This window comes from Eschscholzia californica, unplaced genomic scaffold (assembly GCF_041429995.1).
Source record: "Eschscholzia californica isolate CP2 unplaced genomic scaffold, dmEscCali1.0.p SCAF_1, whole genome shotgun sequence".
Lineage (NCBI taxonomy): Eukaryota > Viridiplantae > Streptophyta > Magnoliopsida > Ranunculales > Papaveraceae > Eschscholzia > Eschscholzia californica.
Window position 1 is genome coordinate 21,217,131 of NW_028238198.1, and position 52,686 is coordinate 21,269,816.

The following is a 52,686-nucleotide window of genomic DNA, read 5'->3' on the forward strand; positions in this document are numbered from 1 at the left end:
ACCGGGCATAGCATCATTTTTGATAGAGATATTGGTGGAGCCGTGGAGCTCAAGATCTTATTGGTTGGAAATCTATCCTGAGATCTAGAAAGATTTCTTCTCATTGGCTCATCTTCTCTTGTTTTCTGACTCTACCATAAAGTAGCAAACTTAGTTTGATTCACACCTCAGAACACAATCTTTCAATCCCTTTCCCTCACTAAACTTAAACTTCATATACCACACTTTCTTTCACAAATCTAGAGAGATAAAGAGATGGCAGTAGCTGCAAAATCTGCTGTAGTTTTGAACGGATTGGGTTCACCCTTCTTGTCAGGAGGTAAGAGAAGCCAAAGCTTGCTCTCCTCAACCCTTGAGGCAAGAATTGGTGACGCTTCCATCGCTCCTCGCAAGCTTATTGTTGCTGCAGCCGCAAAGAAGTCTTGGATTCCTGCTGTTAAAGGTGGTGGCAATCTTGTCGATCCGGAATGGCTTGATGGCTCGTAAGAAATCTTTCGTTACTTTTTCCCTTCACGGTTTAGCCCTGATTTTGCCACGGTTTTGTCAGGGCTTTGCCACAGTTTTAGACTAGTTATGTTATTAGTCACACTTAAGTTGTTAACGACGCCTAAAAAAGCGTCATCTAAAGTATGTTATTCTCTACCCTCTTTAATGTTTTATTTTGTCTATATGATAATAATGGCAGACTTCCAGGAGATTTCGGGTTTGACCCGTTGGGTCTGGGAAAGGATCCGGCTTTTCTCAAGTGGTACCGAGAAGCTGAACTGATCCACGGAAGATGGGCAATGGCAGCTGTTCTCGGAATATTTGTGGGTCAAGCTTGGAGTGGAATCCCATGGTTCGAAGCTGGTGCTGACCCAGGTGCAATCGCACCATTCTCGTTCGGGACTTTGTTGGGTACCCAACTTCTCTTAATGGGTTGGGTTGAAAGTAAGAGATGGGTCGATTTCTTCAACCCCGACTCTCAAGCTGTGGAATGGGCCACACCATGGTCCAAAAGTTCCGAAAATTTCGCTAACGCAACAGGAGATCAAGGTTATCCTGGAGGTAAATTCTTTGATCCGTTATCGTTCGCAGGTACGATGAAAGATGGTGTTTATATTCCAGATGAAGAGAAGTTAGAAAGACTTAAATTGGCTGAGATCAAACATTCAAGACTTGCTATGTTGGCTATGCTTATTTTTTACTTTGAAGCTGGCCAAGGGAAGACACCTCTTGGAGCTCTTGGCTTGTAAAAATATGAAGTAGTTGTTTAACACTAAAAATTAGGGTTTTGGAGGTTGGTTATGTAAATTCTCCTCCAGGATTCAAAATTCCTTCCTCTGGTTGTATGTTCTTTTTCTTATAAATGTGTTCATGGGGAGGGAAGTCATTCAAGACAGAGAATTGTAAGATATGTATTATGTCAAGAGCAAATTAGTCTTCTAACTTTTTGGATTTGGAGAGATGATGACAACATTTGATATTGTGCTGTGAAAATGTTCAATTTCGTAAAATCTCGTAAACATGATGCGTAATGTGGACAATATATTGTGTTGTAAAAAGAATTTATATCTTCAACCAAATGTTTAGATCAAATAAGAGAGAAAGATACAGAAAGGATAGAGAGTGAGACAGAACGCATTTTAAAATGGAGAATGAGAGAAGTGGGGCAAAGTTTTTTAAAAAAAATGAAGCACTTAATCCAAAACTCAAACTATAAAACTTAAAATGCTACCTATGATTTCTTTAGAGTTTTTCTTTAAAAATTAACATGCCAAACTCAACTTAAATCTCTAAAACTACGGGGGCAACAATTATTTTATCCTCAAGAGGACACTCTACATTCCTCTTGGGGATCCAAGGGTCACTAATGCAATTCAATTAATTTTATAATAAAAAACTCAATATATACGTTTTAGTATCCCAATGGATATGTTTTTCTAAGGTTTTTTTTAGTATATGACCCCCATTTATTTACCTATAATCAGGACTACACCCTTAAAAATATTTTCGTTTAGGCGTTAACTCCCAAAGCCAATTTTTCCGTCAAATAGCCGTTATGTGAGGGGAGTGCGAGTCACATGCTCGATCTCGGACCAAAATACTCCCATCCTAATCTCACAATTAGAAACATTTTTGGTATATGACCCCATTTATTTAGCTATATTAGGACTACAACCCTGACCAAAATACCACCTGGAGCTTCACAACCTCCTATTTCTCAAGTATCTTCTTCCTCTCAGCCATCACATTCACAACTTGAGTACATAAGGAAGATTTTCTAACCTACTTTGGAAAACTAACGCGATGAAGGGTCTTGGTCTAATCCCCCCCCCCCCCCCCCCCCCCCCACCCTTGTAGCTGTTGGAACATCATTCCTTGATTGCCCTTCACCCCCTCCAACGGTCATAACTCATCCTCTATAAAATTCAAACCCAGGACATGTCATTCACCTTCACTTGAAAATCTTTGGATATCTTGGGCAGCAAAAGCAAGTGTTAGTCGCCCGATTCCTGTCATGACATATAAAACCCATGTATAAAACCTATCATGTTCTTGGATTGCCTAAACATCTGACCAATAGGTCTAGTTGGTTGATTCCCAAGATATCCAAAGATTTTCAAGTGAAGGTGAATGACATGTCTTGGGTTTGGGTTTTATAGAGGATTCTATTCAGAGAAATAAAAGTGGGCCTTTTGCTCCGATGTTTCAAATCACGCTATTCCATTTTTTATGATAATATTTTTGAAGAATTAACCCCATTGATCGGATTCAGAATATATGTTCTACATAGTATCAATTCGTCCGAAATCAGAAAGAATCAATCCATTTTCTGGATGACATAATGTGGATTCCTTTAGACCTGTAGATGAGGCATCACCCAAAGCATTTCTATACTAATAGAATCTTACTCTATTATTATCTCATCAAAGTTTCTTATCTTTTTACTTTTTTTAGAAGTTTATTTAAGAAGTTCGACCGTTGGAGGGGGTGAAGGGCAATCTGGGAATGATGTTCCAACAATTACAAAAAGGAGGGATTAGATCAAGATCCTTCATCACGTTAGTTTCCCAAAGTAGGTTAGACAACCTTCCCTATGTACTGCAAGTTGTTGTGAAGTTGATGGCTGAGAGGAAGAAGATACTTGAGAAATAGGTTGTGAAGTTCCAAGTGGTATTTTGGTCGGGGGTGTAGTCCTAATATAGCTAAATAAATGGGGGTCATATACTAAAAATGTTTCTAACCATGGGATTAGGACAGGGGTATTTTGGTCTGAGATCCAGCATGTGACTCACACGCCCCTCACATAACGGCTATTTGACGGGATAATGGAATTTGGGGGTTAACGCCTAAACGAAAATGTTTTTAGAGATGTACTCCTAATATATATAGCTAAATGGGGTCATATACTAAAAAACCCTTTTTCTAATAGAGTATCTCCAATTGACCAAGTATGGTTTTAGAGGTTTTCTTTAGTGTCCCATTAGAGAAGTTTTTCTAATAGAGTATCTGATCTCTAATTGGCCAAGCAAGATTTTTAGAAGTTTTCTTTAGTATTGCATTGGAGATTCTCTAAGAAATAGTTTTATGAGAGTAATCTGAAACATTGGAAGGAGGCAAAACATACCCTCTTCACTATGAGAATAGTCTCACATGGGAGAAGGGTTTATTAGCAACCAAGAATATAATGTATAGGTCTTCCCGCTCATCGCCAATTGGATTTGAGTTGGATGATCACAAACTTAACATGGTATCAAAGCTAGGCTCACACGTGATAGGCTTAAAAGCCACACGTGCTCCACGTCACTCGAAACAAAAAAAAACACGTGTTAAGCTAACCACACCACACGTGAGGGGGCATGTGAGAATAGTCCCCCTCTCCACTCATTGTCAATTGGTTTTGAGTTGGATGACCACAAACTTAACCCTCACTTGTTATTATCTGAAAAGAAAAATGATTTGTCATAAACAAAATTTACTACTATGTATAGATTTGAGATAAACCTCAAACTTAAACATCTGTTCGAAAATCTTCAACTTTCCAACTAATAGATAGTATTAAAAAATACTAATAACATTAACTTAATGCAGAAACCAAGTGAACTATCAAGAAATTTTCGAACTCAATCATCTTTAAAGATTGCTATGACATCTTACACTAAACTTCAATCAACTCCTAGAAAACTCCGTTTGATGTATCGTTCAGAGTGTTGGAAAGCTGACAAATATACATTTCTGAATGCATATGATACATCTCCTAAATTATCCCAACTAATACAGATTTTAACTTGAAATGTAACTAAATATTGATCTTATAACTTAATATTAGGAAACTGACTTTGCATTCAATTGTTTTTATTTTAAAACATGTGACTTAATTTATGAATTCATATATGTATATATCAATTAAAATTCACTAAATATAACATGAAGATTTACAAAATTCGCCTCAGCTTTTGCAACACTTTTTCCCTCTGAGCATGTCTCTAAATCAGTCCCTAGTAGCCAGCTTGTGTGCTCCACAACTTGAGAGTTGTGCTATCAATGTCAAAATTATATATGCCACGTGTATGGTCACTAGAAAGATATGGATGGAGCTCAAAATCCTATTGGTTGGAAATCTATCTCTGAGATCTAAAAGGATTTCATTTCATTGGCTTCACTTTTCTAATTTTCTCTCTACCATAAAATGGCAAAGTCAGTGTTATTCCCAACAGAACATATGCACCACAAACACATTCTTTCAATCCCTTTCTTATACTAAACTTTGAGCTTCCTATTACCCAAATCTAAAGGGATAAAGATGGCAGTAGCTGCAAAATCTGCTGTAGTTTTGAATGGATTAGGTTCACCCTTCTTGTCAGGAGGTAAGAGAAGCCAAAGCTTGCTCTCCTCAACCCTTGGGGCAAGAATTGGTGACGCTTCCGTCGCTCCTCGCAAGCTTATTGTTGCTGCAGCTGCAAAGAAATCTTGGATTCCTGCAGTTAAAGGCGGTGGTAATCTCCTCGACCCAGAATGGCTTGATGGATCGTAAGAAATCTTCCCTTTCCTTTTACCTACATTACATACAAGTCTTGAGAAAACATTCGGCCAAGATTCTACCACTAATTTCTTGCCTAGTTTTGCCACAGTTTTAGAATGCAGTCATACTATTACTCACAGTCTAAATTATTAACCACACATAAAAGCGTTGTATAAAATATTTTATCTCCTTCCTTGTTTAACATTTTATTTTGTGAAAATGGCAGACTACCGGGAGATTTCGGGTTTGACCTGTTGGGTCTAGGAAAGGATCCGGCTTTTCTTAAGTGGTACCGAGAAGCAGAACTGATCCACGGAAGATGGGCAATGGCAGCTGTTCTCGGAATATTTGTGGGTCAAGCTTGGAGTGGAATCCCATGGTTCGAAGCTGGTGCTGACCCAGGTGCAATCGCACCGTTCTCCTTTGGAACTTTGTTGGGTACTCAACTTCTCTTAATGGGTTGGGTTGAGAGTAAGAGATGGGTAGATTTCTTTAACCCTGAATCTCAAGCTGTAGAATGGGCCACACCATGGTCCAAAAGTTCCGAAAATTTCGCTAATGCAACGGGCGATCAAGGTTACCCTGGAGGAAAATTCTTCGACCCATTATCTTTCGCGGGTACCCTTAAAGATGGTGTTTACATTCCAGACGAAGAGAAGTTAGAAAGACTTAAGTTGGCTGAAATCAAGCATTCAAGGCTAGCAATGTTGGCTATGCTTATTTTCTACTTTGAAGCTGGCCAAGGGAAGACACCTCTTGGAGTTCTTGGATTGTAATAAAAAGTAGAATGTTAAAGAGTACAATTAGGGTTTTGGAGGTTAGTTTTGTAAATTCTCCTCCAAGATTCAAAATTCTTTCTTCTTGTTGTTGGTTCTTTTTCTTATTAATGTGATGGGGGGGAAGACAATCAAGAAATAGATCTTTGTAAGATATGTATAATTATGTTAAGAGCCTTTATCTTAAAAAATGAATCGTCTAACTTTTTCAACTATACCCCAAATAATTTGAATAATTATATGCATGTCGAAAAAATTCTTCTGGAAATGGTAAGATTTGAACCTTGGTCTCTCCAATGGAGATATGTAACCACTCGACTAAAGTGAGCTTCATGTATCAAAACACATTCAGAACTCTTATACCATATATCGAAACATAATTTGATTTGATATGCCCTTGTCCGCCATATAAGAACAAATATTATATGTTAATGATGAGGGAAAACTTTAATTGGGTGGGCATAGTTGCATGGTGGGTATTCCCTTAAAACTTCATTTTGAGGTTGGATTTGAATGGGTTGGATCGGGCTTCCTATTGTAGACAAATTTGTATTGGGCTAGTGACTTTATAGCTACATGGGAAATTTTATATATACCACTTGTTTTGAAATACTGTGGCGCGGTTAAAAGTCTCCACATGTCAAGTTTTATGGAGGTCTGTATAACACAATTTGCGGTGCTCATAAAATTTCCCGACCCATATGTACCAACCATGACCCTCCACTCTCTCATGACATCCATTTAAGGGGAAAGCTCCTTCGTCTTCTACTTCAACTTAGATCTTCTAAGCTCTGAGTTGAAGAAGATATTCCGCAACATATCTAAGTTCTGTTAGGTTGTTTTAGAGAGAGAGAAAGAGATAGACAATAAAAGGAAACGGGGCGGAAGAGAAGGAGAGGAAGAGAGAAAAAGAAGAAAGAGACATTTAGAGGAGAGAGAGTGGGGGTGGCGGTGCTTGGTGGTTAAGTGGTGGTGCTTGGTGGTTAGAAAGTGATGGTTGTGGTTGGAAGTTGTTCTTGTAGCGGTGGAGGTGAGGATAGAATTTAGGAGGTAAAATGCAATGAAGTTTATTTTTGGACTGAGAATAAAATGACCCCCTAAGTCAATCTAGACTGACCAAGTCTTTATTCTGTAGAAATAATTTCGGATGCCCGAAAGACCAGCCCTCACTTAATGCTTACAATTGGGTGGAATAATAATAAATTTAAGAGACAACCCCAAGCCCAAAACTAAATTCATAAAGTTATGGGTTTAGGAGGAATACACAATCTATGGACCACGAAAGCATTAGTAAACCCTTCCTCTAATTGCAACTTAGTGGTGAAAGACCAAGACTAACTTGGTGGTCCCATTTCAATTAATATGACTTGGTGACCTAACTCTTCAACATTTAAGGATTTCAGTGGCTTGTGATCAGTTGTTATCAAGAAGGAAATTTTTTGGAAATTGAGCTAAAATGGACAATAAAGATTCAAAAGAGGGTCCAAAATTAGGGACCATGTCCAACAAGTATAGGTCCTACTTGCTTGGCCATGGGCCCTCTTTATTATTACCCTTTTGTGGCCCTGTTTTGAATCCTTTGATGGTTTGTGTGAAAACTTTATGTTGGTTCTCTCTTTCTAGCAATCACATCCCTTAGTTTTTTTTTTATGGTTTGATTATTGTGTTTTGCCATCTCAAGAAACGGTATCATAATTTCAACAAAAAAAACCGGTATCATAGATAGAACTGATTCAAAAGCTGTTATTGACTAATATTCAATGTATTTAGTTGTAATGTACATATTAGAACGGTCAGATATAACGTACGCTAGATCAGCGAAGTAGGAATCTAAACCGAACCACTTGCTCTTAAAAAAAAATACTCCATATCATGAAATAAACAAGTGGTTGAGGGTTAAAATGCACTACAACTTTTGCAGACTAGGATCTTAGTTGTAAAGACAAGCAATTCTGCAATAGGGACGTGTTAAAGAGAAGATATAAACCCACTTGAGCCCAATCCTTCCCTAATTACTCCATTAAGTGATGATAATACCTCTTTCTTTTGAAAATGACATAAAAGAACCACTAACTTCCCCTCAAACCATCCCCAAGTGTATTTTCCTTTTCTTCCATCTAACCCATCAAATCATGCCGTCCAAGTGTATTTTTAAGCATCATTTAGCATATAAACACAAATATCTAAAAATAAAAGACAGTCTGATAGAGTTATGTGAAGATTATGTGTGATACTAAGTTCAATGAGATTTTTTTGTTTTTTTGAAAACCGATTACGTTGTCGTTACATTTTGGCATTGATACATGAAAGATGTGATAAGCTCGAACCCCGCCCACTCAAACTCTAACATGACCATGTCTATAGCGCAACTAGATAATGGCTTAAAGCCCAACTACACTACATTATTTATACCCTAATAATCCCAATTCAAATAACCAAAGATTCAACCTTCTCTGGAATTCGAACCTGAGACCTCCAGGGGTTTCTGGAGTTTATGTCAACACCTTCGAACCACTTGGGCTACCAACTGTCGACTTAATGAGATTCTTTAAACATATTAACTTTGCGATCAATATTTTTGAGTAAAAGTAAAAAAAATAAGAGGTAAAATGAGAAATAATTCATAAAATTGTATGAAGGAACAAAACTATTATTTGACAATTAAAACATTGTCAGTGTGAAATGAAAGACGCGACATTACAAGATTCACAACAGGACAATTAACGTTATTTTGGAAGTTCATATCGAAGTCTATAGAGTTTGTCCATCTTTAATTCTTTTATCCATGAGAATTATGTCTTGTTCACAGGCAACCTTAAAATTGCATTCTAGGGTTTGATTGTTTTCTTTTAATGGAAGATATTCTCATGTAGGAGAAGATTATTAAATATAAAAAGTTTTCTTTAAATTACAGAACTAGCTTGAGATTTAATCAAATGGCACTAAAAAAATTCTATCACATTTTGATATCTTCAAAACCAAGTAAAATTCATATAATATAACCCTAAATCTATCTCCACTTGATACCAATGTATATTAAACTTCACATCTTAAGGGTCGTACAAAAAACTTAGTACTTGAAATAAGAAAATAATGACAAAATCACACCGACCCATCTCATGTCTGCGTCAGCTAACATGTTCCTTTCTTAATTAATTACCTTGTAGTACTAATTAAATTCTCTAATTTTAGATTAATTAAAGAAGCCCATCAAATTTTACAATAATTACAACTATTGTAATTTAGTTCTTAGCCATAAATTATACTATATGGCAACACATAGAGGGTGTTCAATAATTATGTTTTTGTTTTTCGGGGGAATAAATTTAATTATTTTTTCTTTCTCTACAATATTGTTATAAATAAGAGATCAAAAACTCAGATAAAAGTGCAGGTAGGTCGAATCAAATTTGTTAGTATTTTTTTTCATTGGGTAAAAAAACAGAGCCGCCCTAATCCCTAACTAATTTTGCTTAAATAAGTCTCATTGATGGTGGATTCTCAAATTTGATGGATTAGATGCACTAATTAGGGAGTATCAAGCGTGCATATATTAATTAATACGTATGAATTTGTGTTAAGGTCCCTATGGAATTTTTCGGGTGTGCAAAACCAACACGCCATCATATGAACAGAATTCAAAGGAAATGTTGATTTATATAAAAATGATTGAGATAACAACAGCATCTTGAATTCGATCATTATTTGAATTTAGTTGTAAAGGATGTAACTGAATAATTTGACAAGCGTCACTTTTACATGTCGATTTGGGACTTATGTATGTCTTACACATATCCAAGAAAATGCTATATATTATATATATATATATATATATATATATATATATATATATACTTATTTGTTGGTATATGGCATCTTGACTTTGGATGAACATAAGGCATTTATTTTTGTGAAATGATAATTTCATACATATAATCAATTTATGATCCGTGAGAGGAAAATACATATGCCAACCCTATTACTTTACTACAAAATACTTGTGGAGTAAACAATATTTTAGAAAAAATAGCAGAGGTAATTTAGGCATTTAGATTTAGTCTTAGTATCATCATAAATTGGTTGAAATCGGCCAAAATGGGGACTTAGTTATAATATAGAAGTTAATTACCAAAGTAGGAGATGAAGAGAAAATGATCATGAAAGGAAAAAAGAATGGTGGTAGAGATTAAATAAAAAAAGTGAAGAGATGGCAGTGGAGATGAAGATGGGAAGAATGGGTTTTCTTTCTTCTATCACTAGGAAATACAGCAAAAGAAATAACCCTAGTTTAAACTTTTAAAACTAAACTAGTTAGGGTAAACTGGAATCTGAAATACATGTGTTCCGAAGATCTAATATCATTAGGATAAATGATAAAAACATCCCAATGGTTGGCACCCAAAAAATCACCAAAACACCATGGTGTTTTCCAGTTCCGTTGAGTGGCCATTGTTTTCTAGTTCCTTTGAGTGCCAAAGACCCCTGTTGGAGATGCTCATAGAGGGTCATTTAGAAGCTGGTGAAAAGAAAGGGACTATTTTGGTGAACTAGATATCTTTATAGGGCCAAGTAGAATTAACTCTAATTAAAACTTTTATGAAAATTTTGTTAGAATTAATGGTGGAGAAGTTGAGGAATGACTCGTGAGTCGGCGCGTGCAGCATCGGGATGGCTCCTGATATTTGCAGACTGCAGATTAGACACATGAAGAAGGCATTAATTCATTTTCAGGATAATTTAAGTGAATCATCATTCACAGTTCACTCCCTCAGGATTCAAAATTCATCATATTAACCCCCTATTGGCTATTACTGTATTATACATTTATTTCCATATCCACTAGAATTTCCTTCACAAAACAATTAGCTTCATAATATCATGTTGAGATCCTTAGAGTTTGGTTGAAAACGTTGTCTAGGGGAGATTGATGAATGATAAATAAATTTTCTATTAAGTGAGGTTCGTACATTGTTACTGGAGTACACTTCAAATTTTCTACAATTAACTCATCTTGTGTCTTATATTAAAATTAAGTAAATTCTACGCAGAAACAATCAATTGGAAATCGATCTTGAAACGGTTAATTGAAATTCAACCTTCGTACATCCATCCAAAATTAGTTCAAGGAACTAATATGTAATTCTTTTTTCTACCGGTGTAGTTTCGTTTTAATTCCAACTATTTTTAGTTCTCTCACCAAAAAAAACTATTTGTAGTTACAAAAAAAATTATTCATACAAATACATTACTATATGATTTATGGCCGAGTACTATGCTAATGTAAAACCATCTTACAACGATCGCTAATGTCAAATCCAAATTTATACTCCACGACTTGATCTAGAATAGACCGATTGATACCTCTAGTCTTTGTAACTAAATTATTATCAGTGTCAAATACATCTTCTAATAAAAGTTTATATTTGGACGATATATATTCATTATTATCCTCACGCTAACCCTATAAGATTTGTCCCTAGCTAATCCGTATTTGCTACTCTACCATTGATCCTAAACCCCAGACAAGAAAATCATTCCAGGTTGACTTTACCTTGACATATTAGCTTAAATGTGTTATTTTCTGACTACCTCATTTTTTTAGATTTTCCAATTTGATTTCATTCTCACTATTAATCTGACTTTTTATACAAGAGTATAACGATAGAAAAGATACTCTCTAGATTAGATAATATAACAACCGAAATATTTTATTTTCGTTTTACATTAAATAAAAGCTTTTGATTTTATCGGGCTTGGGCCGAAAAGAGGAAAATCATTGAAATGGCAAAGGGTTGACACTGACGGATCTGGACCAAACAGCAAAGTGTGAAGTAAGGTGGGGCCAAGGAGACAATAGAATTGTCGCTTTGGTTAATTTAATAATTTTAATTTATTAAGGGACTTTGTGGGTCCCATCAGAGTACTGTATTAAAATTTAAAAGAAATAATTGAGTGTCCAAATTCCAATTTAAGTCACTTTCAGGTGGGTCCCTATTTTGTACAAGCTGACGATGCAATAGATTCCCTCCTTCTAGACTCCCAAATTCTCTAGTGACTTCCACAATATTTGAAAGGGTTATTTCCCAAATGGACCCCTACTTTGTGACCAGCTTCCTGCCTGGCCCCCTAGATTAGCAAAAATATCTATATGGCCCCCTTTTTCCGTTATCTTTAACTGTCCGTTACTCTCACTCTTCCACCTCATCTCCTCTCTCTGCCAAGTCACCTAAAACGCCACATCATCATCTTCTCCGGCAGGGGTCGCCGCTCGCCGGCCGGCCAAATTTCCGGCCGGCGACCTTCAAACATAAAAAAAAAAAAAAGATTCTCTCTCCTCTCTCTCTCTAAATTTTTTTTTTCCCCTCTCTCTCTCGATCTAGAGAGAGAGGAAGGATCCGTTCAACCTTGAACGGATCTGTTCAAGGTCGTTCAACCTTGAACAGATCTGTTCAAGGTTGATCCGATCTTTCCTCTCTCTCTCTCTCTAGATCTAGAGAGAGAGGGGAAAGAAAAAAAAAATTAGAGAGAGAGAGAGGAGAGAGATTTTTTTTTTTTTTATGTTTGAAGGTCGCCGGCCGGAAATTTGGCCGGTCGGCGACCCCTGCCGGAGAAGATGATGATGTGGCATTTTAGGTGACTTGGCAGAGAGAGGAGATGAGGTGGAGGAGTGAGAGTAACGGACAGTTAAAGATAACGGAAAAAGGAAGCCATATGGGTATTTTTGCTAATCTAGGGGGCCAGGCAGGAAGCTGGTCACAAAGTAGGGGGCCATTTGGGAAATAACCCTATTTGAAATAGTTACCAACTCTAATAACAATATCTGTCAGGTCACGGTTAAGGGAGAAAAAAATATATTATTTTCTTTTAAATTACGTCCAGACACATTTACGATCAAAATTTAGTCGAGATGTAATGCCAGAAATAGGAGCATTTTATTTCAGAAAATAACAGTATTACAATTGTCAAGATTTTGAGTGAAATCGAGACAAATTTCAGATCCAACCGTTTGTGTTCGTGGTAATTTTTCTCTCTTTTTTTATGACATTTTTTTCTCTTGTGAATGTTATTCAAACTGTTGGTATTGAATTTTGAACGGATTTCACGAGAAAGGTTGAAACTAACTTCTCCAAATCTTAAAGTCACTCAAAAATTAGCTTCTCGCTTAAATTTCACTATTACACACTTGCGTCTCTCTTTCTTAAGTATGGGGTAGTGGCTATGTTTTGTATCTACATTATAATTAAACAATATATATGTAGTAAAACTTAATTAAACTTTTAAAAGCTTACAAGTTTCCATTGTCATATCTTATTTAAATTGTCAAATCATGTAATATAATCTCTAAAAATAAATTCGAAGTAATGTCTTTAAATTTTAGTATGTCTATTTTATTTAGAAATTCGACATCAGTACAACTCTGAAAATATATTTAAAATAATGTTTCTAAGTTTTAATGTGTCTATTTCATTTAGAAGTTCAACTTCAGTACAACTGCCACAAACAAGTTGTCGAAATACTGTACACTAGAAGCAAGCTTAATTTTCTTATTATTTCTATTTTTTCTCAAATATATGAAAATAAAATTTAAAAAATAAAAATACAAATTAAGAAACAAAAGAAGAAAACACAAGAGGAAAAAAGAGTTTACTCTAATGAACCCATAATTTCTTCCAATTATAGAAAACAACTAAAAACCCAAAATTAGGAAAACAAAAAAGAAATCAAAATTACAAAATATATTTGATTTAGAATCCACATATCAAGGCCACCCATATCAAACCCTTGAATTTCTTCCCAAAGTCATGCTTACAATATAATTGATAATTGCAACCCATAGATAGAGATAGTAGACAGTAGAGAGTAGAGAGAGAGAAGATTGAAAATTCATGAAGTGGGGGTAGAACTTAAAAAGGGATGATGCATTATGAATCCATTAACATTTTTTTTCTTCCCAAATTTTTTTTTTTTTTTGAGATTGATGATACTAAGTAACAACAATGGATTCATCTTTAATTGAATCATCAGATCCAACGGTTGATGTTGAAGGAATATCAATTTTTGATGTAATTAAACACCTTTCTTTCTTTTCATCTTGATTCATTTGTTGTTGTCTACACTCTAGACTACAAAATGCTGCATCTCCCCTGTTCAATAACAAACATAATAAAGAGAGTCTTTAGAGAGAGAAAGTAACAGGTTTTTAAACAAATGACAGGGACTAAGAAAAACTAGACAGATTCTGATTAGAAATCTTTCACAGCTTGTTTGGCTTCCGTTCAGGTAATTCTGATTTACTGAACCAAATCATGATAAGCCACATAAAATTTCTACTCCGATTCTGACTTGTTTTTCTTGTTCTACGACGTGACACCGGAGAGAGAAAGATGGTTTTAGAGAGAGAAAATGTATTGATAGATACCTGTACATGTAGAGATCACGGCCAGGAGCTAAACGGCGATTACAAAGACCACAAACCCTTAAAAAATCATCTCTCTGAGAAAAATCAGCTGAATTTCTTCTTGGATTTCTAGGTGAGATAGTAGATAAAAATCTGGGATCGAATCCATTTGGAAGAATAAGACCAGAATTAGTAGTACTTGGAGGTTTATTATCATGAAGATCTCTGATCATGTTACGAGGATCGAACGGCGATTGAACATCTACGTTAGATAGATCAACGGTGAATTCTGTTATGCTTGTTGTTCTTCTGATCGGATTACGAGTACGCTTTCCTAGCATCATCTTTACAACTCTTACTTTAACTCACTCTATACTCTTTTCTTTCTTAGAGAGAGAGAAAGTAGAGAGAGAGAAAATAGAGGAAGAGAGAGAAGAGAGAAGTAGAGAAGGGAGAAAGGGGGTGAAGAGGGAGATAAAAAGGAAGGACCATAACCTCAACTATAGATCTACACGGTTGATTTTATTCATTTGTTTACAAAATGTCCACGTCAGCCCTTCTAGTTTGTTATAGGAATGGTGATATTCTGCCCTACTTTGTCTCAAAAGAATCCCGACTGGTTTAAGTAGACGAAAAATTTTAAAAAGAAATATTTAACTCACATCTGGTCCTACTAGGGGTGAGACATAGTATATCAATTTGTATTAATTTTGTAATATCTATTTTTCTTTGAATTAATTTTAATTTGGGTTCGAAATTGTGACAAATTGAAAAAATTCAGGCTTCACATTTGTTCAGGTTCCAAATTGGCCCCGAATTTCACATTTTCATCAATCACTTTTTATTCTTACTTTAGAAGTGTTTACATGTGTGCTTTTTATCTCTATAAGTTACTGAAACAGACCTGTCGGCAGATGTCGCCGCCCCACATCTGTTAGAGACCACTATATTTTTTTTAATCTTCTTTTATCATTCTCCTTATCACCATATCGACCATCACTACCACCATAATCCTCTCTTCTCTTCCCCCCCCCCCCCCCCCCCCCAACCCTTTCTCCCTCCTTTATCTTTCTCTCTAGAAACATTAGCTACAGGCGAAAATCAAATAAATGATGAAAATTCTAGGTTTCAGTTGGACTGAAGCCTTAATATGGGGTTTCTAGATACACAGAGAAGATGATGGTGGCGGAGAAAGAGGAGAGAGGATGATGAACAAGAACAAGTTTTGAAAAAGATTAAGTCGGAAGTCACCACAAAATGGTTCCCACCAGCAGCTGACAACCCATTATGACCCAAACTGGCGAGTCACAATGAGTCAGAATACATAGATTGAAATACTTTTGGGACCGGTAAAATATGATTGTGAAGCTGGAGAATAAAAGTATAGTTTTGAAGGCTAAATGGGATGTTCGACAAAAATGGTGTCCAATTTTCGAATTAGTCACAAATTGGGGGACGAAATCAGAATCAACTCTTTTCCTTTCCCATTGTTTAAAAAAAAAAAATCATTTTCTTTTTTTGTGACTATTATTTAGGGTTCGCCCTCGGGAGTACAAAGTAAATCTGTGTGCCCCTTGATCAAAACCGCTCTTACAATCAAAAATTGTACCGTCGAGGAAAATCTGACGGCAGGTACGAGGCTAGAAGACATAATTACATAATTTTCAGGGAGTACTTTTAGTTTTATTTTTCTTTTTGTTCCAGCTCTTTGGGAGCCGTAAGATTACCTTGATGTTAATAGCTTACCGGCTACAGTAAGTCAGACTAGTTCACTTACCGTCAAAGATGGCAAAATGATGAAATCTTCTTTTTTTTTTTTTTTTTTTTTGTTGAACTACAAAATGATGAAATCTTCATTCAATTTAAAATGTACTCTCTAATTCAAAGTTATCTTCTTTTTTCTTTCATGGTTTGTACTTATAATTTAATTACATAAACTTAGCTACAAAGAAATAAATTACATAAATTGAAGAATTAAATAAGTGCAAGTATTATGATTTTAATTAATTATCAAAATTATATAGACTGATATGTAATGTCAAGGAGATAAATTTCAAAATAGAATAAGACAAATTTCAAAATAGACGATTTTAATTAATGGGTGTTATTAAAAATAAAACAGACAAATTTTAAAATAGAATAAGACATGTCTACAAGACAATAATAAATGTGCCTTGCTAGAACAATTGTACAATATTTCAACAAAAAAAAAAGAACAATTGTACAAAAACACACTGAATAAATTGTTACTTGTTGATTAAGTTACGCTTCTTGTTTATTAAACACTTATTTATATTCTTCAACAAAAAAAGAACACTTATTAATACTATATATATACAGAAATATGATGTGACTTTCCATAATTGAAGTTTCAATAAAATTTTGTTCGAGTTCTGGAAATCGAAAGTACTAATTGATGGATTAGGCACTTTGAGCAACAAAGTATTAGTTTTTTTTTTATGAAAACAAAGTATTAGTTAGGGATGTTGGTTATTAGGGTAGTAATTGATATTTTTCAATGACTCAATTTCTACCTTCGCTGACAATCATGAAACACCATATTGAATTTGTAACACGGAGTTCGCGCAAAATATCTGTTCCCCTCCATTTATCAACTTTTACCCCTTAATTTGTCAACCTTAATATCAAACCCCAACTAAATCTTGACATGAAATTAGCTTTTGATGGATTAATTTTGGAGAATCTACCATGGAGGAAATTGAAAATATATTGGAAGGAAAATTGTGAAAAACGGGTTACCCGGTGATCCGGTAACCAGTTTGAAAAAAGAAGCTCACTCTCCAGCATTTGATGAATCACCATTAAGTACTGTCAATTATTGAGACACCCCGGGGCCCAATTGATATTTTCCATATTTTAAAAACAAAATAAATAAAATCAAAGAAATATTATTATTAAAAAATAAAATAGAAAAAGAAAACTACTTTTGATAAATAATTCAGTCCCATGATGGGCCCCACTACTTTCAGAAAAGACGAAAGGATGCAGGAACTCATGGGGTCCTTGTATAAGTTTGTTTCATTTTTGTCGTTTTGCAGCTGACGTGTCACTTATGTTGCCTAATCATTCAAAGTAAACCAAATGACAAAACGACCCACTACCTAGCTGAATCAGATACTAAAATATATGGCCGGTCAAGATAAAAAGAGAAATTCAATAAGAATTTGAGCTTAAGATCTTCAACATAGTATAACTCTTGATTTGAAAAACTCTAGAAGAGAGGCCCATCAATCCAAATAAAAATCTTAAAAGTCCGGGTTTCCTTCAATATAAAATTTTGTGTTGAAAATAAAGATTTTGATTAATCATTATGAATTAAGATGATTATTTTGTTTCGAGTCTTAAAATCAATTTGTTTACTTTTTATCTCATAATTTTCATTTGCACCCTTATATCTCAATACCACCACAACTTTTGACAACTACTCACTGCGGTTGATCCTCTTTCTGCATCTCTCTTGAAAAAAGCTCTATTGATCTAATGACTAATATGCTAAAGTAAATATGAGACTTGATAGGGAGAGAAAGAGAGTTAGTCAGAGGGGGAGGAAGAGACAAAATTGGTGGTAGTGGTCGAAAGTTATAACATGGTCAGAGGTGAGGGAGAAGATGAAGATCATGAAGTAAAAGCAAACAAGTGACCTTTCAACATAAAAAAAAAAAAAAAAACAAACAAGTGAACTTTTTAACTCAAAATAAGTATTCTCCATCAACCAATTCAAATCCGACCGATGTCTCAATATTCAGAAGAGTTTTTAATGCCCAAGCCCATGAGTAAATAGAAATTATATTTATACCCAAAAATAATTATATTCACATAAAGTATAGTTTATTTTTTTTCTAAAATCAGAACTAATCCCTAACTTTTATTGTTTTTTTTTTTGAATCCAAGCGAAACATTTCATTTCATAAGTGATAAAAATCACAATTTACATAGATGATAATTCTTATTTCTCTCCTCTGAAAACTTCATGAGAGTTACATACCTTTAAATGCAAAGTACCTCATGAAGAGAAAGAAATTGGACTAGACACCGACTCGATAAAAAGACCCTAAAGGTCGAGAATGAAAAGACCCTAAAGGTCGTGAATGAAAAGACCCTAAAGGTCGACAAAGTACAGCAATAATAATTGAAAATACAAATTAAGAAAATACTAAATTTCCACCCCATTTGTTTTCGCTGGAAGCCATTGTCGCCGGAAAACCGCCGTCATCACCGGAGAAAATCGCCTTGTTGCCGGATAACCGTCGCCGTTACCGTATAACCGCCGCGTCGCCGGAAAACCGCCGCAGAAGATAAGATCAATCTTCTGGAGAATATGTTCTTATCAGATGCTTCTTATGATGAAGCAGAAAATTCTTCAAAAACAGAAGATAAGATCAATCTTCTGGAGAATATGTTCTTATCAGAACAAAAAAATAATGAAAATCAATTTCAAGTAAATAAGCTTGCATCTTCCTACAAAAAGAGAATGGCTTATAATATTCCTGCAAAGCCCTATTATCATAGGCCTACACCTGTAGATCTTCAATTAGAACAACATGATGAATTCATGACTGTTCAATTTGATGGAAAATCCATTAATGAATGGAATATAGATGGCATGTCAGAATACCAAATACAAACGGTATTGCACTACATGACTATGTATGCAACTGCTTGTAAAACACATGGTAATTCTGATCAAAATATTGCCAAAGCCTTAACTCAAGGATTTACTGGTCAATTGAAAGGATGGTGGGATTTCTACCTTCCTGAAGAAGCCAAAATACATATTTCACAGGCTATTAAAACAGAAGTTAGAGACAATCAGCCTGTACAAGTTACAGATTGTGTCAATACACTTCTGTATACAATAGCAAAACATTTTATTGGCACTACATCATTGCTTATTGATAGATCTCAAGAGCAACTGATGAATTTAAAATGTCAGAACTTATCTCAGTTCAAATGGTATAAAGACGTATTCTTTTCAAAAGTCTTCACCAGACATGATAGTCAAAATGATTTTTGGAAAGAGAAGTTCTTATCAGGACTACCCCATTTCTTTGCGGAAAAAATACGCAATCGTATCAAGCAAAGACACAATGGAATTATTCCTTATTCCGAATACACTTATGGGGATTTATCCTCAGAAGTGGTTGCTGAAGGCATTAATTTATGCAATGAAATAAAATTACATAGACAAATCCAAAAGGAGAAAGTCCTTGGCAAAAGAATTATAGGGGACTTTTGTGAGCAAATTGGCTTACCACCTATTGGAACCTCTATCGAAAATAGAGGGAAAAAGACCAATAAGGTCTATGCCAAGCAGAAGTATTTTCCTCAACAAAAAAGGAAAAAAATTTTTAGAGGAAAGAAAAGGAAGTCTGAACCTGAGAATAATTCTCGGCAAAAGACTATCCCCGTCTGCTGGAAATGCCAGAAACCTGGCCACTACGCTAATAAGTGTAGAATGAAAAAGAAAATCAATAGTCTGAATATTGATGAAGGCCTTAAGAGGTCACTTGAAAAATTACTTCTTAATGAAGAAGGAAAAAATTTTAAAGTAGCTGCTATTGCAGAAGACAATCCTGAGGAAGAATCATCGTCAGAGGGATCTGTTGATCAAACAGAAGAATCTGAGGATGACTCTTGCGAAGGAAATTGTGATTACTACAAAGCCTTATGTCAGGCAAATGGTCTATTTCCTTTAACAAAAGAGGATAATTTCATCCTTGACCTTATTGATCAACTTTCTGATCCCATTGCTAAAAGACAAATGCTTCAAAAATATTTAGAAGATTACAATGGAAAGAAAGGTGACAAAAGGTTAAAATTTGAAGAACCAGAGACTTATAGTCTAAAAGAAATTTTACAAAGAGCTAAGGCTTCAACATCAAAAGAAGAAACTCCTGGAGAATCTTCTCGCATTAATGAATTACTGTATGAAGTCAAAGTTCTCAAAAGAAAAATTAATACTCTTAAATCTAGAGTAACTTCTCTTGAAATTAAAAAGGATAAATCTATTCCTTCTGAGTCTGATTCTGATCATGAGTCAAATGAAGAAGAATGGAATTCCTTAAAGGAAAAATTAAATACTTTAACATCTGTTAAAGATAAATCTGCAAAAGACGAAGGATCTTTGAAGGATGAATCTTTAACATATGTTAATATGTTAGACAGGGTTATTACCCATAAATGGCATATTAAAATTAAAATCATTGTTCATAGAGAATATACTCTCTCTGCAATTGCCATGGTAGACTCTGGAGCGGACTTAAACTGTATCAATGAAGGATTGATACCCTCCAGATATTTTTCAAAAACTACTGAAATTTTAAATGCTGCAGATGGTAGAAAAATGCTTGTAAATTACAAGCTACAAAATACTGCAGTTTGCAATAATGGAATTTGTTTAGAAATGCCATTTATAATGGTAAAGAATCTTTCTCATGATGTTATTTTGGGAAATCCTTTTCTTCACATGTTATATCCCATTAAAAGCATTAATGAGAAGGGTATAACAAGTTCCATTAATTCTCAAGAAATTACATTTAATTTCGTTACTGAACCTCGTTATCACGAGATTGATTTGTTACAAAAGAAAATTCAAAGAAAAGAAAATTTTCTTAACTCCTTATCTCAGGAGATCAGTTACATGAAAATTACTGAAAAAATCAAACATCCTTTAATTCAAAGGAAAATAAATGATCTTCATGATCTTATTGTCAAAACAATATGTTCTGATATTCCCAATGCCTTCTGGGAAAGAAAGAAACATATTGTTAGTCTGCCTTATGAGCCAGACTTCAATGAAAGGCAAATTCCCACTAAGGCTAGACCTATTGCTATGGGACCTCGCCATTTGGAAATTTGCAAAAGAGAGATTGATGAGTTATTACTCAAAGGTTTAATTAGAAAATCATACAGCCCTTGGAGTTGTCCTGCATTTTATGTTGAAAATGCTGCTGAACTTGAAAGAGGTGTTCCTAGGCTTGTAATTAATTACAAACCTTTGAACAAAGCTCTTAGATGGATAAGGTATCCAATCCCTAATAAAAGGGACTTATTAAATCGGCTGTTTTCAGCCAAAGTTATGTCCAAATTTGATATGAAATCTGGGTTTTGGCAAATTCAGATCGATGAAAAGGATAGATACAAAACTGCATTCACAGTTCCATTTGGCCACTATGAGTGGAACGTGATGCCTTTTGGGCTTAAGAATGCCCCCTCAGAATTTCAAAATATAATGAATGACATTTTTAGTCCTTATACGTCATTCTGTATTGTTTATATCGATGATGTTCTAGTGTTTTCTGAAAATATAGATAAACACTTTAAACATCTTCAAGCATTTATTAATGCTGTCAAACATGCTGGTTTAGTTGTGTCAGCAAAAAAGATCAAATTATTTCAAACAGAAATAAGATTTCTTGGCCATACCATCAAAGAAGGGACTATTTTCCCTATTGATAGAGCTATTACTTTTGCGGATAAATTTCCAGATGAAATCAAAGAAAAAACTCAATTGCAAAGGTTTTTAGGAAGTCTTAATTATATTTCTGACTTCTATAAAAAATTAGCAATTGATGCTAAGCCTTTATTTGACAGGCTTAAGAAAAATCCTCCTGATTGGACTAATGTTCATACAGAAGCAGTCCAGAAGATAAAATTAAAGATTAAGGAAATCCCTTGTCTTGCCATTGCTAATCCAGAAGCTTTTAAAATTGTTGAAACTGATGCTTCTGAATTAGGCTATGGTGGAATCCTTAAACAAAGGGTTAATAACAAAGAAACCCTAGTAAGATTTACTTCTGGGATATGGCAAGGGCCAAGGAAAAATTATTCCACAATTAAAAAAGAAATCCTTTCTATAGTTCTGTGTATACAGAAATTCGAAAGTGATTTATTAAACCAAAAATTTTTGGTTAGGGTTGATTGTAAGTCAGCCAAAGATGTTTTAGAAAAACCGCCGTCATCACTGGAGAAAATCGCCTTGTTGCCGGATAACCGTCGCCGTTACCGTATAACCGCCGCGTCGCCGGAAAACCGCCGCAGTCGCCACACCACCACCACCACCACCCCCTTCCTGTTAACACCTAATCATGATCGATTGTTGAAAAGCAAAATCGGTTGTATGAGATGAACCATGATCGATTGTTTGAATAGAAAAATTGGTTGTATGAGATGAACCGTGATCGATTCTTTGAATGGAAAAATCGGTTGTATGAGATAAACCATGATCGATTGTTTGAATAGCAAAATCGGTTGTATGAGATGAACCAAGATCCAAATCTTTGGAGTTCAATCCAGTCTCTCTCTCACTAAATGTTAATTTGCGATAAATGGTTTGGGATTTAGAGATGAAACCGGTGGATTGAGAGAATAAGTCGACCGGATTCAACCCTCGTCTCTCTCTCTAGGGTTTGTTGAAATGGGAGAAATAGAGATAACTGCAACAGACCCTTCTCAGTGGAAGTTGATTTTCTCAAGAAGAGAATAAAACATAGAAGAAAGAGGGAGAGGAGAACCCTCGCCAGAACGGGCGAGGGTTCAATCTCAACGATGACCGAAAAAAAAGTAAATGAGAGGAAGAAAGTTAGAGAGAGAGAGAGAGAGCGGTTTTTTCAAGGAAGCTTTGGTTTTTTTGAAGAAATCTTTTAACATTGAGCAAAGGTTTTGCTCTTTAGAACTTTAAGACCAAAGGTAGGTCATATTGAGTCTTTACCAAGAAAGGGGGCACCTTTAGAAGTTCCTTCAACTCTGAATCCTAATTCATTTAGCTAGCAACTAAACCTAGCTAGTTAGGAAGTCTAACCATAAAGGACTTAAAATACTCAGATCTGAATAGATATTCTCGTTTATATGAAGCACTTTATGTGTTAAGGCACACTCTAAATCCACAAAATTAAGGACATTTATGAAGCCCAATCTTTAGCCTCCTCTAAAAGGAAGACAATCGAAACAAAAGAATTAGACAACAAGTCACCGATATTATGTTATGGGTTAATTCCATTTTGGCCCTCTAAAGATAACCAACTTTCAATTTAGCCCCCTTTTTCATTTTTCCGTCCTTTAGTCCGTTAAACGTCAATGAGCTGGCACTTTTTTGCCCGAATTACCCTTGCCCGTATCTTCATTATTTGCCCAGAAGATTTGTGGTACCTAGAGTCATTAATTATGATTGTCAAATCAATTTACTTTTCAATTTTCAAAATTTAATTTGTCACACAACTCAACTTCATCTTCCTTCCCTTTAACCACTCCTCATAGAAGTCCCAAACTTTCCATTAAAATCACCAGAAGCTTGATCACACCTCCATGACCTGTTTTGCTTAATAGTCCAAGAACTCCAACACTACTCCATGCGCACGATGCCATTGATGGAGGTAGGAAGTAACTTTTAGATATTTGCACCCAGGTAGAGAGAGAAAGGGTATGTGGAAGGTAGGAAGAAACTTTTTGAATATTTGCTTAATGTGGTAATGAAAGTATTATTGGACAACTTGATAGTTTTTTTTATGGAATTGTTGAAAGTAAGAAGAAACTTTTGCATATTTACACCCACAGGTAGAGAGAATAAATATTATATGTTAGTTAGAGTGAGAGAGACAAGTAAAATGTTAGGATGGTTGAGGGGTTTGTTTATAAACCCTATCTTTGAATATCTTCATACTATTCTTTGGTTCTTGTATCCTGCTTCTTCATCTACTACAAGTTGAAGATTTTGAATTCACAAGTGAAGAGGAATAAGATAAAAGAAAAGGTTTATTCTCTTTGTAAAAAAACAAAGTTTATCCTTTCTAAGTCAAAAAGAAAAGGAAAATGCAGATTTATTTTCCTTCTATTCTTAAAAATTACAGATAAAACTCATGTTTACATGTATGAAAAAAATTGAGAGATTTTGTTTAAGAATCAACGAAGAAAGTTATTTGATTATTTCTCTATTTTTGTTTATGATGATAATTGTTATGGGTAGTTGTGAACTGATAATAAGGGGAGTTTTAAGAACTAGTGAGATAGTAGTTTAGAGATGTGATATTTCTCTCTCTCTCTCTCTATCTAACTTGGGAAAATTTCTCTCACTACATTTTTTAAGTCCTACGCATGAGATTGTGTAAAGAGTGAAAGTAAGAAGAATAGATCAAACTTTGGGTGCTACTGTCTATAAGTTTACCTCCATTTTCATATGCTTTAATCCCTTCGACATAAATCAATGAACTAACATTTCTTATTCCAGGAAGAACACCTCTAAATTCATCACATTAAAGAGATTTAAAGAGTTGATGGGAAGGGAGAGAGAGGAAAAAAGTAAATTTTGAAAGTTGAAAAAAAATAAATTTGACATGCTATAATGACTCTTAGGGACTCCAAAATAGCGTGGATGACAAGAAGATTTGGGCAGGGGTATTTTAGGTATGAAAATCCAGCTCACTAACATCTGACGACAAAAAGACGGAAAAAAAGGAGCTAAAGTGGAAATTGATCATCTTTAAGGGGCCATTTTGGTGAGTTGGTCATCTTTAGGAGGCCAAAATGGAATTATCGAATCTAAGCTTTCAATTCAGCTGACATTACCATAGTCACTTCAACTTAATTTTTAATTTACATTTTTGGAATTAATCAAATAATATTAGCAATAATTTGGACTTAGTTTGATTGTGAAGGGATGATAACAATATGTGTCATTCTTATTATTTAATTTGTAAACTAATAATAGATGTATTATTTGTGCATATATATATATATATATATATATATATATATATATATATATATATATATATATATATCCATAGAGAGAAAGAGAGTGAGAATTACTTCAATTATATAATTACATGAACTTGTGTTATTATAAATAGGGCCATGGGAGGAATAGTGTGTGGGCGGAATGGGACTTTCTCAAACTTAAATTTAAGATTATAATGCGTTTTATATTTTACTAGGAATGACCCGTGCCTCCGGCACGGTGAGATCTATATATAAAAAACAAATTTACTAATAGAATTTTGAATAGAAAATAAAAATTACACAACTAAAAACTATGAAAATGGAAAGGTTAAAAGTTGTGTCTACTGCACGCACGTTGCAGCTCCTTTGGAATTGTATCCTTTAAGGATATAACCAAGTCATCCTGAGGTTCAAGAACTTTGACCGAGAAGCATTTAGCTCTTGCATAGAGTACTCACTACAAAATACATCAAATAGAATAGTTTAAACAAACATGATTGACATAATTTCGACATACATAAAACTAAGACATTAAATCACAATTAGTCCATATTCAGATAAGTATTAGTAATTTTAGATGAGATACTTGAGACTTCTTACAAATCATAATAATAGATCACAAACTTATCAAGGGCCATTAATTATTTGATCTGAAGCCTAACTGACGTAAGACATTATTAAAATCAATAACAGGTGAGCGAGAAAATTAAATTGTTTCTGGTAAGATTGCAAATGTTTAAGCTCTATAGAACAACAAATTGCACTATTTGAATGAATTTTGTGGAATTTAGCAAATATGAACAAAGTTCGTGATAACATTCCAGTAGACAAACATACCTAAGACTAACTCTAGTTCTTACTGGGTGAAGGGTTTGTCCTTATCGTAAAAGGAAAAAAATGAAGATGCAGGATTACCATTATCAAAGGACAATCTCCCCTAGGTCAGTTATTGATTTTTACACTTCCTTTCCCACAATTCCATGATATCATAACCTCATTGTAAGTCAACCAATGATTTCAAGAATCATTCCTATAGCTATAGAGCAAATGCAGAAATTCCCAATGGCTGTAAGGACCTGCGCAAGTTTTATCGATTACACGTCATTTCATAATATAGACACCAATCAAGCACATAAATTGAGGATATCTAACTAAACTATTCGGTCTTGCAGAATAGTAACAGAACCAGTATCAGATTAACTTTTTTTTTTTTGGTATAATCTGAATACATATACGTGAAAAGATATGTACATACTCCCTAGATCTACATATTGAGTCAAGGGAGGTTTTGAAATTTGGAATGTCTATATTGTTGTTAATAGAGCCTCCCAAGAAACAGAAAAGTCTAAGAAAGATATAAATTTAGCCCAAGGGTCTCTTCCACTCCAATTATATAGTATAGGATGCTTTATACCCCAAACCAGTATCAAAATAATCAATCTCGTTAAGAAGGGGAAACTTTAAATAAAGTCAATTGTGCATTTGTGCTAGAAAAAGATAGTTTGGTGATGAGTCTAATGATGAAGAAATGTCTAATTTATCAAACTCCGGAATTTCAAATGTATCAATCTATTTCGCAAAGTAATAATTATTTTTTTGTTGATCATACTGTAAAGGTATGCCAGTAGACCTTAAAGTCTTCTACAGCTAGGACTGTGGAAGGATATGTTTACCTTCTGAAAATGTCCAACAACTTGGGTTGAGTCGACTAAATGTGCTGCTTTCCCGAAGAAGGAGTAACGCCCAGTCGCTATCACAACAGCTTCAATCTCTCCCTGTTTGCACGTCGAACCAGAATAGATTTCATCTCCACACTTCTTTGTGACAGGTAGAAATTCTCCAGTAAGCGCAGACTGCATCACCAAAGTCAATATTAAATAATAATACGAAGTTTCTTTTTAGAATGAAGAAAACAACATAATATTAAACTCTATTATATAACATAGACATGTACAATTTAGTGCAAGTAATTTATGAGAAAAAGCTAATGAGTTAGGTTTAGAGAGCTTACCAAATCATGACAGTCGAAAGTTCTTTTCCAAGTTTGGAAATATTGCTTAACAGTAATTATATTTGTCATCTACGTATCTGGTCGGGAAATCCTTATGACAGAAATGATCGTAAAATAATATAAGATGCGAATGAATAACAATTGGTATTGTTTGTAACTATTACAATAAAATTTCAGTATAAACAACATTAGGGGTAGTAAAAGTATTGCATTGTTCGGGTAATAAAACGTGTACTCTACTACTGGCAGTGCATCTTGATAAAGCAACATATAATTGACCATGGCTAAACACAGGAAAGCGTAGGTCTATCCCGACAAATTTAACAGACTGCCCTTGAGACTTGTTTATTGTCATGGCATACGCTAACCGTACCGGGAATTGCCTCCTCACAAACGGAATGCCCAAATCAGAAGATGTTGTTAGAGAGATTCTTGGAATAAAAACCAAGTTACCAGACTTATCTCCTGTTAATATTTTTGCTTCGATAACTCTGGGAGCTGTTCTAACCACCATCAATCTTGTACCATTACACAGGCCATCCCTTGGAGAAAGGTTCCTTAACAACATGATGGGACAACCGATTTTAAATTCCAATTTGAATTGCGGAAATCCAGGAGGATTAAGGGAGTTTAGAAACTCGTTAGGATAGCTAGCATTTAAAGAGTAGTTAGTAACTTCTGTATCATTCATCTTATCGGCTGCGAGATAAGTTATACATTCTCCCGAAAATATATTTAAAGCCACATTATTGATCGCAGATACATCTTCATTTCGCGCTGATAGAATGGTTCTTTCTGTGAGGTAACTTGGAGTAACATTTGTAACTACACCCAACCTTGGATATATAGCAGTTATTAGATCTAGTAGGGAGGCTGATCTATTAATTGAATCAGGTAACGGTAGATTTTCTGATGGAGTTGCTCCAACCTATAAGGAAGAATATTGTATTTTTAAACGATGAAGTTTTGTGTAAAAATCATTCAAACATAGGTAAGGTGAATCCAAATTTGGAATAATTAAAGTAGAAAGAAGGTCTTACCAATTTTAGAAAAGTGCGAAAGGAATTACAACCAGGATCTTCAGACTCAAGTCGCATGTTTTGTGACAAAGTAAGGACATTGATGCGAGTCCAAATGTGTGACCTCCTTACTGACCCACTTACAATTTCTTCTCGACTTCCTTTTGGTATAACAGGTAGAATTTGTCTAAAGTCGCCGCCAAGAACAACAGTTATCCCACCAAATGGTCGATTAGAATCTCGAATATCTTGCAATGTGCGATCAACTGCTTCAACACAATACCGGTGTTGCATAGGAACCTCATCCCATATTATCAACTTTGTTGCTTTAAATAACTCTGCTTGTTGGGTTTGTTTACCAATGTTGCAAATTGAGTCTTCATGGATGTCAAGAGGGATCTGAAAGGTTGAATGAGCTGTCCTTCCTCCAACTAATAACAAAGATGCAATACCAGATGAAGCAACTGTGATGACTATATGGTCTTTAATTCGACATGAAGCTGCAACTGTGTTGTACAAAAATGTTTTTCCAGTTCCAGCAGCACCGTTGAGGAAAAAAAGCGAACCTCCATCAGTAGATACAGACCTTGTAATTTCCTCAAAAGCGTATCGTTGGCCTTCATTAAGGCAATCAACTTTACTTGTTACATCGAATTGATTTATAGAGTTTTTGAGTTGTATATGCTCCCATATTAATCTATTCTCTGGAACTTCATTCCATTGTTGTTGTGGCAAAGGCATGGATGGGAAGTTGACTTGAAGGCTTTTACCAGATTCCAAAAGGATTTCATTTAAGAGGTGTAGTCCAAAATCCTGGATTTGTGCCTCTGTTGGGTTCTCAATTCTGCGTGTAGTACGCATGAGGTATGGAATATCATCACAAATATTCATTGCAAATTTATTCCATAGCTTATCTGGATTTAAAGGATTACACTCTAATAGGATTATACAAAAAAGCCTTCGTAATTGATAACCTGTTTTCATTGAAGCAGCTTCTTGTAAACACTGTATCCATTCTCCATCTGATTCAAGCATCCCACGTGCAACACAAGCTAATTTAAAGGTATCATATAGCACACCATTGAAAGTACGTAAGGATTCAAAAGAAGACGGGCCAATTGCAACTGTTAATAGCATTCGGAGGTAAAATCTTTCTCCAGCATTCGGGCTTACGAAGTACATTCTCCCTATGGCAAAACCACGTTTTCTTTTTTTCCAAAATTTTGCATCTTTGTCCCAAACATAGTGTTGTGGGAATTCTTGATATGTGTAGTTTCTTGCAGCTTGATCCGTAGAGCACTTAATGAAAAATGACATTAAAGTAGACATTTGTAGACCAGCTCTATACTGAATGACTTCGGGAGGATCTTCAGGGTTAAAAACTACGTGGTGCATACCTGGTAGATGTACAGCAAGACGCACAATATTTGGAAATTCTTCATGTAGTAAATGACCGAATAATCTCCATGCAGCTTCAGGCGCAGCTATATACCGTGAGTCGAGGTATTGTTGAATCTCGTCATTTTCACCCACAACCATTGTTGCTCGATCGTGACCCTTGTAAATATACTTGTGGATATATTTCACACATCGGACGCTTGCACAGATTTCAACATTAATGTGACAATCAAAGAGCTTAGAAAGGTAAGGATTGTAAGGAACAATATTTCTATTATCTACCAGATGCCCTCGAACAATAAAGGACCGACCATCATCACGACGGCGATATATTGGATATCCATCTTCCCCTAGGGTTGTTGTATCTGTAAAATTCCGAGGATAACCTTTCGAGCATTTTCCATCAATCATACATGGTGAAGTAGGCTTTTGATGTCCACACGGGCCATGTACCATGCAATTTTTTACTGTTTCAAAAAGTAATGGGTCCTTATACTCACAAGGTAATTCAGCAGAAACAAAACGGTCAACCTGATTTGCAGTATGGATTTTATCTGATTGTTGAAGAAATATGAGGGCGTGCATATGTGGTAAGCCACGTTTTTGAAACTCAATTGTGTAAACATGTGCAACCGCTTTGCCAAACACACACTCATTTTGAATAACGTTCATTAATTTCTTCCTTTTTAGTTCGAAGACCCGCGCAACTAAATCTGGACGATCAACTGCAGTTTGATGAGGGAAAAGTGCAAACGTTATCTCAGGCCATTTGGGATTTGCAGTCATAGTTAAAAATATATCTGGATGGTGGTGGTAACGAGTTATTGCCATTGAATCTTGATAAATTTCAAACAGATGTCTGCCACTTCCTGTGAAGGAAGATGGTAAGATGAACTTGCGTCCCACTTGATTTGGATTTAACCCATCAGCAGATACATCAGTAAGACCATTATAAAGCTCTGACCGCAGTTGGGTTTGATGATGCCTAATATACATCAAACGATTTTGCTCCGTCGACGCCCATGCATCGACAAGAAACTCTTGAAATAAGTTACCTGCTCTTAGTATTGATGAATATTCAGTTTCTCGATGGAATATACGGTAACTGTAAAACTGCATTTGCGTTAGTCGTGACTTACTTACACGATTATGTTTTGTATCCCATTGCTTCAAATCAGGGTCCCATCCCAGCTCTCCAAATGGGAATAGTAAAACGTAGTGTAATGGCAAGTAAGCTGGGTGACTTTCTGATACTCTGAGTAATTCGGTTGACCCTTTCAGATGTAGGACAATGTCCCTCGACGATGCTTTTTCGGTACCATCTCCTGGTATTATAACGGCAATCTCATGTGATGTAGGCAAATTATATAGCCTTCTATCCATGGTTGGATTATAATGCAAGTGAACAGGCAAATGCTGGTTAGCAGAAATAGTTTCTAATAAAATTTCATATGCCTGACAATATTTAGGGTAGAATGCATTGTAAAGAAGGAGCGTTTCTTGAATAATGTTGAGAACACGAACATCCAAATCATTGTTTCTTTCACTACGAATCCTTAATGCTGTATCAGGATCATAGATATAGAGTTGAGCATAGGATGGCGGTGTGTCCGCCTCTGGTAATAGTGAACCAGTCCGATGACGCAATTCCCCATGTATAGTGAATGAATATGGTCCCCGACCACTTAGCGTTCTAGATTCTAATGTGCATCCTAGACTTGTGAATGCATTTGCAGCGTTAAAACGACGTATGTTTCGTCTAAATGACGTTGAACTTTCGTCATCTCCATCATATAAAGATTTTAATGGCAATGGCGGTTCACGTAGCCGGGGTAGGCGGATTTTTCCTTGGAAACAACATGTACCAAATAACGGTCTTGATATAGATGAATTCTTTAATTTTTCGTCAATCCAATGTAGTGCTGAACAATGAGGACACAATACTTCCATAAGTCCAAGAAAATGTCGCTCAGTATCAACTGTATTGAACTCATCTAATCTGGAAGTCGAAGCCTCGGTCGGCTCTTCTAGGGTACTAACATGGTTTGTGTGTTGTCTATCATCTTCTTGTTGGCCCAACATCTTTAGTCGCTTACATGTATTTGTACTTTGTGACGACATATTGGTTTGCTATTATATTATAGATATATGTTAGCAAGACTTATTATTAAGGATAAAAATAACCTGTAAAAATATATAATATCGCCCATTAATAAAGAATGAAGAGATAATAAACCTCATAAGCGTTATGCAGGGTTGTGGTAGGTGAATGTTGTGTGGTCACAGGAAACACATCATTTGGTATTGATGGTCCTTTTCTCTTGTCTCCAGAAGATAGACGTTCCCTATTGCGACGCAATTGTTGACCAATGCTACGTTTCTGTAGTATTAGAAAAGGATCATTTTTTTATTAAATGAAGGGGACCAAAATGGTATATGAGGGGTACAGAGTAAGAAGTAGCGCAATTAATGAGTTAGAGTCTGTGTAAATAGGTAGATACGATTTTAGTAAAACAATACAAAAACTGTAAAACAAACCTCATTAACAGATGCAGTGGTGGGCGAAGTTTCATGTTGTATAGGTATGCTAGAAGTTGTGTCATTTATTCGCAGGGGTCGCATAGATGTACTTTGCAGAAAACCTGATGAGCGTTCATCCTATAGAAGACAACTTCAGTGTAAGTCGGATAAAGGATTTTTTTAGTATGCAATAGAAATATAGCGATTCAAGTTGTGCAGTAGTGATTAGGAGGAATATATAGTGTCTAACATTGTTAGGTATCACCACTGTTTTTCCTTTGTTTTGGCGTGCTATCCGTTCCCTTTCCCGACGGAGGCGTTGTCCTGTACTGCGTTGCTAGTTTGTAAGAATGAATAAATAAAGTCAGGGATGTAGTTGATTTGTTAATTTGTAACACTAAACAAATGAAATCAGGAATGTATTATGGGAAAGATCCTTAAGGTAGTATATAGTGGAGGCAATGGAGTAGGTGTTTATTTGATAACAATCAATTTGTCAGTAACAACCTATGTACAATATAATATATGTATATATATATATATATGTGTGTGTGTGTGTGTGTGTGTAAGAGATGCATTTTCATAGTTATTTTCTTAAGTTTAGTAGTGTGAAAGGGAAGGTGTATTATAAGAGAGATGTTGTAGTATTGATGACGTCATAAGTAAATTTTTGTTGTTGTCAATTCAATTGAGTAATTTGCATAAGAATAACCGCAAATGAGATTAAAACGCTCACATGTGATTCGGTGCCTTCACTTTCATGGTCAAAGGTGTCGCTAAGTTGATGGTGTGGTGCCGCTTTAGAAGTAACCATTGAATTTAGGTTGAGGCGATGCTGAGAAATAATTTGAGGAAATAAAACAACACAGCTGCAGAGACCTACATAAAATGGATTTGAAGATAAGTTTAACTGTCTGAAATTGTTTAAAGTTATATATTGAATTAAAGGTCCCAAAACATTTTCATATTTATGACATTAAGTGAACATTTGTTTAATTATCATATATAAATACCACAACTAATATGCATTTAGGAAAAGTAAGTTACGATGTAACGTTTACATAGGAAATGGTAATAGATCATTATAGAAATATGAAATTGCATTTTGAAAGACAATATATATACTTTAATACGATAAAGCATTAACTTGTTTCTGAGCATCCCTATTTAAAATGGGCTTTCTATTCTCCGATATTACTAATTGAATCCAAAAGGAACTGGGATTCAGATGAGAAGTCCACCGCCTCCGCCTTAACGACAGTTAATTTCACCAGACGCTCATTATTGTAAAGTTCTTCTTTTACTATTAACTTGAATGAGTACAACTTAAATTTCACCATCCTTATAGTGTCTGAAAATTTTTCTTCATCCCCTTCTTTCAAAATTGTCAAATCTTTCGCTGAAATGCCCATTATTGCTTCAGCAACTTCTTGGAATGCAGTCACATATGTAGTACCTGTGCAATCTTGAAGTTGTAATTGCAGAATGTACCTGATTTCACAATCTGGAACTGATTGATCACACCTTCCACACCACCAATGTCCCTCCTCATTCTTTGTTACCTTTTTGTTGCATTTACGGGACCCAACCATTAATGGGCACGCAGTGTACGAAAAGTTTTCTGGTTTTACGTATGAAATTCTAGCGGTAACAATGATATAGTTGGGTTCGCCAGATTTTCCGAGCCCCTCTTCTTTGATTTGAGATATTAGTTTACGGTGATATTGAACATTTGTTGCTGATTGCTTAGAAATACGGATGGATGTGGTTTTGGATTCGTCTGAACTATACCACAACCTAAGTTTATGAGCCTCTGGAATGTCTGGATTGATGATTAATTGCGTTGACATCACTGTGTACACTGATTTTCCATTGAATTCATTAATTCTTCCGGATTTGACAGCGATGACAACAATAGAAGCAGAGTCAAGAAGTTCGGAAACTTTGTCACCCTCAACATTGCAAAACTTTCCCCACATGGTCAAATCCACTGTGTAACCAGACATGTCTCTCAACTCCAGATTTCTTTTCACTGTCTCGGTTCCATCTTTTTTCACTATAGGCGTGGTTGAATTTATAGACATCACCAGACCAACAACATCCACTAATGAGTATTTTTCCATGTTTCCAATTTCATTTATTGGTTGAAAGTGAAATTGATGTACAGGTATTGTGTTATCATCTTCCGCACAACGTTCAATTTTGGAAGATTTGTCTAGATAAATCTCATACTCATTTCTCAGATGGTTGAAGGTTTTAGATGCAGGTTTTAGCATGCCATTAGCAATGGAGTATACTTGTCTCTCTTCAATGTAATCATAGAATTGGTCAGCTACCGCGTTAAAACAAGTTATATGGATTTCATCTCCTTCAGAATCTACAATGTCAAAGGAAAATACTTTCCCAGGACCTTTTGCATTTGTGTAATTCGTAAGTTTACTTTTTGAGGTGACCCTAGCTTTCACTGTCCACTTCCCTTGATAAGGATTGAGTAACCTTATGGGTATTGTCATCACAGGAGTTGCGATTGTAGGTGAACTCATTATCTGTATATAATGTCATGAATTGGTGGTAATGAGTTCTAACGTTGGGGACACTTAAAATAAGGATGAAACATCAGTAAGCATTAATCATGACATTTTTCAAAAAAATTTGGGTTATATTTTACTCTATAATGCATTGATAAAGTATTAAAGTGTAGAATATCAATACAGGTATGTTGGTTATGTAGAAGTGGGTTTTGAGTCAGGTAAGTAATCCTAAAGTTAAGTAGTTTATGTGGTTTTATGTGATTTAGTCGGTAAGGTCTGTCAATAAAATACATGATTCTTATAAGATCTACAATTATGTCTATCATGGTGACTAAGATACTAAGTAGTTAAGTAACCAAAGACTAACATAGCATAGGTCAGACGAAGTGGGAACAACGTTTAATGGGTATAAGCTAATGGTTTGTTAGTAAAGAACGTCAGAAAAATTAATTATAATATCAATGAATTTAACGCAACTACGCTGAATCAGAGCCTGTCTTGCGCAAATTCCAATTACCTATAAAAAAGTGTGGAAAGTAAGTAAAAAAGAATGTTCAATAATGTATGAAGCTTTAATCATTAAAGTTTTCAATATTATGTACACTTATTTATAATAGTTCAATACTGAAATTAACCAAATTTTGTTAGTAGCCCTGTAAATATCCGGGTCAATTAAGACCGTTTCACTCATTGATTCTGTAATTGTAGAAAACACTATCTTTACTTCAATATTAGGCTAATAGGATGTTAAACAGACTGTTTGTTTTTCAAGTGCTTCTAATAAACCCTATACATGCTGAACTATAAAACGTGTAGAATAGTGGAGTACGGAAACTTATGTGGGTTAATTAACGATGAATATCGAAGTGAAAAAACAAAGAAAACAGCAAAAACAATGTATAACCTAAAATAATTTGTAATTTACTTTGGTTAAACCCTCTGAAATAGCTATGTTGTGCAACTCCTAAAAGAAGCTAAGATGACACCCAATGTATGTACATTAACCAATACTAACCAAGTTTGGTGGTATATTACAATTATGAAAGATCAAAATATAATTAGGAATCAGAAACAACGCTGAAAATTTGAGGAAAGAAACTAACCTTAGTCAATGTAGGGTACTGTAACGAAGTAGACATGCTTTTGTTGAGAATGAGTATGAGTTTTATAGATAAGTGGAGCAGTCCAAAATTGAAACCTATCCATTGAAGAACATTAATTGTAAGGAGGGTAAATGAAACAACTTGGTGGTAGAGAGAGGTTTCTATGGGATGGAGGTTGATAATTTGAGAATAATTGAAATGGATGATGAACAATCATCAGGTATGGAATTTGAATTGCCCATTGAAATTAGGAGAGTATCTAAAAGGAGCACTAATGAGGATGGGTTTTAAGAGTGGAGAATGTGAATGGTTTTGGCTACCAGTGAGTAATATTTTGATATAATGGTTGCCATCAAAAAAGAATTAAACAATTGATTGATTCTCACTAATACTTGAATGAAGTAGAGTAACTGAAAGGGATGAAGATTGTGAATGGTTTTGGGTACCGGTGATTAGTCAATTCCATATAAGGGCTCCCATTAAAAGAGAATTAAAAAATTGATTAATTGTCATTGATATGTCATAATATATGACTTATAGGAACATTATGTAAAACAGAGTCTTTCTAGCAACGGCTTATACTTTGTTTGAAACTTTTATTTCGGCTTTATCGGATTGTGTGAAAACATGGACGTTTCATATATAGGCAAAAAAGCCGTTATCTGTAAGATAAAAACGAAGATAGAAACTTGAATAACTATTTGAAATTCATATTTCCAACATAAGTCCTGTTATTTTATTTTATTTTTGTATTTTGCTATTATAGTTACATGCGAGTAAAAACTATTTTAACCATCTTTTCCATTTTATGTTTGAAAAATGAAGTTAAAAAGTGAATGAACATATGATAATCATATCAGATGGAGATGTATAGATTGATTATCGCACATCATTATGTATAGTTTGAGAATTGAGAATGTATGAAAATATTTTTAAAGATAAGAATTTGAAGAAAAATCATATGATACGGAGTAAAATTTTCATAATTATGTCCCAAACACAGGTTCGTTATTCAGTAAAACAGGCAATACATGGTCAGTAATTAGAATCGAAATAATTATATTGAAGATAAAAGTATCATTTTTTTTATAAATTGAAATTTATAGCAAAGGATTTTATTTCAAAATAAAAAGTAATACAGTTGAATTATTATTTAATCTCATCTGCCGCTCTGACCACCAGAGTTGTATGATCTTCACCTTTATAGATATATTTGTGTATATATTTAACTGTATCTATCTCACGTGTTGAATTGAAGGGTTTAATGAGCAATTCTTTAGCATGATGGTCTTTTGATGACTTCATCCCCACTTTGATGTGACAATCCGTTTTCGATCCCTCTTTACACAATAGCAAAGTAAAATATGAGACTAAGACAACGTGGTAACTTATATAATTTTAGGGTAAATAGATGGAAGAAAATATCTCCCTACACAAACGTAATACTAACTTAACCTTATGATCAATGGATAAATTTTGGCAAAAAGTTTAAATAATCCTACTTTCGAAGTTTTATATGGGGGATAAAAGTTTGATAAGTTAATTAGGACTATACTAAATTTTAGAAAATAGAGAAATTTGAGAAGTTAATCAGAATATATACTTTTAGTAATAATCAACAACACTAAAAAGGATTACATGATCTAAGATAGAAGGGGTATAGTTATACCCTCAATCTCCAAAGGTTTTGAAGTTTTATGTAAAAAGTTTATGTTGGTTTTATTTTTTTTTAAAACTAAGGCATTCTAAAAGAGAGAAATAATACAAGTTCAGGAAATTGGTCATATTATCTGTTTTCCGAGATATTCAACAAAAAACAAAAACATCAACGCACAAAATTGTTAACCAAAATATCGTTTAAAAGGAAACTGAGGTAGAATACTACCTTTCTTCGAGGGTGGTTCATCGGAAGGAAGCTTCCAACTGTTTTCCATAATCTTCACAGTCAGATAAATAAATGAAACGCCTATCCTCGATCCTGCAGCTTGAAATGTGGGAAACACAAAACTTAAGTAGTCGAATGTGGACAAGTATAGATTATGTGAAGACGACAGGAATTTAAGAGTATACATGACCATGAGCATTAATTGGAGATTGTAGACTTATCAGTTCAAATAGGAAATAGATGGGACGATAACTACTGATTTTAAAGGAAAGTGAGACGTTTCCGGTCAATTAAATAGAGAAACGGATGGTGAAATACCATATGTTTCAAAACTTTATAGTTTTAAACAAATCTTTGATATATTTACCAATAAGTAAAGATGTAATAACATACCAAACATGAACAATATTGTCCACCAAGATTTGTTGAAAACTTAGTCCAAGTATGGTATCAAACTTTGAGATGGACCTCAGTGAATAAACCCGAAGTTGGTCCACTTCTATATTGAATGCCAGCAGATTTACCTGCAACAGTAGGGATATAATGCATACATATCTTATTTTAGAGTAATAAGAATTCATGTAAGTGAATAAGGAGTATAAGCAAACCATTTTTTGAGGTACCTCATTCGCCAAATACATCAAGGAGCATAGGAACCAAAACGTATAGCAGGAGTCCGTACTTATCTTCTTCTTATGATCTCAACAATTTCTCTGTTTTTTCTATTATTATGGATGAAATGTAATAGTATGCCATCAAATGGACCTTAGTGAAGAAACCCAAAATTGTTCCAGTTACAGATTGATTGGCATCAGATTTACCTGTAACAGTAGGAAGACAATATATACATATGTTATTCTATAGTAATAAGAATTCATGTAACTGAATAAGGAGCATTAGCAAACCATTTTTTGAGGTACTTTGATTTGTACTTCGAGGATCATACGAACCAACATGTATAGCAGGAGATCAAGTAGCAGAGGAACAAAAAGCCGGGCGTAAGAATCATCCTCATGTCCGTACGTTTCTTCTTCCCAGGCATGACCTGTGCCTTCGGCACAATCGATTTCCTAAAGCCCTACATGCGTCATAAAAGGGTGGAGAAAGACAATCACTTACAAGGATTACAAATTAAAACGTATAAAATATGTTGCCTGTTGTAGCTGAGTTGGATGAGAAATCTAGGTTTTCCCCGCATGTCATATGTTCAAGGCTTCATATGAAAGAGAAACGACAAAAAAATATTTAAATCACCCTTATCCAAGTAGATTTTGGAAGGATAATATAATATTTAAGTTTTTCCCCGCATGTCATGTGTTGCAAGACCTGCAATAAGTGGATTAACATTTGGGTATAGGAGCAATGTGTACAGGAGAAATGGGAGGAGGTGAGAACCATATAAGGGAAGCTACGTTCTTCTTGGAAAAGCAATCAGATGATGGGATTGGGATAGAAGGTGGACTTTATGTACAAATGTGTCGAGATAAAACACATCAGACTCACAAACTATGCAACAGACAATACTGACCACAACATGTATAACCAGACATGGTCTCAATAACATATAGGCACACAGTGGTACGAAAATAACAGGTGGTTTACAAACACATCACATGAGATAAAACAATATTTTTTTTTATAAAAGGTGGTTTATATTCCTCAAATAAGATAAGACAGATGGCACTAATACATTGCCAACCATATGGAGTACATCATAATCACCCGTTTTACATTCCTCAAAATAATATATATATATATATATATATAAATGACACTTGATACATTACCAACCATATCGAGTACATTATAATTCATTGGTAAGTAGCTGTACGGGTTTCTACTTTGGGATCATTGCAACCATATCAAACTCGTCATCAACTTACCTCCCAAGAAGACGACTTCTCTGAATCTTGCTATCAAGTTGCTCGAGGGATGTTCTTAGATATTTCGTGTCCTACTGAAAGTGAGTCCAACAACGGTGAAACGGAAGAAGCCCCTTCAACACCAAGGACTGATACTTTGAGGTTCTCCACCTGTCTTGATAAATCCAGCAAAGAACAAAAGTAGTAGTAGGAGATCCAAAGTATGAATCCCATTTAAAGAATGTTTTTATTTTCTTTTTGGGTTTTAATGTTCTGGTTGATGTACTTGTCATGAAAATTTTTCTACGATAATATATATGTACATGCAATTCAAATTGTCATAAAAATGATCAGATCTGCACAAATGAATTCAGCATAGGTTCAGAATTAAAAGTATTCTGCAATTCGAAAGGAGAAATTCTAACCGACTTTCCGTACGCTCCTCAAAGGAAGATCTTCATTTTCCGCTATCTGCATTCAAGTTGAAAATAGATTATGTCAAGAAAGGTTGTTTTCTTTATAAGCTCATCATAGGCTTTAGGAAATTCAATTTCGACTACCTTTTTCGATCTTCTTCCTTTTAGTTGTATTGGGTTCAGAGAAGTTTGAGGAGCAATGGCATGGGATGGAGACGAAAGACCTAACATTGTTTCAGTTGTCTACGATCGATTTGAAAGGAAAGCCATGTCCTTAAATTTGTCGAGTGCTACAGAGTGAACATGTTGCTTTTGCTCGTACTGGAAGAACATTAGAAAAATCAGTTAATGAAGGAGGTATATACAAACCGAACATAAATCTTTTTTGTGGCAGTAAATAAGTTGAGTCATGCTATTATTCAGTTCATGTTCTTGAACTTTGAACTGTCCATTACTTTCACTAAAACAGGTAACTCGTCTAGTAGTCAATTTGAGAACGTCTGAACAGAGTAAAGGTGAGTATCAAACCAGACCAATAAAAAACGATGCTCCCGAGTATCTTTTGAACCCCAGTCCCAGAATATTCGGGTTGGTTGTGAAACCGGAATATGATTGACAGAAATTTCTTAATGGAAGCTTAAGAAATTTTCAACTTCCTCTTGGAATCATTAATCAAGTAAATTTATGACAAAATTAACCCGTAAGGATAATACTTCAGACTACACCAAACAATATAGGAAGGTATTGGTACCATGAATCACATAACGAAATTGGTATTGCTAGCAAGCTCATTCATTTCCTTTCCTGCATGCAAAACATAACATACTGGGTTGTTCTCACAACAAAGATGCTAAACGTAAACCAAATCGAAAGTGCAAATGTACCGGACATACCGACATTTACTATTTCATTTTTACTTTAAGGACTACCAAATAACCATTTCCGGAGCATTGGGTAACGACTTCGGAATAAACATTTTCACTTTAACAACAAATATGCCAAGACCCACAAAGGAAAATGTGAAAAAAGGATGTTTACATTAATGAACAGGGACAGTTGTATGCCCCTTGAAGCTTGGCATTACCACATTCATACTTTGGAAAACACGGTTGATTACCAATCGATTTTGCTTATTGATAAATGGGTTTCCAGTAGTGAACCCTCTACGAGAAGAATAGGAAGAGATGTTGAGGTAGTGTACACATTAGTTCCAGTAAAAAATAAACAACAGTGAAACCAAAATTTAGGCAAGTAGGAGAAATCTATGATTCAGAACATAGAAAATTAAAAGTAGTATTCTGCAATTCAAAAGGAGAGATTGTAACCGACTTTCCGGACGCTCCTCAATGGAAGAGCTTCACTTTCCGCTATCTGGATTCAAGTTGAAAATGGATTATGTCAAGAAACGTTGTTTTCTTTATAAGCTCATCATAGGGTTTAGGAAATTCAGTTTCGACTACCTTTTACGACCTTCTTCCTTTTAGTTGTATTGGGTTCAGAGAAGTCTGGTTTGAGAATCACATTTAACCCACCAGATTTCAATCTATTTTGAAACTAAAACCCCAGATTCCGAAAAATGTATTATGAAAGATAGGGAGTTTAGATATAGGTTATGATTACCTCAACATCCAAAACTCTCTCATAGATAGCTTGAGGAGAAGATCCAAATGAGAAGAGTAAATTCATCATGTATATGAGAATAGTATTCTCGTCGTGTATTAAAATTCACACACACATTTCATCAAACATGTATTAAACATGTGACCATGTCGAACTCATTTGAAAAACAAATTTGAGAAATATGAAAATTCTAAGAAGCACAAACAAATTCTGAGAACACCAAACAAAAATTTTGAAAATTAAATATTCAGAGAAACAGATTGAGAAGAAAAAATACCAACCTTCCGGCGTCGACTGATATAATTTCCCCATCATTCAGGAAGTACCAAACCTGAATTGAAAATTTTAGAAGAATTGAAGCAAATCCACCACCAAAAGTGAATCAAACTTTCGTTGTTTTAAGCTTCCCAAGGATGAAAAAAACCCAAAGATTTACCTAATTTAGAAATCTGAAACACTGCAACAATAATCTTAATTCAAGACACAAGAGATTAGGGTTTTCCAATCTAGAAATGGGATAAAGAGATTGAGAAGTAGTGGAACCCTAGGGCAAGCGATTTTGTTGGGAGAGCGAAGAGAAATGGTTAACAGAAAAGAGAAGACAAAGGGAGTGAGGAATTGGAAGGACGACTAAGAGAGAAGACAGAGGGAGTTTTTTTGAAGTAAGACAAAGGGAGATTGAGAAATGGTTTACTGATCGAATGAAACACAGTTAGGAACTTGTTTTTTTGAAAACGCAAATCTCCACCTATCCCAGTTCAATGGTTAAGATTTAAAGCATCATTTCTTCTTCCAATCCAGTTGGCAATTTATCTCTTTATTGGTCCTAGTCAACTTGTCCTAGTCACAACTTTTGTGTTTTGTTATATAGATAATACATATTTTTCTCATTAAACATAAAAATAAATATATAAATTAGTGGATTTATTTCTTAATTTGGTAAGTATGTGTCATTATATTATTATTTTGTTGGGCAAAACTTCTGCCAACAAACTGTAGATTATATACCAAAATTCACCTACAACTTTGACAATTTTGTCCATGGAAAATAGTATACATAAACATAAATACTTAAAAAATACTTAGAAGATTATATGATTAAGACCAATAATACATAATTTTCTTAATTATTTTATTTTCACAGGTTAGTTCAACTGAAATTTAAGAAATTGAAAATTTGAGTTTTATTAATGATTTATTAATTTAGATATCATAATAATTTTGTCTAATTGTCATTGTCTCATTGATAACAATTGATAACGAAAGCTTAGATAAAAATAATATCGGGTCTAGCAATTGCTTGGGTCTGTCAACATCTAATGACAAGTTTCTAACTATTTTATATATCGTCTCTCTACTGGTCTAACTTTCCTAATTATTCGATCATATGGGTAGAAATGGGGTCTTGCCTGGCCAGAAACTTGTGTCCAGTATTTTCATCGGGTCGGGCCTTGCCAGACTTAATGTCATGTACATGTAGTTGTGGATTACAGACCCTTATGGTGGGATCTGCATTGTTACCTCCAGGGGTAGGGATTGAACCAGGGAGGCCAAAGACTGGTGCAGAATGCCCGTGTCCGATGGCCTCGTGGACCAACTTGAAGTCCGGCATGAGCATTACCCGCCTGGCCTGTCACATTTTCACGGGCTGGTTTGGGCACCTTTCAAAATACGCTTAGCCTTGCTATGGCCAACCACTAGGCCCAGCCTAGTCAAACAGTAGGTAAGTAATATGTACGATCTTTTAGGCACCTTGTCGTCTCATTTTTCATACGAAACTACTTGGTACTCTGCATGTTACGCTTGTTGTAGGCCACTACCCGTGAGAACCTTTATGAAACGATTTCTTGATCTTGTCTAACCCAAGCCCACCAGTTAGACCCATTACTGAATATGCACACGGAATACCCGAGCCCAGACCTAATCTAATTCTCGAATCCATTTGGAATACAATTCTCGATTGTAGCTTTCTGTAGCAAACACTATTTTAGAATGTTTATTTTTTGGTTATTAAAAGGTATACTACTAAGAAACTAAACGAATCTCTTAACGAAAAAAAGAAACTAAAAGAATCACACACTATATTAACACTATTTTATAATTTTATTTATATATTATAGACCCATATAGATCAAGTAACTACAAAACTTTAGGTTTTAAAATATGGTGGGGGTGTGTGGAGTAGTTATTGACAAATCTGCAAAGTTTTTGGTTAATAAATCAAATAATAGAAAAGAAGGAAACAGAGACTAGACTGAAAAGAGGTCCACTCCCCATGAGCCCAGCCTAGGGGACATGCATCATTATTTCTCTCTCCTCACTCAACTCTTTGCCTTTCATCTTTTTTATTATAATCTTCTTTACTTTTGTTAGATTCCAATTAGTATAAGTCTTCTTTTAACATAATTGATGTTTCCCACTCACTAATTATTCATTTCTTTTCCTTAATATTGAAATTAAGTACATATCCCATAGGTATACAACAATACTATCATATATTTCTTAAAGATAGTTCCTTTGATCTTTTCTTTTGTTTTTGTGTTTGTTTTTTTGAATTATCAGCGTGCCTCGAACCCTTGATCTCTAACGTAGAAAATTAAACTTCTTACGGCTCCAACTAAGGGTTGTTGGCTGATCTTTTCTTTTGTTGCTTATTCAAATAGAATATGTTTCGAATTAGTTGGGCATTCGTACAAGTATTGCATACATATAGAGAGATAGAGAAAGACAAGATCCTTATCAATATTCTTGTGTACAGAGGGGAACCCAGTCTGCCCCCACCCTCTCCACTATCCTTTCTACCTCGGAGACCGTCATCACCGAAAGGGTTTTAAACTTGAAAAATTAGGTCAAGTGCTCAATAGTTGCAAATTATAGTAAAACCAACCTTGCAATCTCTGATAAATTAACATAATTCTCACTGAAGAATAGAAAAAAGGACTCTCCTGAGTGGTAAAAGGAGAAGAAGAGAATGCCAAAAGCCATTTCATTCAAGACAACTAACACACCAAAAACTGCATGAAATTCACAAGGAACTGTTTTACCACATAAGTTGATCTAACTTAAGAAGAAACATTATCATGGGTAGCATTAAAGTTAAATTTCGGGACGGGCCGGGCGGCATTATTCACTGGTACCAGTGGCCATCAAGAACTCACCCTCACAGACCACTTCGCCTCCAACATATGCCTTGCCTGCCATTTTTGCTATTCCAAATCGTTTCTGTAATTTTATTAGTGTCATCCTCATAACCAAGGTATCTCCTGCAATTACTGGCTTTCGGAACCTCACTTTGTCGATTCCTGCAAAAAAGAAATTTTCGCGAGATCCACCTACTTCCGGTTGCAGCATCACCAAGCCTCCAACCTGAGCCATGGCCTGGACCCAATCAATGAATCAGTGTACTAATTCCATTCAAACATGATAGTTTTAAATGTCACTCACAAATCATCAATATCCAACATTATCTAGCCTGTGTAATATTATGTAAGTTTGGGCTATGTACGTATAAGGCCTACATAACAAAATGGAATGTACAAAGCCAAATAACAATTAAACTATGAGAGTTGGGCTTATGTAAACACAATCCCTGTATATCTAGTAGGGTAATTTTATACATGCGCCGACAACCTTTTGAAGTTTTTTTTGTCACGTCAGCATACTTTAAGGGGTATGACTCCGTGTCTCGAACCCTTGACCTATAGGGTGGAAACCAACTTGGTAACCACTCCAACCAAAGGTTGTTGACAACCTTTTGGAGTTGTTACCAAGTTGATTTCCACTGTCTAGGTCAAGGGTTCGACACACAGAGTCATACCCTTCAAGGATGTTGAGCTTCAAAAGAAAAAAAGAGTTGTACACGCAATCTTTTTGTTTCACACACACAACACCCAAGTACAATTTTACTATTTACATATCTTCTTCCACAGTTTTGGCGACAGTTCACCAGAATTATGCATTTCGTCTAAAAAGAGAAAAAGATGAAAGGAGCTGGAAAATGAGAGGGAGAAAGCTTGATGGTGGTTGTGGTCAGTGAAGTTGTCGGCGAAAATGAGGAAGAAGGTGGCATGTGAATAATACTTGACTTGGTCATAGTAAGGCAATGTGTGTGTAAATAACAAAAGCTGTGTGTTTATATTTTCCCTATCTGGAATGACCACAGGGATAGGATTGTAGACTACCTAGTGTGAACAAAAATAAAGTTTGTGTTATAGCAAATTAGCGTGTAGTCTTGTCTTTATGTTTAATTTCTTTGTGCATAATTAATGTGCGGTAGGCGAGACAATTTGATTACGGTTCCGTGGCTGTACTAGCTCATGTTAACGTCTTACAGGCAAGACGAAGTTTTAAGCTTTCTCATTTATTTATTGTATGGTAGGCAAGACGAAGTTTTATTCAAAGTTTCAAAAAAATAATAGAATGGCGCAATGAACTGCTATGGTTGGTCTAAATTGAAGAAAAATTAATGAGGGTTCAAAACTATGATCACCGATTCACCGCCATTGATATTGATAGCCGAAATGAATTTCAAAGTAGCTAGATTCCTAAAGGTTCTACTAATAAGCTCATTAGATTAACATGCCACTCTATCTTTTAGGTGTGAGGTTCATACTAACAATTCACACCACTAAATGAGCTCTCAAAGTTTGTTTTGTTTCTTTCTCTATCAAATCTTGTATATCATAGTCTAGTTTCTTTTTCTTTCTTTTTTCGAAAGGTTAGCATACTTTAAGGGGTACGATTCCATGTCTCAAACTTGAGACGTAGAGGTGGAAACCAACTTGGTAACCACACTTTCCAAATTTTGACAACATTATCATCATTGTCAAATCGAGTAATCGACGGTTGTTTTCCTCGACGATCCTAAATTTTGGACCAAGTTTTGCTTCATGTTCAGATTTGACTATAATCAAAATCTCAATGATGATTATAAAAGATGGAACAAAATAAATTACCTCAACCATAAGAACTCCAGGCATAATTGGTCTTTCAGGGAAGTGACCAGGAAAGAAATTATCATTAATAGTAACATTCTTAATTGCAACAGCTGAAACTCCGGCATTGTACTCAATCACTCTATCTACCAGAAGAAATGGAAACCTAAAAACACAAATTTAGAAGAAAAACTTTAAAATCCCCAACAGAAAATCAAAAAAGCAAGAAAAAAAGATTAAAACTTTAACATAGCCAACTACAAATTAGCCATAAATCAAATGTGGGAAATTGAAATCCATAAAATTTATACAGAAAATGACTCACCGGTGGGGCAAAATCTCACGAATCTTGTTTATATCCATAACAGTAGGAAATGCTGGAAACCCTAAAACCCAAAAAAGGAAAACTCAATTTGATCCAAAATGTGAATAATTTAAGGGTATTAGAGAGAGTGAGAAAATTGCTTACTCTTTTCGATAGGAATGTCATTGGCTGATTCATCTGATCCATTTGCAGAGCAAAAAGTAATGAAGCTGCTGGTTTTGTTCTTGAAAGATTTAAGGGGGTAAAGATGAGATCTAGGGTTAGAAAGAGATAATTCAGGAGAAGAAGAAGAAAAGGTTCTTCTTTGATGGGGAAGTGAAATAGAAGAAGGTATTAAGAAGGATGATTGAGAAGGAAATGAAGAAGAATGTGAGGAGAGAGAAGAGATGATGTGATTTGTGAGAGCTGTGGCTTCCATTTCTAGAGAGAGAAAGAAGAGAGAGAGAGAGATGGAGATGGTGAGATTTACAGGTAGAGAGAGAGAGAGAAGGGTGGATTTAAGTGGTGAGAAGGGGGAGGAGTGAACGAGGGAAGTGTGTTATGAGACTCCGGCGGAGATTTCGAAGTGTGGACCGAGTGCTGATGTTAATGGGCCGGGCTGTATCCTAAACGGGCCTAACTAAACTGGGTTATCTTCCTGTCTTCTGGGATGGACTTGGTTTTGAGCCTCGCGTGTGCCGGTTTAACACAGACCGGTAAGAAACCCGGTTTGAGGCAAAGCCGGCGCAAGTTGGTCGAAAGCTCGTTTCGTTGGTCCGACCCGATAAACACCACTATTTCTCCAATTACCCAACTCCCAACTGCTAAAATGCGGGTCAAACTATTAAAAACCAATCTTGCTTCACGGTGCCTACGGATTCCCATTAGTATAGTATTAAAGATATTCCACAGGCAACCCCCTGACCCCAATTTTTGAAGAATGAAACAAGATTAGAACACTCACTTCATCAGAGTTGAGCCCAAGCTTGGACAGTGATATTTTCTTTAATTTGAAGCCCAAATTCCAAAATTTGCAGCCCTAAGAACTAATAGTTCCACCTCAGGTCCATAGCTAGGGTCCAAGTTATTAGTTGTTTTAACTCTTTTAATTTCATTGATCTTAGCATATGTTCTCGAGGGAGGGAGAAAGGGAGCGTCTAAAGGCGCCTCCTAGAAGGGTTTGATCGGGGTCAAACCCCGACAACTATAGGGGCCTTCCTTCAGACAGACAAGTCCGAGATCCAATGCATGGCCTCGGACTTGCTCTGTCCGAGCCCAAAACCAAGGTCGTGGACTGGTGCACTCTCTCTTTAACTAGCGTTTTGCTTTTTTGAGTTTGAAGCTTTTATGGTTTTTCATGCTTTGAAGAGGATTACTCGAATGGATTTCTAGGGTTTTGTATGGTGTCTGAGTTTTAAAGCGGATTTCTATGGTGGGTTTAAAGGATTTTTTTTTCTTTCAAAGGTTTGAAGAAGATTTCTAAGATTTATAGGGTCAATTTCACATTTCTTGTTAATTTTTATTTATTGAGTTTGATCATTTCGGAAATTTCCTGTTGATTGAAGAAGAAAGAAGATCGAGAAAGGAAAAGAACAACAGGGTGTGGAGAAGGGGGGAGGCGCGAACAAATTTTTTTGCCCCATACTTGGGGCACCTATGGACCTAGGGCGCGAAAAATAATTTTCGAAGGCGCCTTCAGAAACTCCCAAAGAGAAATACAAGGGCTTTTTGTAGGGTTTTTTCCCGCTTCTTTACAAAAGAACGAAGTCAATAGATTAGAAAAAATTAACTAGACCTCAGACAAATTTACCAAAAATACGCAATAAACAAGATAACTTTCTTTTGTCTGACAAACATTATGAGCAAGTCAACAATTCTTGCAAGCATGAGATAAAATAATACAATTCATTGTCCTTCTATAACAAATTGCTTTGGTAGTTGAAACTATGTTTCTACGAAATGTTGCAAAATTTGTGTTTCTATTTTGTGAAGCTAAATCAATCCGCAGATACGTAAGAAAAGATTAAGAGCATCACTAATGAGACACTCAAAAAAATTTCTAAAATCACAGGTATCGAGAGTCAGTTAATATTCTTTTTCTTTGTATCGAAAAAACTAACTGAAAATAAAAAAAAATTTCATACACTCGAGAGAGTACACTTCTATAGAGTGTCTAAAATAACTACTTCCCCATAGAAATAGAGTGGGGCATTAAAATGTGAAAGAGTGAAGTTGACAAAGGAAATAATGGCGTTTTTGGTTGTTTCTGATTTGTTCAGACATAAGTAGATTTGCAGTCATTATGATGCTATTATTTTGTAAAAAAGGTAGTCATTGATGACCAGAAACGTTATATTCTGACTCTAGGCCGTTTTTGTATTCTTTGCACTAGTCCAATCAGATCTGACTCTGACGATAAACAAATACAGATTTGGGTCCTAGCCTACTATTCAGCCCTGTAGGCTGTAAATCTCCTTAATTTACTGCAGTTTCACATACAACAGTCCTTCACAAAACCCCAATAGAAAGACTTGTAGAAGATGTATGCCATTGCCAGTTAAAAAAAAATGTAAACCACTTGATTATTATGAAAATACTATTTTTAAGGACACACCTCCCTTGCCCCAAATACAGTTCTATGACTCCACTTAGTACCCTAATATAAAAGTGATTTGTTTCACATACTCGTTTGCCTCTGCATAGCCGTTCACAAAGGGTCGTATGGCTTTCGAAATGTTCTACATAGCTCATTTGAAATGGCTACACTATCAAGGACGAATGAGCGCACTGACGCACAAGATCAAATGAGTAGTGGCGTTTGGGACGCGGACTCTACCAATCCGTATAGAAATAGTCATTTTAAATCACTATTCCAAAGTGTATATAAAATAGTCTTTGGGACAACGTTCGAATTATGTTAAATCTCTAAATTCATACTCAGTCTGACAATGGACGCGTAGAATATTACATGTCTAGTGTAACCGTACCAATACTAATGTTCAATTAAACAATAGAAGCGTAACATACTAACATATAAGAGTACTATTGATGCTCGGTCGACAATAGTAATTGACTAGGCCCACTCAAATAAGTGCGGAAGTGCCACTTATACAACTAAAAGTGTATAAATTTATAGAAGATAATACATGCATGCTCAAATTTTTTGTTTGGGCGAGTTATTGCAACTTCGTGCGTGTTTAAATGACCGTCGACCAACCTGGTATCCGCAAGTAATTTAAAACTGGTTATCACAATTTTAAGTAATTTAAACTGGTTCACAATTTTTTTGTCTCGATACAAACAGTTACTTTCACCATATTGTCTTCTACAGGAGTAACTAGTTCGAGATCAAAATGGTATTACTCTAGCCTAGGCCATCGTTAGGTAGACCCTTGATCTAGTTTTTTCTAATTCTAAATCAGTCGTGACACACTAGCTGAAATATTAAGGTTGTCTGCCAGGATGAGGCAGTCCCTTTATGAAAATACGAAAATTTGTTATTGGGTAACTAAAATTTCCATCCCAAATACGAAAATTTGTTATTGGGTCAGTTTATAATTTGTGTAGCTAAGTAAGAAAGTATGTTTCGTATAGGATGTAAATCACTTAACCTATCGACGAAAGAGCTGTATGACTATTTTGTTTGCAACAATTAGGGTTTATATATTGTTCTCTTCTGGTTGAAATGTTAAATAAAATGAGACATTAGAGGAGCAAGAGGGATTGGGTAGCTACTACTACCTAGGGTTTTGTATATATGCAGCAGACAATTAATTTGCATGAAGAGAAGATATTGAACATATATGTTATAGTACTAGTAGTAGTTCATTAAATTCTTGATTCTGAACAATTACTTGCTGTTTCTTCTTTCACCTTCTGTTATTACTTCTGTATGTCTAATAAGATGCGACCTAACAATTCGAATAGAGTCCAAGTGTTTCACAACAGTCGAGGAATTCTCTATTCCATTTTCCCTTTTCTCTCTATCTCTCTATAGGCTCTTTGTCTTTCACTTTCTCTATCTAGCATCTACCCAGAACCAAAACAGAGCTAATAAACATTGGGTGAAGAGAATTCTTTCCTTCTGTTGGTTGGAGTAGTAACTATCATAATGAATGGGTTAACTAGGGTTTGCTTACACCTAGCTTCTCATCACATGTTTCTCTTCTCTCTCTCTCTCCTCTGTCTTAAAACTCTGATTTATCTCCTTCCACACGTAAAGTTATCAGAATTTTGTGCCCTAAAATCCAAATACCAATCTATAGTTGCATACGACACCATACTTGTTTGTCTTAACATACTTCACATTGTCCGTAATAAAATTTCGAACTTTATTTAATTAATAAAAATAAAATATTAATTAGGGCATCTGATGATCGGTGATAATATATCATAATCATATGTGAACACTACATCTAGATTTCGGACCCTAACAAGACAATGTTTGTGTCTTTCTTGTACTTTACATTCGGAAAGGATAGGGCTTGGGTCAAGTAAAACACATTAATATGAAACCATAATTTATTTATTATAAATAATGATTCGAAGGTATTTTTCATATTGCCCCTAGTTTTGTGACCCCTTTCTAGTGAAACAGGGCTTAGATCGATGATGTTATGTCATAATACTGCTAAAGGAAGAAATGCCACTAAGAGTTGTCGCGATATGGAAGGGCAAATTAAGGATGAGAAAATTAACGTCAGTAAAAACAAAAAAAAGTCATCTCGACATTTTTACAAAATTAAGGGGCGCTACGAGAAATAGCATAAAAAATTATTCCTAATAATAATAAAGTTTGTAACACTTAATCCTACCAACCGTGTATGGAGGGAATATAAAAAAAAAGCTTGGCTTAGTATTTTTGGCAAAAATTCTCTGTAAATATTCCTCAATTTCACTTTTATAGAATATAAATAATGAAATATATCATCTTGAAAGCTTGCAATTCTTCTTTATTACTGCAAAACCAAAAGACTTTCATCATGAGCTTAGGTAAGCAGGAATTCACTCCAGAGCGATGTCCCTCTGGTGTATCAGCTCATTCGCCATACCAATTGGGACATTGCACTCCTATACAACAATTTTGAATTGCGTATAACTACTATTTATCGGAACCAGTGATACTCATTTCAAAAAGCACATAAAGATGGAATGTCCCATGTATATATTTCTTTAATGTACAATTATTTGATTGATTATTCTTTTACTCCTAGCTAGTACTTGGAACCCTAATGAATGACATTTATTTCGTGATGCAGGGGCATCCGGCGTGGACGCTTTTTGCCGTGGCCTAACGGCCACGTAGGCCAATCGGCCATAATGATTAGATTTAGGAAAGTCCCAGTTTTAGCATGATTCGTATTGAATCTAGGTTTAAGAAGTTACATTATTTCAGTATTTCCATTAATTGGGAAAGTCTAGTTTGAGTCTATCTATTTAGGAAGTTGCAGTATTTCAGTATTTCCATTATTCAGGAAAGTCCAGTTTGAGTCTAACTAGGAAAGTATGATATCCTATAAAAGGAGGTCTAGTCTGTCTTTTATTTTCATGTTGAAGAGAAAACCCAATCAAGTTTAATCGAGTTTACAGTTATTTAATCGTTATTTTATCGTTCTTCGTATTAGTTTATTTTATTCTTAAATTCCGTTGCGTTCTACATCATGTGGTATCAGAGCCACCAAAGTTTTTGGCTAATGATTATAGAAATTTTTTTCCAGACCAGTTACATCAGTATCAATCGTATTATATTCGTCAAGATGATTATATTCAATCAAATTATACTCATCAAGAGATAACGAATCAATGCTCATGTTCATCATGTTTATATGCGAATAATGACTCGTACAATTATCATTGGAATCCGGGAGAAATCGAACGAGAAACCCCTCCACAACCTTCTCCTTGTCAGTACCAACCGTCACCACCGCCACCACCAATATGTTATACACCATCACCTTCATCTTATTATTACCCGACACCATCCTCAGAAATACAACCACCACCACCACCACCATACTATTATTATACACCACTTCCTTGTTCATCACCGTATTCACCACCGTCTTCAACACCACCTCCGTACTCTTATTATTCACCATCACCTCAATCATCATATTATTCTACACCTACAACAGTTACTACAACTTTTGAAGTCGAAAGAGGGAACAGTG

At 35.2% G+C, this 52,686-nt stretch overlaps 6 protein-coding genes across 55 annotated transcripts in view; 2 read left to right on the plus strand and 4 right to left on the minus strand.

Moving 5' to 3' along the window:
- The window catches only part of LOC147565078 (chlorophyll a-b binding protein CP24 10A, chloroplastic), a 1,456-nt gene extending 28 nt beyond the window's left edge, over positions 1-1,428 (plus strand). The window contains exons 1-2 of the mRNA XM_086651543.1: positions 1-482; positions 686-1,428. The exon at positions 1-482 is cut by the window's left edge and continues 28 nt beyond it. Coding sequence (XP_086507669.1) covers positions 256-482; positions 686-1,235 — 777 coding nt within the window. The 5' untranslated portion in view covers positions 1-255 and the 3' untranslated portion in view covers positions 1,236-1,428. The remainder of the gene's footprint in view (positions 483-685) is intronic.
- A 3,267-nt stretch (positions 1,429-4,695) lies between these two features.
- On the plus strand, positions 4,696-6,180 carry LOC147565079 (chlorophyll a-b binding protein CP24 10A, chloroplastic-like). The gene is made up of 2 exons (XM_086651544.1): positions 4,696-5,013; positions 5,232-6,180. The coding sequence occupies exons 1-2, from the start codon at positions 4,787-4,789 to the stop codon at positions 5,779-5,781; spliced, it is 777 nt and encodes a 258-aa protein (XP_086507670.1). The 5' UTR covers positions 4,696-4,786; the 3' UTR covers positions 5,782-6,180.
- Positions 6,181-13,305: 7,125 nt separating this feature from the next.
- Positions 13,306-14,660, minus strand: LOC147565080 (FCS-Like Zinc finger 5-like). The gene is made up of 2 exons (XM_086651545.1): positions 14,201-14,660; positions 13,306-13,925 (listed from the first exon to the last, which is right to left on the minus strand). Exons 1-2 carry the CDS (start codon positions 14,521-14,523, stop codon positions 13,766-13,768), a joined length of 483 nt encoding a protein of 160 aa, XP_086507671.1. The 5' UTR covers positions 14,524-14,660; the 3' UTR covers positions 13,306-13,765.
- Positions 14,661-25,080: 10,420 nt separating this feature from the next.
- Positions 25,081-42,065, minus strand: LOC147565081 (uncharacterized). Of its 50 annotated transcripts, none has more exons than XM_086651594.1 (21): positions 41,715-42,024; positions 41,560-41,609; positions 41,279-41,307; positions 41,119-41,163; positions 40,988-41,029; positions 40,697-40,821; positions 39,803-39,979; positions 39,264-39,713; positions 38,301-38,450; positions 38,004-38,201; positions 37,774-37,904; positions 37,381-37,473; positions 35,496-35,590; positions 34,873-34,909; positions 32,598-32,740; positions 32,112-32,198; positions 31,880-31,999; positions 31,578-31,721; positions 26,925-27,015; positions 26,587-26,766; positions 25,081-25,370 (listed from the first exon to the last, which is right to left on the minus strand). In XM_086651594.1, the coding sequence occupies exons 11-19, from the start codon at positions 37,778-37,780 to the stop codon at positions 26,971-26,973; spliced, it is 771 nt and encodes a 256-aa protein (XP_086507720.1). In that variant the 5' UTR covers positions 37,781-37,904; positions 38,004-38,201; positions 38,301-38,450; positions 39,264-39,713; positions 39,803-39,979; positions 40,697-40,821; positions 40,988-41,029; positions 41,119-41,163; positions 41,279-41,307; positions 41,560-41,609; positions 41,715-42,024; the 3' UTR covers positions 25,081-25,370; positions 26,587-26,766; positions 26,925-26,970. The 50 variants fall into 50 exon arrangements, with proteins under 50 accessions (XP_086507720.1, XP_086507709.1, XP_086507690.1 ...); XM_086651583.1 differs by having other exon boundaries at positions 37,381-37,479; positions 38,301-38,458; XM_086651564.1 differs by lacking the exons at positions 26,925-27,015; positions 34,873-34,909; positions 35,496-35,590 and adding exons at positions 25,829-25,989; positions 40,410-40,462 and having other exon boundaries at positions 38,331-38,458.
- On the minus strand, positions 27,020-31,462 carry LOC147565082 (uncharacterized). The gene is made up of 2 exons (XM_086651650.1): positions 27,965-31,462; positions 27,020-27,852 (listed from the first exon to the last, which is right to left on the minus strand). The coding sequence occupies exons 1-2, from the start codon at positions 31,460-31,462 to the stop codon at positions 27,085-27,087; spliced, it is 4,266 nt and encodes a 1,421-aa protein (XP_086507776.1). The 3' UTR covers positions 27,020-27,084.
- A 2,185-nt stretch (positions 42,066-44,250) lies between the features above and the next one.
- LOC147565083 (Thioesterase superfamily protein) lies at positions 44,251-47,111 on the minus strand. Its single transcript, XM_086651597.1, has 4 exons — positions 46,682-47,111; positions 46,538-46,598; positions 46,234-46,378; positions 44,251-44,656 (listed from the first exon to the last, which is right to left on the minus strand). Exons 1-4 carry the CDS (start codon positions 46,953-46,955, stop codon positions 44,402-44,404), a joined length of 735 nt encoding a protein of 244 aa, XP_086507723.1. The 5' UTR covers positions 46,956-47,111; the 3' UTR covers positions 44,251-44,401.
- Between the last annotated feature and the right edge of the window lie 5,575 nt (positions 47,112-52,686).

Excerpts from the sequence above, each read along its gene's own strand:
- LOC147565083 (XM_086651597.1), bottom strand. The coding sequence starts at position 46,955 with ATGGAAGCCACAGCTCTCACAAATCACATCATCTCTTCTCTCTCCTCA. Across the intron at positions 46,599-46,681 it reads TGACATTCCTATCGAAAAGA|GGTTTCCAGCATTTCCTACT; the intron begins GTAAGCAATTTT and ends TTTGGGTTTTAG. Across the intron at positions 44,657-46,233 it reads CTGGAGTTCTTATGGTTGAG|GCCATGGCTCAGGTTGGAGG; the intron begins GTAATTTATTTT and ends GATTGGGTCCAG.
- LOC147565080 (XM_086651545.1), bottom strand. The coding sequence starts at position 14,523 with ATGATGCTAGGAAAGCGTACTCGTAATCCGATCAGAAGAACAACAAGC. Across the intron at positions 13,926-14,200 it reads CGTGATCTCTACATGTACAG|GGGAGATGCAGCATTTTGTA; the intron begins GTATCTATCAAT and ends GTTATTGAACAG.
- LOC147565081 (XM_086651547.1), bottom strand. Across the intron at positions 34,910-35,495 it reads AGTACCCTACATTGACTAAG|GTAATTGGAATTTGCGCAAG; the intron begins GTTAGTTTCTTT and ends ACTTTTTTATAG. Across the intron at positions 25,990-26,586 it reads TTGTTGGACATTTTCAGAAG|GTCCTTACAGCCATTGGGAA; the intron begins GTAAACATATCC and ends AAACTTGCGCAG.
- LOC147565079 (XM_086651544.1), top strand. The coding sequence starts at position 4,787 with ATGGCAGTAGCTGCAAAATCTGCTGTAGTTTTGAATGGATTAGGTTCA. Across the intron at positions 5,014-5,231 it reads CCAGAATGGCTTGATGGATC|ACTACCGGGAGATTTCGGGT; the intron begins GTAAGAAATCTT and ends TGAAAATGGCAG.
- LOC147565082 (XM_086651650.1), bottom strand. The coding sequence starts at position 31,462 with ATGTCGTCACAAAGTACAAATACATGTAAGCGACTAAAGATGTTGGGC. Across the intron at positions 27,853-27,964 it reads TTCGCACTTTTCTAAAATTG|GTTGGAGCAACTCCATCAGA; the intron begins GTAAGACCTTCT and ends TCTTCCTTATAG.